General features: G+C 43.6%; 1 protein-coding gene across 1 annotated transcript; it reads right to left on the reverse strand.

The window, feature by feature from the left end:
- Positions 1-2,382: 2,382 nt before the first annotated feature.
- ERCC4 (ERCC excision repair 4, endonuclease catalytic subunit) lies at positions 2,383-33,263 on the reverse strand. Its single transcript, XM_047087364.1, has 11 exons — positions 33,049-33,263; positions 31,359-31,539; positions 25,475-25,670; positions 23,896-24,103; positions 21,012-21,192; positions 19,656-19,784; positions 18,375-18,485; positions 15,364-15,961; positions 12,977-13,069; positions 7,085-7,197; positions 2,383-4,775 (listed from the first exon to the last, which is right to left on the reverse strand). The coding sequence occupies exons 1-11, from the start codon at positions 33,253-33,255 to the stop codon at positions 4,042-4,044; spliced, it is 2,751 nt and encodes a 916-aa protein (XP_046943320.1). The 5' UTR covers positions 33,256-33,263; the 3' UTR covers positions 2,383-4,041.
- Positions 33,264-72,089: the final 38,826 nt, after the last annotated feature.

Consider the following 72,089-nt stretch of genomic DNA (forward strand, 5'->3'; position numbering starts at 1 on the left):
ACTTTCAACTCTGACGCTGAAGGAACAAGAACTTATGAGTCAGGGGCGGCAGGAAATTAATCTCCCTGTTGAGTTAAGATGTTCCAGGCATTGTGCTTAGCACATATTCATTACACGTCAACAAACGAGTGTTTTCAGAAGAATACTCTTTTTCTCCCCCACTCCTTAAGGAAATACGCACAAAATAAAAGGCAGTAAAGGAAAAATAACCGAAAAGAAAAATGTGCTGCAGCCTTAGAAAGTGGGTTTGTCACGCAAGTCAAACGCAAAGCTGGGGTTTGCAATCATTTATTGTGCACAACAAAAAAGAAAGCACGTTACATATTGTCTTCGTTTCTGATTATAGTTACCAACATGTTGGTAAAAACGACCCGCTGGGAACACATGTCCTTTCACTATACATTGTTATTTTTATTTTGCCCACAGAATGCTGAGGAAAACACTGAATAAATACAGATTTTATTAAACACACACACACACACACACACACACACACACACACACACACACGCCTCTTGTTACAAATTGATATGAATCAGTCTCCCTTTTGGCTTACATAACCTTAAATTAAAAAAAAACAAAACAGCAGGGGTGTGACCCACTAAAAACCTGTGGATAAAGACGGTTAAGTACTGAAGTTCAGAATTGGGCAGGAAGTAGCAATAAACCAAAATAGAAAGCAAAATAATTAAGAAAAATGACAACTCGTGTTGAAGTCTGGATACATTTGAATGTATTCAAGACTGAGAAAAGAACTTTCCTAAACTGCTGGGTTTTAGGAGGATGTTTCTGGGCTACCCTGAACACAAAAGAGAAGTTCCCTAAAGAAGTTTTCTGAGCCAGAGGAAAATCAAATTATGCTTGAAAAACAAAAGCAAAGACTAACAACACTCTTGTCTCTCTGCCCCCACCCACATCTTTGGACTGACTTCGGGGTAGGCTTTCTTGCTGGAGGCCATTTATTAATTCTATATTCTGTTACCTCAACACAACCAAATCTAGACTTAACCCTCTGTATCCCGATGGGTGCATGGATGGGACAATTATTTTCAGTGAAAGTGCTCTCTCTCCTATTTCATACGTGCTGATTTTTTTATGCAAAAAAGCTCAAAAAACAGTATAATGCCGATCTCAGGCTTTTAAAAAAGGTTTGGAAAAAAGCTAAGCATGAGTTCATAAGTGAACTAGATCTTTACTATTTTGAAAGGAAAAAAAAAGGCAAAGGTAACAATATGATGCTGGAAAATAAAGCGATACGTTAGTTTTGCAAATTCATGCATTAGTCCTTTGCCAAGAGTCTCAGGTTGTAAAAATGTGTCAAAGAATGTGATAAAAGTGAATACACGATGGTTGTACTGAAGGCTCCCCACAACTGGACACACATTAAGATGTATTTCCTTAGTGGGAACGGGAAGTGGCAGCGGGAGACTTGTGTCTACAACGAGCACGTTGGAGTTCATTAGAAACCATCGTCCATAAATTAAATACATGTGAGGCAGCACGCCTGCCTGTCTTCAAGGGTCCGGTAGGTCCAACAGCAAATGACAGAATCAGAGCAGGGAGACAACAGCGCCCTGAATACAATTAAGACTGTTATCTATGTGGTACTAGATAACAAGGGCTGTTTAAAATGGTAGATTTAGGACTAGGGCTTATTTCTGAAGACTTCTATCGGAGGGAAACCCACATCAAAAAACGTGCTATGTTCGGATTTGCCTTTTATGTAATGGAAGAACAAAATACGGCAGGTGGGATTACACAAGAAGAAAACAAAAATAGCAATTTCATCTGCCACAAGCAGAAGAGCTAGAACTGGGTGAAGAAAAATTGTTAATAGCCATTTCCATTTGGGGCGGGATGTCTATTTTAATGTACTTTTAACTCTGACCGGACTCTTAAAGAAATACATAATGTTCTCAACATTTTGTGTTCTATTCTCAAGGGTGTATATTTATTTTAATGTTCATTAATTTTTGAGAGAGAGAGAGAGAGAGACAGACACAGTGTGAGCAGGGGAGGGGCAGAGAGTGAGGGAGCCAGAGAATATGAAGCAGGCTCCAGGCTGTTAGGTGTCAGCCCAGAGCCCGACCCGGGGCTTGAACTCAAGGACCGCGAGATCATGACCTGAGTCAAAGTCGATGGCTTGGGGCGCCTGGGTGGCGCAGTCGGTTAAGCGTCCGACTTCAGCCAGGTCACGATCTCGCGGTCCGTGAGTTCGAGCCCCGCGTCAGGCTCTGGGCTGATGGCTCGGAGCCTGGAGCCTGTTTCCGATTCTGTGTCTCCCTCTCTCTCTGCCCCTCCCCCGGTCATGCTCTGTCTCTCTCTGTCCCAAAAAAAATAAATAAACATTGAAAAAAAAAATTTTAAAAAAACAAAGTCGATGGCTTAACCAAGTGAGCCACCCAGGTGCCCCTCAAGGGTGTATTTTTAACTCTGGGGGAAAAAAATGAGTAGCCCAACTATTTATTCTACCTTAAACTAATTTTTGTTTCCTGTCGTCTTCTCCATTCCTTAGATCACTGTACACAGTTCCGTGTAACGACACGGTTCCTTGAAATCTCTCAATTCATTCTTGTCCTACCCTGGCAGAGAGTTGGAAATCCACGTCTGCTTTAACCTTATCAACAAGTGTTAACATATGGAGGGATCAAGACGTCAATATGAGTGGAAAGGCCGGTGGAAAGAACGTCTGTGGAGGCTAAGACCACTCTCTGTTCTGTGCTCCCGCCTCCACTCTGAGTTCCAACACTGTGACAAACGAAAACGTGGCCGACGCGGAAAACGCGAAACTGTGCGGCGTGGCTGGCGGCACTGCTGTCTACGTCCGCATCAGCTCTTGAGGTAGAAAATTTACTACTCGTTACTAGATGTGTGAATAATACTTTAGTAAAGCCGAAATAGAAAAGTTTAAAAACTGCACAAAGATGCTATGAATGTCCTGTATGTGCACCTCAGTAAAAAGCTAACCTAACTCAATCGGAAGGTTTGAGAAGGAGATGGCTTTGTGAATTTTTAAGTGTGTAAATTTCTCTAGAATTCTTAGATATTCTATGCGCTGATCTTCCATTTACTTGTACTTCTTTCATCTCCACTCCAAGAAGGAAAACCCAATCTTAAAGACTCGGGGGGCCACCCGTTTGCTTGTCCCTGAGTCCTCACACAGACGCCAGCGAGCACGCTGGCCCAGGGACACGAAGCGGGGAGCAGAGGGTGGGCTGACGCTGCGTGTGGAGAGGATCTGGCGCTGGTGGTCTCAGGCGTGTGGGGAGAGGCTTGGGGGGGAAGAGGAAGTCTTAAGAGACTCTAACGAGCCCTTTGGGCTTAGAGATCTCTGAGATTCAGGAGGTGAGATGTCTGCACAACGGCGCGTCCTCAGCGCTCCTTCACCATCAAATTCTGGAAACAGGGAACAATTCATCTCACGTTTAAAAGCTGCTGGCTTTGCACAATCGAGTTCTGGTACGCGTCACACACATTCGGGGGATGAGGAACCAGCTAGTTTCACGGGGCGCCATCTTACGTCTTACGTCAGTACGAGGAAGTCCCCATGGGTTTTTCTTAAAGGGGGAAGCGCGCATTTGCGGAAAAGAGGGTGAGAACTGGCAAGGAATGGCAGACAAGGTTCCTTCTCGGCGTTCCGGGGGCCCGTCCTGAACAAAGAGGGCAGGGACATGATGGTGTGTCTTATCGGCCTGCGTGGGAAACATAAATTGCTGCTTGCGTCAAGAGCGGCCTCCTATAAGCCCCCACAAGACGCCTCACCCGATTCTGACTCCTGACCGAAGAGCGGGACACGCTGCCTCTGGCCCTGACGGCGCAGGGAGGGAGGCGGGCCGGCATGGGAAGGTTAAAATCAGTGCCTAAACACAAAGTCCAGAGGGGCATCTGGGCTTGTGGTCCACTGACCCCAGAAGCGGACTGCGCGGTGGTTAGGTGCTGAAGAGCGCGGAATTCTGAGCTCGTGATTCATCTCGGTCTGTTCATTCCGGTACAGGGTGGCTGGAAATCACAGTCACGGGATAAGAAAACGGCCGCCCTCGTTCACTTTCTCATTTTGCCTTTACACACAAACTCGGCATAAGGGGTGTGGATGAAGTCATAGAGCTGCTTCGCGTTCGAGGCGTTGCCCAAAATACCCGCCAGCTTGTCTTGCGACAGGCTCGCCAGCTCTGCGATGTTCTTGACGTGGTGCATCAAGGCGCGACAGTTTTTGGCATTTACCCCTGGCATTTTCAACAAGAAGTCCTGGGGACCCGGATTATACTTTTCTGACTCCGGGAGGGTTTCCGAATCCGCCGTGACGGCCATGGCCGTGGCCGCGTCGGGCTGCGGCTTGTTCTGTTTCAGCTCCTCGAACAGCTCGGCGGTGGCGTGGGGGGAGGGGCACCAGAGAAGCCGGAGTCTGGGGAAGTGAAGCGTGAGGAGGGTGAGCTTGGAACTGACGTCATTGCCGGAGATCTCCTGGTGGAAGGCACCTCGGGAAGTGAGCGAGAAGGGCTTGCTGGGGTCGAACTCGATCAGGAGCACTGGGCGCTTGTAGTAGCGGGACATGGAGATACACTGGCCGTAGAGGCGGCCGTTGTTTAAAGAGCCAATCAAATCACTGATGCTCTTGCGCTCCACGCACATTTCTGGAGTCAGAATGTAGTCTCCGACCTCCAGCGTCACCGGTTCAATGTCAATGCCCCGACGGTGGATCAGGGATGGGAGTTCGCTGCGGAACTCACGCATATCCACAACTATACTTTGCTGTGTACCGTTCTGCTCCTGGCCACCTGTTAACAAAAGGTGGCACGGTAAGTGATGTCACTGAGGAAGAACTCTCAAGGACGAAGCAGAACAACTAAAGTTTAAAATCTGGGTTGCTGCTGCTAACCTCGGATCCGCTGTCATATAATAACCCATGCTTATTCCTCCTTTTTCTCTATTTTCAGAAAGGTCTGTTTACAGAGTCACTAAAGGCGATTTTCTCTTAAACTGAACAGAGTTAAAAGGAAAAGTCACAAATGACTCCCGAACACCAGCGTTCACTGTTGCCTTCTCTCTGCCCCTCTAAGAACGGTCCCTGATGGTTGCACACGGCCCCACTCTACTCCTGATTCCCACGGCAGAGTCCGGCACATACTAGATGCCTAAAAAGGATCGCTGAGTAAACTGCCTTATAAGCTGCTGTGAGAACCTTTGGAGCTGTTAGTGCTTGTACCAGTGAGTCCGGAGGTGGGAAAATGGAAGAAGGTGGGAAAAACCGTAAGCCGGTAGATCAGAACTTCTCACACTTGAATGTGCCCAGAACAGCCTGGGAGCAAGTTAAAGGCAGTTCTGTGTTCAGAGGGTCTGGGGTAGGGCCCAAGACACCGTGTTTCTAATGAGATGGCAGGTGGGTGCTAAGGATGCTGGCTGAAGGACTACACCCGGAAGGACCAGGGGCTGCTGTAGGCAGAATGGTGGCCCCTTTAAGATGCCCGCATCCTAATCCCAGGAATGTGTAAATATATTACTTTACGTGACAAAGGGGACTTTGCAAATGTGACTAAATTAAGGATCTCAAGATTGGGAGATTATTCTGGATTACCCAGGCCCACCTCAAGGGTCCTTACAAGTGAAACAGGGAAGCAGGAAGGTCAGGGTCAGAGGCGCTGTCTTTGAAGGTGGAGGAAGGGCCAGGAGCCAAGGAGCCCAGGTGCCTCTAGAAGGTGGAAAAGGCAAGGAGATGGGGTCTCCCCTGGAACCTGTGGGAGGGGCACAGCTGGCTTATACCTTGGTTTTAGCCCAGTGAAACCCATTCGGCCTCCAGAATTTGAAGAAAATAATCATAAGATAATAAATATATATGTTTCGGGGCACCTGGGTGGCTCAGTCAGTTAAGCGTCTGACTTCGGCACAGGTCATGATCTCACAGTTTAGGGGTTTGAGCCCCGCATTGGGCTCTGTGCTGACGGCTCAGAGCCTGGGCCCTGCTTCCGATTCTGTGTCTCCCTCTCTCTCTGCAACACGCCCCCACTTGTGCGCTCTCTCTCCTCCTCTCAAAAATAAATAAACATTCAAAAAAATGTATACTGTTTCAAGCCACTGGATTTGTGGCAGGTTGTTATGGCAGCTGGAGGGCCTGGAGGACTGAACTCAGAAGGACGGACTTCTGTAAACGGCGTTCTGCGTGGCATCTACGTGCTCAAATCTCACTTCCTTCGTATGGCTGATGTTTGGTAGTTCTGCATGAAATGTCAGCAGCCTATCTGAGTCAACGAGAATCTTCTTCAAAAAAGACACAGATGCTCTGAGGCCAGGTTTCCCAAAGTAGGGTCCCGGGATCACTCCTATCAGGAGGCCCTGAGAGGCCGATCCCATTCCAGACTCACTGAGTCAGAATTTCCATGGAGGGGGGCCTGTGGATCCGCAGCTTTGACAAGCCTCTGAGGGAGGTTATTCCCGAGGACCCTGACGTCTGGAGTCCTGCTGCTCTAACCGATCTCGTTCTGGACGCTAAGTCAACTCAGTCATATTGCTTTCCTCATGCCACCTGGCTGGCAGCAGCCACCGCCAGGGGGAAATGGGGACTTGGGGAGGGGGACAGGGTTATTCCTGGGTCACACCGCACTCGGAATTCAGCAGCTTTTGCTGGCATGCCACAGCGCAGACCGCAATGAGGGCACCACACACCCGGGATCTGGAGACGTGCCAAGAAGCAACACGTGGACACAGGAAGAGAAGTGGGGACGTGCCCCGCACAGCTCCTGCCTACCTGTGAGGTAAACCGGCTTCTCTGGGTGAAGGTAAGAACCTAATTGCCACTTGTACAGGTTCCTTGAGTTCTGTATCTCAGCCAATCACATTTGCGAGCAATTCCGGGGCGTGACGGATTCCGAGGTTGGGGCGCCTGGAGCACAGCCCCCTTATTTTACAGATGAGCAGCCAACGGCCCGGGAGGGACACATGGTTAGCGAATGTCAGCGCGGGCACCGGGTATGGGAGCAGGCAGCCACCTGTACGAGGCTGCTGAGAAAAACCTCACCTCTGCGGAGAAGCTCTGGAAACCCACAGCCTCCTTTACAGGCGACGGGGGTGCCCAGCAAAGGGCAGGACTCACCTGCTTTCCGTGTGTCAGTGGGTGAGCCTGTGGACGCGGAGCCTCTCACCAGGTCCAGGTTCCCCTCATCTCTCCCTTCCCTCCCTTCAGGCACAACCATGCTAGCCTTCTCCCTGGGGCGGAAGATATTTTAAACATTTGTTTCAACTAATTTCAAAATTCCAGATTTTAAATTTCCATACATTATAAGAAAACGATCTGCGTGACTATAGTGGCAAAGAGAACACAAGAAATATGTTAGACCAGCAAGCACAGTAAATACACACGGATGAACGACGGGCAAAGGAAGGAGAAAAGAGTTTCTTGTTGGGTGCTACTTCTGATCTTCTGGAGTCACAAAATCTGTTGTTTAGTTTCCATTCTGTGCGTCCTTCAAGCACTTTGACACATGAAATAAGCATGCAAAAATGCCACAGAGAGATGGAGACTTTTTATAAAAATGTGCTAATGCGTTTCTGAGCGTTAAAAATAATGCAAGCCACTTATATTCCAATACTTTCAGAGTAAATCATAGGTAGAAATGTTAAAAATCAGTGATTAAGAAAATGAAAGCACAGATGATACAACTTTGATTTAAAAAAAACAGGTGGGAGCCCCATTAAATACTTGGAATTTTACAAGACAATCCAGAGTAATACAAATTTCCAACACAGATTCAACACAAAGATCGACGTCTCAGGTGGGACAACAGAGCAGCACGGATTCATTCACTCGTGCATTTGCTGAAAAACCTTTCCGGAGTGCTCCTCCCTGCTGTGCTAGGTGGTTCGGATTTAAATATGGTTACACAACAAATCCTGTCTTCGAGGTAGCTCAGTATCTCACAGCTGGTCGACGGACAGGACCGAACTATCATAACTAAGGTTTGTGGTCGGGAACTACAATCCTCAATGACCAAAGAAAGAGCGGACCAGGTTTGCTACAGTCGTATTTTTCAGAACCAATGAAGTTGGTTATAGTCAATTCATAAGCCAGCAAGCGCTATGTGTCTGACTGGTGCCGGGAACGGCAGAAAGGATGCACAAAGCCGGGTCTCCTCCCTCGTAGAAACAGAGTCGAGAAAACAGAGCAAGGGTGAAACAACAGCGGCACTGACCAACGGCGGTCACAGAGCGCGGCGTAAGGTGAAACAGAAGGGGGATATTTAGTACTCACTAATAATTTCAGGAAGGGGTGAAGCAACAAAGATTTTCCAGTTAAAGGAAATAAAACCAGATGGACCAATTTTGCGACCAACTCTGGATAAGTGATGTTTTAGCCACTACGAGATACCACCAAAGAACAGAAATTACGATTTTAAATCCTATATATACCCTTTGAAACAATATACAAAGTTATTATTAGTACAACGTTTTATAGCTAAATGGCACAAGGGGGCGGCCACAGTACCAGTTCCATTTTTCCTATTTTTCTCAAAATCAGTGTCCACCGTGGCCCTGCTGAAATCGGCTTGGCATTGGCCGTGGCCCCAACAGCCACTCATTACGGATCCGTGACACCCACTAGACTCTAGTTGAGGACAAAGAGCAATCTATTCAGAAAAATAATTGCTCGTTGACTTCTTTTTCTTTAACATTTGGGATTAATATTAGGGATTTTTTTTTTCTTTATTTCCACTTACTTTACTGGTTATGCTACATATCACACATGGGGGCATCCCAATTTTCTGATTAATTTGTAGTCTGTGAGCGGCATAGTGGGTTAGCGTACGAACCTGTATTTTGTGGAATCTGAAACCACTCATTGGCTGTGTGGTCTCAGGCAAGTAGTTTAATGGCTCTGTGCCTCAATTTCATCTGTAAAATGGGGACAATAATAAAACCTACCCTAAAAGAGGCACGTTAGGAGGATTATCCAATACATGTAAAGTACTCAGAATAGCGCTTGGCATATAAAAAGCATTATAAAAGGTTAGTTGTTATTATAATTCTACTTTTCTTATAATGTGGTAAGTTCACCCCTTAATTATCCATGATAATGCTAAAACACTGGAGATTTGCCTTCAAAGGATTCCACGAGGGTTTCAATGAATAAAACAGCCAGTTTACCGTGAAATGTTGTACAGCATAACAGCAAATGGAATCTGAGAAAAGATAAGCTCCTGAAATGAAGCCTGGATTGGGAGGAAAATCAGAAGTCTCCCTCAAATGAACAGAAATCTGCCATAATTATAAACATTCACTCCTTCGCCTTCAACATTTAGCATGATTACCCAAGTTCCATATGACAGAGAGAAAATAATTACAAGTGCAGACCCCTCTTCCCACTTAATCTAAAGTACTGAGGTTCCTTATTTTTACTTCAGCATCTTTAATGATATTTGAATAGCTTGTATAACGTGATGATGTAGGGAGGAGGTGCTGAACCGTAAGTCTCTTCCAACGGGCACGCATGCTGGCCTTCATGCTAACTCACTTTGGGATCACGAGCTATTCAAATAACCTCACCCCCGCCTTTGCAAAGCAGTGACCTCTCCAAACTATGTCTACTCGGAACGTTACGGCCAATCTTTCTACCCGGGGAGCGTTTTATTATCAATACTTAGGAGTGCCATTTTTTTTTTTCTCCTGTCATCGGTAACCCACTGATCTTGCCCAGACAAGCCATCTGTTCACTGCCAGTTTGCGGGATTCATTCCTTTCTGGTTGTTTTAAATAGTAGCACTGCTTTTATTCTTACGACATCACCCACGGAGGTCCTGGCAAAAGCACATTGTCTTTTTCTCACATTAAATTTCTCAGTACGGGCTCAGTGCAAATGCTCTTTCAGCACCACACCTCATATATATTTTCCTTTTCAAAACAAACACTTCTCAAATTCCCCAAGTTTTCTGGGAAAGTAAATATCTTGAGAGTCTAGATGGTGTAACTTCCTGATTGCTGTGTAATATGGGAAGATCTAACTTCCAATAAGTAGACAACCACCATTGAGTTAGGAGATTAGGCTGGACCACAGATAAAATTACATTAAACTCTGATATGGAAATGATCATGTAGACGGAAAGGCAGGGGACAGTCCGTATTCCAGATTCTGCCGGCTGGTTTCTAGGACGTGCCAGGCTTACCCACAGCTTATCACCGAGCCCTTTGATGTGGAGGCTCGCTCCAAAATACGAATGGCCCGGGGTCCCCGGCAGCTTGCTACAATCTACTAAAAGGACTCTTTTCTAGATGAGGTTCCCTGATGTGTTCGACAAGAGGCAGCCTGGAGCACAAAACCTCACCCGCTCAGGCCTTCTCCCCCCCCACATCCCACCAGGCTCCTTTGGCTACGCCGCTGCAGGAAAGGCCCAGTCTCCCGAGGACTGGCCCTTGACCAGCTTCTGGGAGTTGAGCTCTGAACCCTTGCAACCGTCTGCCTCATCAAGGGTTTTGCACGCCAGAGGCCTGGGGCCACCTGGCCCCGGTCTGATCAGATGCTTTATGCTAACTTGATGTGGCGTAAATACCTGCTTTTGCTCTGGGGGGCTGGAGAACTATAATCACGATGGGTACTCTGTACTCACGTGACTGACCCCCGGTAAAAACTCGGGGCCCCAAGGCTCTGGTCAGCTTCCCCGTTGACAACCCTTAGCACGTGCTGTCACTCACCGCAGCTGGGAGGATGAAGCACATCTGTGTGACTCCACGGGGAGAGGACACCTGGGGGCTTCCGCCTGGTTTTTCCTGGACTGTGCCGCATGGGTTCTTACCCTCTGCTAATTTTAATCTGTATCCTTTTGCTGTAATAAACCATGACTGGGAGTACACCAGTGTTTTCTGGCTCTTGTGGGTCCTTCGGGTCGATCCCCAAATCTGAGGAGGGTCTCGTGGACCTTCACACGAACGCCAGTAACCTAATCTGAATGGTCTTAGCTGTAAGTGCTCATTTGGGACTTGGTGACCATCAACCAGAGCACGCTTGGGCAGAGGACGTTTTAAGAAGAGCGAAGGAACAGTGAGGAGGTACCGACCCACATCTAGTAGCACCAGCTCCGGCTGCATCTGCAAATCTCTGAAATCTGTTCCCTTCTCCTCGTCAGCCTAATCTTGGCTACCACCTTTTCTCCTGACTCGCTTCCCTGTTCCATCCCTTCCCCAGTTTGATGCCAGAGAGCGCCTCTAAAAATAGACTTCCCACTTAGAACGCTTCGGTGCTGTCTCACTGCCTCCACAGTCACGTTCTCGATCTTCACCAGGGCTTCCTGTATCTCGGCGCCTTCACGCACACTCCTCTCCGCCCTGTCGACTTAGCACCTAGGGCACATTCTTCACGCGTCGGCTTACGCGTCACCTCTCCAACGAAGCCACCCGTTGTCCCCACACCGGGCCTGGTCTCTCTGGCACCCACTACCACACCCTGTTCTTTCACCACTGTGGCCGGGCTCCATACAGGTCCACTTAGTGTAATATTCATGGTCACTTAACGCTCGTCTTTTCCACCAGAGGATGAGCTCGAGCAGCGCAGGGACTTCTGGCACTGCTGTGACTACAGCATGTTCCTAGTGGCACAGGGCTTGGCACCTCAGAGATGCCCGGTACATGTCTGTTGGCGGTTTTGAGTCGTGGGGGAGAGAGGGTCTAGAAGGCACAGAAGAAATGCTAAAAGCTTTGGACAGGAAGAGGCAGCCTGTTGAATACCTGGTTGGTTACCACGCTTTCTGAAATATTTTGCCAAAAAACATAAGCACACGCATATAAACCATCCCACAGAGCCTGTTAATAGAAAATACTTTCATAGGCTGAAAGGACTGGCCAGAAGCTGGAAGAATCCACGGCCAAGGCATATCGTACTCACAGAGGATTTGGCGGGGGGGGAAGGGTACTGCCCATGTAACGAGCTGAGCCCCTCCACAGGGACCCAGCGGCACGGATTCAGTAAGCACCCGTTTCCAAGAAAGCATGCCCCGGAGGAAGTGGGGTATGGGGACATTTTACATGTATACTGAGAGCCCACAGCCAGTGTTAGAGGAAGGCTGTCCATTGTGAAATTCTGTGGGGAGCCCTGGTGGGCTGACAGCCAGTGACAATGATTTCCGCCCTCTCGTTGCCACTGATACACTGCCAATGTCTAAGGCTTGGACGATTGGTCAGTCCAAGCCACGGTCTCCTCCACTCTAGCCTTTTCTCTAGCTCAGCTCGAGGATGCCCCGTCCAGCCCCTGCCCTGGCTTTTGAGGCCCCTCAGAGATCATGTGGCCCATCTTCCCTCACCAAGCTGCCACCTCCTGGACAGCATCCCCTGGTGCGAGGTTATCAGATTTCCCCAGGACCTAGGGGGGTAAAAGGTAGCTGACCGGTTTGTGCGTACCTCACTTAGAACATCTGCCTTATGTTACACAGAAGAGCATTTTCGATTTAGATTCGGCACGCTGCCAGACGCTCGTCCTAAAACTCATACACAAATGTTTGGGTAAACGTCACCGTCAAAAAAAATGTCTTCCTGCGGTGATTCTACCGCTGGTGATCTGAAGTGACTGGGTTGTAAAAGCATTTCCCGGCCAAAGGGAAGGCAGTCACCCACCCCAGACCATGGAAATTTTACAAGGAGGAACTAAGTCATCACTCCAAGGCAAAGGAGAAATCTCGTGCATGGGGGTATGGGAAATTTAAGAACATTATTTCTTAGGAAAGTAGTCGGTCGAGCTGTATTTTTGGTGTTTTGCGTCACATGTCTTTACAAGCAGAGAAGCAGATCTCTCCACGTTTCCAATATTCTGTCAAACCATCGAAAGGCAACCCGAGACGGGGGAGAAAGAAGAAAGGTGCACGTACCCCAGGGATGAAGCGGACCACAGGTTTATCTTGACGCGATCCTCCCAGGGTCTCCCCCTCTCCATCCCTCCTGAGGGCGATTATGCTATGCCTCCACTCAGAGAAGCCCCTAGACCTTGAAAGTTTCCATGTATTATTACCTTATGAGTTTTTCAAAAGCTTCCTTTTCTTTCCGCAAAGCAGTGAGATAGCGCTGTTCCTCTGTTGAGCCTCCGTATATAAGAAAGTAAACCCTGCCAGTTAAAACAGAACTCTTTTAGGCTGTAAAAACATAATTTTTAATCCCTAAAAGGAAGAGCACAGCACAGCATTTGAAATCAGCAACCTAGAGGGCTGCAATAATAAATATTTGACCAAGAATAAAAGGTTCCATTAATCACACACCTAAAAACGAAGCTGCCTAAACCCCCACCTGTTAAAAGTCTCATTACCACATTTTTTTGCCCTCTTCACAGAAAGGAGGAACAGAGTTTAGGTAAACACTGAAATATAACTAGAGGGAGAGAGTAAGTCTTGCCTCAGAAGTATAAACAAATCAGAAAACACAGAATCTCAGCGGCTTCTCTTTTGTCACTTTTCTCTTTACCCCTCTGCCAAACGATAATTTGAAAAGCTGGCTGCTAGTTATAAAACGCAGCTTGTGAAAGTTCATGCCAGCGAGAAATAAACACATGAAATCTATATGACCTTTATCTTCCTTCTCGGTTCTTTTTTACCCATGTCTTAACAGAACCGAGTCAGTGCACGTTTTATATAAACACATGGGCATGGAAGACATATGGATGCTATCAGCCTCAAGACAATAATTCGATATATTATTTTCTCTTAGGAAGGGCAGCTTTCCTATCTTGTTTGTTGCTAAGAGGCTGAATTAAGCACCTTGTCTGTCCTCCTTCTTCACCTTTTACTGGAGGTTTTCAGCCCTCAACTTTTCTTCCAGATGTCATACTCCTAGGTTATCTTTCTTTGAAGTGTAGACCGCTCAAAAACAAAAAAACATACAAAAAAAAAAAAAAAACATTGGACAATGAGTCCAGCGACCTCAGCTGTCCCCCAGAAGTGCAATATGGCCACGGGCAAGTAACTCATCACTTCTGGGCCTCAGTTTCCCACTGATGGAGACAGCAGTGGAACGCCAAGTTCCCTTCCAATTCTCACATTTTGTTTTCAAATATCACACTGTTCCATTCTCAGGCAACAGACAACTTTACAGCGAACAAGCTATCTACACAGGTGATCAATAGCAAAGTATGAAAAATCTACCAGCCTATAATTATTTGACCAGCTTCGTCCAATCTCTTCATCCTGTGTTATTTCTGACCCACCTGCTCCATTCATCTCTGCTCGGGAAGGTTGTGTCAGTTAAGCCGCTAGGAAGGTTTCTTTTGGCTCTGTTTTTGGTTCAGACTGAGTTCAGGATATTAATTTTGCTGTTTATTTCCTTCAGATAATTGGAGGGCCAGAACACTATATTCTTTGAGAGGCATCATTTTCTCAATCTGATATTTCTCTAGATTTTTTTTAGCTGCTAATTCTTGAAACTCAAGAAAACTTGGTACAATAATTCCTCAAACACTTTCGTTTTATGTGGATGTAACTTAGAGTCACTTCAAATTTATAAGGATGACCTTTCAGAAGATCAAAATTACGGAGGTGAGTCATAACTACAGTAATTTTTAGTGGAGGTTATGATATTATAGATTTTCTGGCCTTGTTCAGATCCAGCACCCCAGAAGCTACAACCAATGCATAAGGCACACAGTATGGAACAGCAGGGCAGTAAGTAATGGGAATACAAATCATTCCCTAGATTGGTTGTGCTGCTAGACATCTGACACACTTCATATGCAAACTTCCTAGATTGGTCAGAAAGCAAAAGAAGGTTTCATAAACTCCACCCACCCATCATGACAACAGAATGTTAAAGACAATCCATGTGTAGCTGGTGCGGTGTCTGTGTTAAAGCCTGAAGAACTGTGAGATTGGAGCCTTTCAGAAACAGTTCAATGGATGGAATATTACTTGGCCACGAAAAAGAATGAAATCTTGCCACTGCCACAACGTGGATGGACCTCAAGGGCAGTGTGCTAGGCGAAATAAGCCAGACAGAGAAAGACAAATAAATACCATATGATTTCACTTATAAGTGGAATCTAAAAAGAAACAAAACAAATGAACAAACAACAACAGAGAGAGAGACTCAGACAGCGAACACAGTGATGGTTGCCAGAGGAGGTGTGGGGAGAATAGGCAGAATGGGCGACGGGGATGAAGAGGTACAAACTTATAAAATAAATAAGCCGCGGGATGAAAAGTACAGCATTGGGAATATAGGCGATGATATCGTAACACACTTATCATGGTGAGCATTTTAGAACGTATATAATTGCCCAATCACTGTGTTGTACGCCTGAAACTAATCGAATAGGTCAAGCTATACTTCAATAACAAAGATATACATATATATATATATATATATGCGCATCAAAAAAGAGAGAGGAAAGAGCTCATGTTCTTTATAACTTGCCTCAGAGGCTTCCCGGGCCTACTCGCCCGGTAAATCTCAAGCTGGCGAACAAACGTTAGCTCGGCGTCGTACAGAACCACGTATCTGGGTTCCACCTCGTGCAGCACCCTTGTCAGAGCGTAGGGGTCACTGCAGCCCAAGAGAGGGTGGATGATGGTGAGCGGGTCTTTCAGTATTCCATAAGCGGCATCGGATGACAAGTTTAAGTCAAATTCCTCGTGCTTGATTTCTTCTAAGGAACTGTCTGGGCTACTGCCCTTGTCTCCAGGACAGCCTTCCTTGGCATCCCCTTCCTCTTCCGGTTCTTCAGGCTTTCCTATCATCTGTGTTAAAGTTAACCGCCGCTTCTTCTTCTTGAGAGTCCTTTCTTTGGGGGCAGCCCTCTGTTTGCTGTGGGGGTCTTTAGGCCTTTTGTGAGACTTCGCCATTCTCTTTGCACTGTCCTCATTTCTAAATTGCACCCACACGTCCTCGGCTTTGCTGTCCCTCTCAAAGGTCTTCCTGTAGAGCCTCAACAAGAAGGCCTCTGCTCCGATCGTGATATACTCTCTCAGCTGGGAACACGTTCGCTCATCACTTGCACAAATCAGTACCTGACCTAAAATTACCAAACAGCGCAATGTTACCATTACCTCACGTGTCCCCCACCGCCACCACACCCCCGTTCTCTGTCCGCCTGCTCGCCTCCTCCCCTGACAAAGAAGACACATCTTACCCCTTGGCGCATTTACAATTTGTTTAAAAAGGGTCTCAGATGCTTATCAAATGCTTTCCCTCTCTGACAGGATTAGTGAAATCTTTTGAGTAAAGTTGAAGCCAGAAACATTTAGTCTTAGGAAAGCCTAGCCGTGGTATAATGGAGGCTTTACAGAAGCTCTTTTTAATTAATAATTTTCCAGAGGATTTTATATGCCAAAATAAATTCCAAATGGATTACTGAGTCAAATGTTAAATATTAAATCATTAAAAAAAAAAGGCAACTACTCTCCATCTCTGTGGATGGAGATGATTTTCTAGGCTTAAAAACAGTGGAAGATATCTCAGACAAGACTGATATCTATAATCTGAGAGGGACTCTATATAAGAAAAAAACTGTGCATTAAGAAAGCTAAAGACAGAAAAACGACTTTACAAAACAACTATCATAAATGATAGTATCTTTAATATATAAAAAGCCAATACAAACCGAGGACATACCCTAATTTGGCCAAGGAAAAGAAAGACAATTCACCAAAGAGGAAAAAGCATTAAGAAAACATTGAGCTTGGGGCACCTGGGTGGCTCAGTCGGTTACAAGTCCGACTTCAGCTCAGGTCATGATCTTATAGCTCATGAGTTCGAGCCCCACATCGGGCTCTGTGCTGACAGTTCAGAGCCTGGAGCCTGCTTCCGATTCTGTGTCTCCCTCTCTCTGACCCTTTCATGCTTGTGCTCTGTTTCTCTCTCTCAAAAATAAATAAACATTAAAAAACATTTTTTACATTAAAAAAAGAAAACATTGAGCTTAGCAAACACCAAATTTCAAATGAACATTTTCTCCAAATTAATAAAATTGTTACACATATGTATGTATATACACACACGAATATATGATCTCCAGTCACTGCTAAGTGAAAAAGAGATGAGCTCTTACATTGCTAGAAGAAATGAAAACTCATAAAAATTTCATGTAAGTCAAATGTGGTAATATGTCTCAAGAACGTTATCATTTGACTTGCTAATTATATATCCAGAAATTACATTGCACTGTGACCTTAACAATGTGAAACAGAAAATACAGAAAAGAAAACCTGGAGGAAATACACCAATGTGGCTTCTAGACATAATTTTTTTCCTTTCTCTTTTTTCTTGGTACTTTTCAATTTTCCTAAGGGAGCAGGCATGACTTGGAGTCTTAAATCAAAGTACCATACGTTCTCAGATAATATCACCAGCATATTTACTCATATAAGAATTATGTGCTTGCCTTTACTGATTCATAGGAGTTCAAAGTCTCAATAGACTAAAGAAAAATCTAGTTTTTTTAAACATCTGGTTTTGGGGCGCCTGGGGGGCTCAGTCGGTTAAGTGTCTGACTTTGGCTCAGTCATGATCTCACGGTTTGTGGGCTCGAACCCCACGTCGGGCTCTGTGCTGACAGCTCGGAGCCTGGAGCCTGTTTCAGATTCTGTGTCTCCCCCTCTCTCTGTCCCTCCCCTGCTTGTGCTCTGCCTCTGTCTCTCTCTCCAAAATAAATAAACATTAAAAAAAAAAGTAAATATCTGGTTTTACTTAAAAAAAAAATTTTAGCGGGTTTGGTCTACGATGCTAATCTACTAGTATACTCATGCTTGAAGAGAGGGGCCCTAAAATCTGGAATTTTTTTTTTCAGGGCCACGTCAGTGTTGATCCATAGAACAGTTGAGACGTCTTTGGAAAGACACTTGCTGAGAATATAAAACAAGCTCATTAGCTTTCTCCTCGGGGGATTCTAGATTGAAATCGTGGTGAATGTGTATGTGGAGATTAGCTGCATCTTTAAATAGAAGTCCTGAGAAGTCAACCAGCCCAGCAAGACAGCCTGCTTTCTACAAGTATGCAAGGATTCAACCAGGAGAAAATCACATCAAACGAACAGAAAGGAGGCTGCCACTAGGATTTCTGTGTTCATCTGGCACTTATTCTTTTACGTCTGATAAGCAAAATAACAGTAAGTTACTTTTTTTGTTTTTAATTTTTTTTTTAACGTTTATTTTTGAGACAGAGAGAGACAGAGCATGAACGGGGGAGGGGCAGAGAGAGAGGGAGACACAGAACCGGAAGCAGGCTCCAGGCTCTGGGCCATCAGCCCAGAGCCCGACGCGGGGCTCCAACTCACGGACCGCGAGATCATGACCTGAGCTGAAGTCGGACGCTTAACCGACTGAGCCACCCAGGCGCCCCAATAACAGTAAGTTACTTTTAAAGGACTAATAACGAAGACTCATTTGCTCCATTTTGAAAGCAAACGTCCTCTTCTCTTTTTTTCCTACCTGGACCCCCAAGGGCTTCACTCTCCTTATTTTCCGCCTCAATTTCTTTCAGTACTTCGGTCAGAGCTTCCCACTTCGGGTTGCTTTCTAGCACCAATTCCTTTTTTGTTTCTGTATGGGAATAAAAGGATAACCTCATTCTCCAGGGTAGTATTCACCTGTAAAGTGTTCCACAGGCTTTCAAAACAACACAACACAGACAACACAAGTGTCATTCCAAAAGCTTGTTCTTGTGAGCTTCCTTCCTGATGCCAGATAGAAACTACTTTCTTGAAAAAGGTCTCTTTAAGGTCTAAATAGAAGATATTTGAAACCAACATTAACAGAGGTTTCATAGTGGGGCGCCCGAGTGGCTCAGTCGGTTGAGCGTCCGCTCTTGGTTTCGGCTCAGGTCATGATCTCACGGATCATGGGTTTGAGCTCACATCAGACTCTGTGCTTACAGCATGGAGGCTGCCTGGGATTCTCTCTCTCCCTCTTTCTCTGCCTCTCTCTGGCTTGCACACATGCTCTCTCTTAAAATAAATAAATGAACTTTAATTTAAAGGAAAGAGAGGTTTCATAGTGCCTTGAGAGAAAGTTACATGTACGTCATGAATTTCAGATGATTCTGTATTAGTTGTCAACCGTGATACTATATATAAGCTGCTACATAAAACGAAAGAATTAGTACAGAGGAAGAGTATTTATTATTTCTAATCCGCATGACTTTCACATTCCTGAAAATGGAATACAAGGAGACCACAATCAAACATTTCTGTAAGAACCTAAACGCATCACTAATGTATTTAAGTTTTGAACTAGACCTTTGAACTAGGCAGAAAGTCAGCATCAATCCTATCCCATGCTTTAAAAAACCAATGATATTTGTCATACCCACTAGATAAGTATTGGAATAAACCTATTCTCGCCTCATTCTGGTATATTTATTTTTGTACAACTAAAAGGAATGTTAAATATTGTTAAGACTGTAAGTGCCAAAAGTAGTTACTATTCTGAAGTAAAAAAAAAAAAAAATATCAATCAATAGTTCTTATATAGCAGTAAAAACACTCTTGACTGATATTTGGCACTTGTTATCCGGAATCCTCTAACAACGGATTCTAGGACTTGCCACGCTGGATACTTTCAACTTATGTTACACATAACACGCCTTTAACATACAGGCACGCATTCTTCACACAGCTGAAGGAGACTGAGGATTACACGTTGACTTGGTAAGAATTTTCACACCAAATACTTAAATAAGAGACACAGTTAAAGATGAAGCCTACAGGATACCTTGCACTTGTTCAATTTCCATTTTTTCAGACACTTTGCCTTTTTTGTTCATTTTGGCATCTGGAAGATGATAAACCCTTGCTCGAGCATTAACAAACATCGAGGTGCTGGAGTCAAGAAAGAGCCAACCTAATATGAAAAGTTAAAAAAAAAAAAAGGCCTTCAATTTGGGATGAATTTTAAAGACTCTCTGATGGTCACATGCCCTATCTATACAACTGCCTGCCATCGTGTTCTCTGAACCGTACCTTCTCCCTTACTGAGGCCTCACTGTTTGATTAGGCCAGTGGGCTTTCAAAGTGTGGCCTACTGACCTCTGGGGGCCACCAAAATGTTTTCAGGGAGTCTGGACCTCAAAACTATTCTCAGATGAGTAATAATTCCTTATTTGGTTTTTTCCCCACTGTGTTGACATTTCTGGTAATGGTGCAAAAGCATTGGGGGGTAACACTGCTGGGCGCCTGAGCGTCATCAAGGCGGTGGAACCAAAGAGTACTAGTGGTCAATGTGTTCTTCACTGCTGTGCATTTGTAGCTTATTACTTAATGTCCCTGATGAAGCAATAAAAACTATTAATTGTAAGGGCGCTTGGGGGGCTCAGTTGGTGGAGTGTCTGACTCCTTCTTTCTGTTCAGGTCATGATCTTGAGGTTGTGGGACTGAGCCCTGCATCAGGCTCTGTGCTGAACATGGAGCCTGCTTAATATCCTTTCTCCCTCCCTCCCTCTCTCTCTCCCTCTGCCCCTTTTTCCTGCCTGCTTGCTCTCTCTCAAATAAAACAAAATAATTTTTAAAAGTTAAAAACATTACTAATGGTAGTAAATCTTGGCCTCAGAGGACAACGGACCCCATTTTGAAAATCAACGGTCTAGTCAAACAGTGACAGAGGTCACATTAGTGGGGCAGATGTGGCTGGTAGAAAAACAAGACGGTAGTCAACTGTTTAAGTATGTTTCTCTACAAATCTCTTCAGTCTTCAGCACTCTAGCTGATGAAACCCTAAACTCCCTTGCTGTTTCTTAGGAGAAAATGAATTTGAAGTTCTTAACAACTAAACTTCCAGAACACAACCTATTTCTAAGTTGGGGACTGCCTGTAATATACAGAGTCTTTTCTAGAAATAAAATTGCCCGGAATGGATATGAATATTTATTATTATACAGAACAGAAGTTCAGTAGGCGGAAACATTAGCTATCAATAAAACCTACATCCTTATGCTATGAACATAAAACGTAATTTGAAAGCTTAGTATACCGTGTAGTTGAATATAGCACTCCCCACATCTGATTCCCCAACAAAATCCGACACTTTATTCAAATCAGCTCCCATAATAATATTAGCATTTTTATCTCCCACCTGAATTCTGACCAAAAGCCTTCTCTGTCGCTCTCAGAGATTCCAGAAGATTAAGGAATGTGATACAATCATACTGAGAGAGATACTGCAGCAAAGTTCGTAATATCTTCAAATCCTGAACCAAGGACTTAGTCTTGGCTCCAAGCTGGTGCCACAAGGGATCCAGATAATGGCGGATCGTCTAAAACAAGAATACAGTTTAGTATGGCTAAAAATATATTCGATGTAGCTATTATTTTTTTATTTATTATTTGAGAGAGAGAGCGAGCGAGCGTGGGAGCAGGGGAGAGGCAGAGAGAGGGAGAAAGGGAATTTCACACAGGCTCCACGCTGTCAGTGCTGAGCCTGATGTGGGGCTTGAACTCATCAACCATGAGCTCACGACCTGAGCCACATTCAGACGCTTAACTGACTGAGCTACCCAGGTGTCCCCAATCATTTGTTTTCATGAAACATCAAAGCTTACAGCTTAGACCCGCCCAGTTTCTGCCCAGTTTGGCTGTGACCCTATCCTGGATACATACAGATGTGGGATCCAGCTGAACAGGGAACAGAGGGCACATACCAGGGAAACTACATGATATCAAATTAAATAACGACGTACCTTAACTTTGTGGTGTAAGTGATTTGCTTGGGTTCCCCCCCCCCCCCATGTGATTCATGGATGGAAAAGGATTTGTTAAATTAACAAGGGACTGCATTTGAATATTTTCTGGGATCCTAAAGTGTTGCCTAAAATGAAGGCTAGCTTTGACATGTACTATGTAGGTATCTACGTATCCACTGCTACGTATACACACGTCCTTCACAAACTGATTCTTTTTTTTTTTTTTTTTTTACTGTTTGTTTATTTTTGAGAGAGAGACAAGAGTGCGAGCAGGGGAGGGGCAGAGAGAGAGGGAGACACAGAATCTGAAGAAGTCTCCAGGCTCTGAGATGTCAGCACAGAGACCGACGAACGGCGAAATCATGACCTGAGCTGAAGTCGGACTCTTAACCGACTGAACTACCCAGGCGCCCCACAAACTATTTCCAAGCCACGCTCAGTGTGGAACCTGCTTAGGATTGCCCCTTCCCCACCCCCCCCGCCCCGCCCCTCTCTCTCATTCATGCTCTCGCTCTCTCTCCTATTCTTTTTTTAATGTTTATTTTTGAGAGAGACAGAGACAGAATGCGAGCGGGTTAGGGGCGGAGAGAGAGGGAGACACAGAATCCAAAGCAGGCTCCAGGCTCTGAGCTGTCAGCACAGAGTCCCACACGGGGCTCGAACCCATGAACTGTGAGATCATGACCTGAGCCAAAGTTGGACGCTCAACCAACTGAGCCACCCAGGTGCCCCTCTCTCTCTCTCTTAAACAAATGTTAATTTTCTGGGGCGCCTGGGTGGTTCAGTTGGTTAAGCATCCCACTTCGGCTCGGGTCATGATCTCACGGTTCGTGGGTTTGAGCCCCGAATCAGTCTCTGTGCTGACAGCTTGGAGCCTGGAGCCTGCTTCGGATTCTGTGTCTCCCTCTCTCTCTGCCCCTCCCCTGCTCATGCTCTGTCTTTCTCTGTCTCTCTAAATAAATAAATAAATAAATAAATAAATAAATAAATAAGTGTTAAAAAAATTAATTAAAAAATAAAAAAATTTTACAAATGTTAATTTTCTAACAAGATGAGAGTCATGTCTGCATTTACATCTGGTTGCTGAAAGAATACCCAAAATAATACTTTGACCTTTACCAGGGAATGAGAAACAGAAACTTAGTACAAAACCTATCAGGTTATATTTTGTTTTTTAATAAGGACACACACATTCTATTAAAAGAATGGGAAGGGTTTTTTTGTGGTTTTTCTTTGTGGCTTCACATGCACTACACTGTAAGAACAGAGGAACAAAACATAATGTAATTAGTTTTATGTATCATTATTTCAATAGAAGCACTTTCTGGAAGAATCAGAGATATGAGGAGTTAAATTTTTCCTTTTAAATAATCACTGTGAATTATTTCCAGTGACACACAGATGCATTCAAAGCTTAAAAGACAGGAACTTGTTCCACCAAAATATAGAAAAAAAAAAAAAAAAGCTGCCAGGAATTTTTTTAAAAGTCAGCGTTTTCTGGATCTACAATTCAATTTTAGACATTTACGCATCTGTATTAATATTCATCTACAATAGAAAACATCAGTTAGAATAAAAGTTCCTTGAACTAAAAGTCTTAACATTTTCTCAACTGAAAACGTAATTTTAGGACACAGCAAGGTTCACATTCCTCAGTAATGAAAACTCGTCCCAATTATTTTTATTCCAAGCAGATCATAAATTATGAAAGCATTCTCATGTAAAACTCTTCTATCTGTAGATATCCAAATGCTGTCATTTCAGAGCAAAAAGGTTATTTTTCCTTCTCTTAATTATACTTGAAATACAAGATAATCACTGTATAACGGCAAAAATAAAGAGTTGTGCTTACAGGTCAATCCATGTATTCTACTACAAATTATTACTCTCCAGTAAACCGAACAGGTTGTACTTAAATCACTTCCAGATTAGTTTTAAAATAACAGCAATTTCTGGGGCGCCTGGGCGGCTCAGTCAGTTAAGCGTCCGACTTTGGCTCAGGTCATGATCTCGAGGTTTGTGAGTTCGAGCCCCGCACTGGGCTCTTTGCTGACAGCTCAGAGCCTGGAGCCTGCTTCGGGTTCTGTGTCTCCCTCCCTCTGTGCCCCTCCCCTGCTCACACTCTGTCTCTCTGTCTTTCTCAAAAATGCATATAAAAAAACATTTAAAAAAATAACAGCAATATCCTATTGAGGACACTGCAATTAGCAAAAGAACTTGGATTCTTTAAAGCTGTAACCTAACACACTGCGCTTACAAGGAAAAGAGGCAGAGTACCTTGTCAAACGGTTTTCCAATAGCATTTTCTAAAGACAAATCTTCAACTTCGAGCGATGGGTTGTGGCATTTCAGTTCTTTCAGACACGCATTTAGGATGTCGAGGATGGCAGTCTGTATGGCGAGCATGGCAGGCGTCATAGAAACGTGAATTTCTACAACTTCAGGTTTGTGCTGTTCTAAGAATGAGTTTACTGCTACATGGAACCTGAAGAGACAAATCGTTTCCAAACGTTTTCTCCGAGACCAGAAATAACACGGCTCTCAGTTTTTGCTCTCACAGGGTTTTTGGAAATGCAACTAAGACACAAACCAGACAGACAGCAAAATGACAATGTTTTCAGAAGTACTTTTAATCTCAACGAAAGGATGCATTCGTTGAATAAGGCGGGGGGTCAGCAAAAATATGGTCTGGGCCCAAACCAGTGCCTGTTTTTTTTTTTTTAATGTTTATTTATTTTTGAGAGAGAGGGAGAGAGAGACAGAGCACAAGCAGGGGAGGGGCAGAGAGAGGGGGAGACACAGAATCCGAGGCAGGCTTCAGGCTCTGAGCCGTCAGCAGAGCCCGACGTGGGGCTGGAAACCATGAACCATGAGATCATGACCTGAGCCAAAGTCAGATGCTCAACCGAGTGAAGCCACCCAGGCACCCCGTTTTTGTTGTTTTTTTTTTCATTGCCTGTTTTTAGAAATAGTGTTATTGGAACAAAGCCGTGCCCAGTGTTTATATATTGTCTATGGCTGCTTTCCTGATGCAACAGCAGACTGGAAGTATTGTCACAAACCACCTGGCCTGCAAAGCCCAAAATACTTACTATCAGGCCCTTCACAGAAAAAGCATGCCTATCCTTGAGACAGCATAATCAAGAAAGGCAAAAGACCCTGGCAATTACTTTCAAATGCCATGTAGTGTAACCAAAATACGTATCAGCACAGGTGCGAGATGTTTGAACATTGGAACCTTCCGGGTTTTCCTAGACATTTACAGGAATTCTTCAAAAATCTTTACGCTTTGGGGCCCCTGAGTGGCTCAGTCAGTTAAGTGTCCGACTTCCGCTCAGGTCATGATCTCACGGTTCATGAGTTCGAGCTCCGCGTCAGGCTCTGTGTTGACCGCTTGGAGCCTGGAGCCTGCTTCGGATTCTGTGTCTCCCTCTCTCTGCCCCTTCCCTGCTCGTGCTCCATCTCTCAAAAACAAATAAACGTTAAACAAAATTAATAAAACAATCTTTGTGCCTTATTCCCCGACAGGTAATTTTCAGAGGGAGTTTAGTTCTCCTAAACCTGTTATATACCTTAGGCTCTAGATTCCCTGGGGGTTTCGCTAAACGTAGAAGAGGCAATAAAGTGGCTGCCCTTGGATGGATGTGACGGGCTACCAGAAAAGGAAATATCAAATCTGTCTCTCCTTTTAAAATAATCACAAATGAGGTAACCATATGTTTCTATTTGATGCACTTGGTATGGACCCGGCTATCGTATGTCAAGTGCAATTCCTATAAATTTTACATCACTTTCAAGTGCACGCTTAAGTCGTAGTGGATTCTCTCACAGAAATCTGTCACATAAGGCTATTTACCTTGGCCACAGATACAGCTTCCCTACGAAAAGATTTCGCATCACTCTTTCCACGTGACAAAAACCAGTGTCAAAGGCGACAGCATTGTCTGTGAAAGCTTTAATAAAACCACGCTTGTTTTTCTGGCGAAACAGACGCAAGATGAATGCTTCTTGACAAGACTCGATTATCCTGTGCGCTCTATACACCAAGATGCCTGGGAGGAGATAATAATTTAGATTACAGAACAGACAAGGAAGTTCATGCTCGTTTTCATTCACTGATTTTACCACATTTCTCTTGAGCACGGGCGGTGTGCTCGTCTGGGCCCGAGATACAGCAGTGAACACACAGATGGCAATCTGTGTCCTTGCGGTACTTACGATACACAATATAAACAAAGAGACGATTTAGTAAGTTGTACAGCGATAAGGGCTGGGGAGGAAAAAAGGAATCCGAGGAGGAGGAGAGGGAGTGTGTGTGAGAGGTGATGGGGGGCAACTTTAGGCAGGGTTGCCTCGTTGAGGCTCTATCTGGGCCAAGGCTAGATGGAAAAGAGGAGGTGAGCCTTGTAACCACGTGCACCAAGACCGTTCCAGGATGAGGGGACAGTAAGAGCAAAGGCCCTGGGGTGGGGTATGTCTGGCACGGCGGAGGAAGAGTTTCTGAAAGCAAAGTGCCTCACTGACTCTCCTTTCATATGTGAACCAGATGTGGACTACAGAAAAGAGGGCCATTTCACAAGTCTGGGTAACATCTGTACCACCTACTAGAATAATTCAATTTTTGGAATCAGAGGATATTCAACTGAGAGATAAACTAGTCCATTAAAATAAAGACCTTTAATGAATATATTTACTACATCTGGGTTTGGGGGTGCTGTGATTAGGACACTTCTGAGATCACAAAAACAAGGAAATTATTATACGTTTCCTTATTTATAAAATGAGAGCACTGACCAGATAATCTTTCTTTTGTGTGTATAATACATCCACGAGACATGACACATATATGCCATTTTGATGCAGTGTGATTAGCGAGAAATTAGGAAGACGTAGGACATAAGAGTGCACGGATGTCATTTCTGAATCAAAAACTCAATTATTCTGTGATGATTCTTAGTCTTTGAGACCGACATCAAGCCAATTACCTTACATAAAAATTTGTCATAAATGTGTTTATGTGTTTTTGTACCAGTTCCCATGACTCCTAGCATCTGGGAAATGACATTAATAGTGATTTATGACCCCTTTTAGTAGTTCAGGAGGCTCAATTCAGATTCTGCTCTTTTGGCGTTTAAATTTTGGACTGAGGTGGAGAGAGCTACCATCTATTCTAATTCTAGCTAAGCACACTATTTTTCAGATGTGCTAAAAATCAGTAAGTGTTATTTAGGAATTTACAGACAAAGGGTTTTCAATAACTGCAATACATGTACATAACAAATTTACAACTCAGAAAAGATCCTGGACTTAAGACGCTGGGCTTTTCCAAGTACTTTACTGGGCTACACTTTGCTGGCCTAGACTGAAATATTATATAAGGTTGAAGTGATAAAGGTGGGCTTCTAAAGGAAAGATGGGCCTCAATTTAAGACAATGTTCTGCTCCAGCTCACCTGGTGGCTCAGTTGGGTAAGCGTCTGACTCGTGATCTCAGCTCAGGTCATGATCTCACGGTTTCGGTTCGTGAGATCGAGCCCCGTGAGATCCTGCCCAGAGCCTGCTTAGGATTCTCTCTCTTCTCCCTCTCTACCCCTCCCCCGCTCGTGCACGTGTGCACACATGTTCTCCCTTCTCTCAAAATAAATAAATAAACAAACATTAAAAAAAGAAAAAAGAAAGAAAATGTTGTGTTCCAAAAGGCTGTCATTCTTTTGGAACCCAGATGGAAGAAGAGAATACTCGATCCCGGGCACTGGGGTCAGGTACTTTTGCAGACTTACTCATTTAATCCTCAGAATTCTATGATGTAGGTATTATTATGAGATCAGGAGAGGCAAACAGGTTGATCAAAGTCATCCGCCAAGTAATGGGAGGCTAAAGGTCCCAAACCATGTGTGCCTGAAGACAAAGCCTGGTTTCTCCTAAGTGACACCCCCTGAGGACTCCCCACCACCCCCGACACACCGTTTGAAAAACCAGCAACAAGAAAACACGAGCAGGTGTACTTCTGGGGGCAACTGCGGTCTCACCAAAGCCTCCTTACATTTCATTCTGATGCTCCCACAACAGTTCGTATCTCATCCTGTACTGCGAGTACTGCTTTCCACCTGCCTCCTCCACGACACCGCTTGAGGACAAGGACATCACAACAAGCAGTCATCAGAGAATGCTTGACTGTGTGCTGAGCATGAAGCTAAGAATTTTACAAACATGATCTCATTTCACCCGTGTGCTAAGCCTAAGAGGAGGCACTGTTACAGTCTCCCATTTATGGGTGAGTAAACGGAGTCCTGATGACATTAAGGAACGTGCCAGGAGGCACAACTTTGGTACACGGGGGAGGCGGGGTCAAACCCAGAGGGAGCCTAGCTCAAGAGTTCACCAGTCTCTCGTTCATCTGTCTCCAGGACCTACCACATCTCTACCAAACAAAGGACCCTTAGGACACTAAATGTTTGTTGAGTGAACAGAAAACTGGATTATAGCCCTGGGCGCACGAACCTAACATGTAACGTGGGAGGGTTTTTTTAAGCGTCCCGTGGAAAGCGTGTTCTGAGTTCTATTTGGGGAGGTCAGGAGCCGTTTTAGCAATGAAAGCCTCCTGTCCTGTCTCCTGCCAGTACAACCAGGGTCGCTATCTACACAGTTCTCTCTGCACCGGGGAGCTGCGTTTGGCAGGGACCCTTGGGTGGGGTATGGTGGCGGATACCACGAGTAGCAATGGCAGTGGCGGAGGTGGGGGGGGAAGGTTAGGGCCGGGGACATTCAGAACTTTCCGGAGGGTTACATGTCTCAAGGACTGCTGTTTGGTCTGTCAGAGTTGTGGTCAAAGTGTCATTGCCAGCCTGGCGGGAGCGGTGGGGGGGGGCGGGGGAGAATGATCCCTTGGGGAGCAGAATCGGGCAGGGTTCTTGTCTGGCATTGATTCACCTTCCATGCAGCGAAGCGGCGGCAGCAGCAGCGCTACCTTCATTATTGGCTGCTGATCAGATATGGGCCGGGAATTTTGCGCTTTTATTTAGGAACTACCTATAAGCTATAATTTGGAGGTTTCTTTGATTCATCCCGCTCTCTGCCTAAGTAGGTTGAACGGTTACTAAAAGTCAGAGCAATACTGACATCTAGTGGTAGTTCCGGTACACTGCCCCCATTTTATCCACTTAAAAAACAAAGCAATATAAAACTAAGCTGAGAAGAAAGCAACAAACAGTGAAAGACTTTACGATGCATCAGAATTTCTGGTTATGAAAAGCCAATGCTTTTTTTTTCTTTGCTATTATTTATCATTTAGTATGTACCACGCACTATACTGAGCCGTTTATTTTTACTCACTTAATCCTTAAGATAACTCTAGGAGGTGCTCTTTTTCTCAATTTAAGAAATGAACCCACAACCAAATGGCCAACTCATTTTCGACAAAGCAGGAAAGAAAAATGGAAAAAAGTCTCTTTAACAAGTGGTGCTGGGAAAACTGGACAGCGACAAGCAGAAGGATGAACCAGACCACTTTCCTCCACCATACACAAAAATAAACTCAAAGTGGATCAAAGATCTAAATGTGAGACAAGACACCATCAAAATCCTAGAGAACACAGGCAGCAACCTCTCTGATCTTGGCCGGAGCAACTTCTTACTAGATATGTTGCTGGAGGCAAAGGAAACAAAAGCAAAAATGAACTATTGGGACCTCATCAAGATAAAAAGCTTCTGCACAGCAAAGGAAACAGTCAACAAAACTAAAAGGCAGCCTACAGAATGGGAGAAGATATTCACAAAAGACATATCTCATAAAGGGCTGGCATCCAAAATCTACAAAGAACTTCTCAAACTCAACACCCAAAAAATAAATAACCCAGTGAAGAAATGGGCTGAAGACACGAATAGATACTTTTCCAAAGAAGACATCCAGATGGCTAATAGACACATGAAAAGATGCTCAACATCACTCATCATCAGGGAAATAGAAATCAAAACCATGATGAGATAATACCTCATACCTGTCAGAGTGGCTAAGATTAACAACACAAGAAACAGCAGGTGTTGGTGAGGATGCGGAGAAAGAGGATCTCTTTTGCATTGTTGGTGGGAATGCAAACTGGTGCAGCCACTCTGGAAAACAGTATGGAGTTTCCTCAAGAAACTAAAAATAAAACGACCCTACAATCCAGCAATTGTACCATTAGGTATTTACCCAAAGGATACAAAAATACAGATTGGAAGGGGTACGTGCACCTGATGTTTACAGCAGCATTATCAACAGTAGCCAAATTATGGAAAGAGCCCAAGTGCCCATCAACTGGTGAATGGATACAGAAGATGTGGTGTATCTATCTATACGATGTAATATTACTTAGTCATCGAAAAGAATGACCCCTTCCCATTTGCAATGATGTGGATGGAGCTAGAGTGTATTATGCTAAGTCAATCAGAGGAAGACAAATACCATAGGATTTCACTCATGTGTGGAAATTCAAGAAACGAAACAGATGAACACGTGGGAAGTGGGCGGAGAGAAGAGAGGGAGACAAGCCATTCTTAATGACAGGGAACTGAGGGTTGACTGAGGGAGGGGGTGGGGGATGGGCTAGATAGGGGATGGGTACTAAGGAGGGCACTTGTGATGAGCACTGGGGGTTGTATGTAAGTGATCAATCACTGAATTCTACTCCTGAAATAATATTGCCCTGTATATGTTAACTAACTAAAATAAAAAAAAAAAGAGAAAAGAGAACCGAGGCTCACCAAAATTACGTAACTTCCTTGTGAGTGGTGGCATCCCCATTCAAAGCCAGGTGAGTCCAACTTTACCACCTATGCCCCAGCTTATTACAGTTATAAATGTTATAAAAGTATAAAAACACTTTTCTTCAATCAGTGTACCATGAGCCACATAAAACATTCGTTCATACATTGATTCACTAAATGCTTCCTGAGGGTCTTCTGGGTCAGGGCAATAGTGGGATATACCATTATGAATGTCACAGTCGCTCTGCCCTCCAGAAGTTTACAGAAGATCACAGCTTATTCACACAACGTTCATCCAACAAACACGTGTTTAATACCCTGCGTATCAGGTTCTTAGCCTGCAATGAACAAATTGTTCCTTGTGCTTATGAAGCTTGTTATCTAAGAGTGAGACAGAAAAATAAACTGGCAAATATAATGGGTTGTTCTTTAGTGCTATGACTGGGGAGAAGCACAGGATAACCCGAGGACAGAGAGGTAGGGTCCTCAAATGAGCTTTGGGGGAGATCAGAAAAGGTTGCCAAACAGATGAATGATAATGAGAACGAATTCCTTTTCTATATTAATTCTAGCTAAAATGAAGCCATTATTTCTCAAAATAATTAAGCAACGACTCGGTTTAATTTCAAATCACGGGGGGGAGAAAAACTCTTTAGAGAGAAAACCAAATATTTTAGGAAATATACAAAGTATATCTATAAACATTTCAAGGCTGATTAGGTTCGAAAAGCAAATGCCAGCCAATTATGAAGTATTAACCAGATGGGAGCTTAGAGAGCAAGGAAAAGTCATTCTTACTTATTCAGGCTACAAGTACTTTTTAAGCATCTAAAATGTGTCCGGTATTGTGCTAACCCCTGGGAGTACAATGCTGAGTCAAAACACCCAGTGCTGCCCCCAAGGAGGTTCTAGTTTAGACTTCAGCAGTGGAGACAGGCACAAAAAAGTGCTAGTTTGTATCATTATACAAATAATGACAAGGTGTCAAATTCTTACCAGTGATTAAATCTGAAGGTATTCTATTAGTCAAGAAGTCGACCACAAGTATTCGACTTGTTGCAAATATCACACCTCCTTGGGTGTAGACCTCGTAGCGACTGTTACTTGTGATTTCATTTGTTACACGACGAGGGAGGTGTTCCACTCCTTCAATCTTCAGCTGACTGATAAAATACTCCTACATCAAATCAAGTTTGATTAGCAGTCTGTTTAATACAGGGCAGTTTTTACTAGGCGGCAAGGTCTTTGTATTTAAAAAGAGAGACAGGGAACTTGAGGAATATACAAACCAAGTTACTGCTTTGGGTGATCAACCAATCATCCACATGCAACCAGGCTTTTATTTTTGTTGGGTTTTTGGGTTTGTGCTGAGGCATCACTGCACTTGAGTTATGAGCATTTTAACAACAATAACAAAGACTTTAAAACCCTCAGTTAAAAGACTTCGGCTAGCTAGAAACTACTTGCCATCAAAGCCCGGTTTGCAGGCAAGCGCTGGGTGTGAGGAGATCGCAAGGAATCCTCTTCCCAAGCCGAGTTTTAGACTGGTGGCTCTGTCCCCATCCGCCCCAGCGGGGCTTCAGGTCAGTGGGAGCTTGGCCCTTTGTGTCTTCAGGGCAACCCTTCCTCTCCTGGGGGCCCTGGGTTGTGCCAGGTACTGGGGATCCCTAGACAAATCAGACAGTATCCCTGCCCTCACCGAGTCTGTGGGCATTCTTCTCAGCGGCCACCTGCCTCCTGGCCACCTGCTCTACCTAGGGGCGCAGCAGACTTGTCACACCAGGCTGTGCCACCTCTCAATAGCAAACGCCCCGTTTTGGCACAGATGTATCCGTCTTCTGTCCTCAGTGCCCTCCATTCCTTAACCGCCAGGTCCTCAGCTTCCAGCTCCCTTCCCTTCTGACCCTCCGCCCCCTCCCCCCAGCCTGGGTCAACCCCCTCAGACCCTCCTCTTCCCTCCAGGGCTCTCCCCAGTTTCAGTCTCTCCTTTCACATCCTGCAATTACCCTCTGAGACTCGCCCATCCCCGTCACTGTTCCCTTTTCCAGATCCCGCTCTTCTGACCCAACAGGCCCCATGGTACCCAGCCTGGCGCCTCTCTCATCGTTCCTCTCCGCAGCCTTCTCTGGCCATCGCGTCCTCTTCCGGGACCTCCAATCCTTCTCTCTGCCCCTCGCCTCCGGTGGTGACTCCCCTCCCCCTCTCCGAGCCCCTCCGTCCCTCTGCGTCCTTGCACCCTCGGCAGGGACCTGCAGCTGTCTCAGAGACCCCCGTTCCAAGCTCTTGCACCAGTGTCAGAGACTTGCACCCTGCTCGGGACCCCTCGCACCCTCGGTGTCCCCGCGCCGGTGTCAGGGACTTGCGTCGGCCTCGAGACTCCTCCCACTCCCGTGTCCTCCCACCCGCGTCAGGAACCCGCGTCCGCCTCAAGGACCCCTCTCATCCTTCTCAGTGTCCCCGCGCCCGTGTCAGGGACGTGCATCCTCCAAGGGACCCCTCCCACCCTACGTCCTCGCGCCGGTGTCAGGGCCCTGCATCTGCCTCACGGACCCCCATTCAACGCCCTCCCCCGGCGCTAGGGACCGCCGGCGCCCTCAGAGGCCTCGCGCCCGCGTCGGGCCTGCATCCGCTCGGGAAGCCCCCAACTCTCTCGGGGACCCCCTCACCCCCGCGCCGGCAGCCGCACCTCCTCGGCCGGCTGCGTGTTGAGCACCAGCACCAGGCACGCGGGGTGGCAGTGCAGCCGGAGGAAGTGGTAGAGGAGCCGATCCGCGCCGAGCCCGCGGGCGCACACTACCAGCCCGTCCGCGTCCAGTAGTTCCAGCACCAGCTGCCGCTCATACTCCAGCAGCGGCGCCATAGCGGTCGGCCGAGCCGGCGGTACCGGCTCCATGGGCGCCCTTCCGGGGCCGCGGCCGAGCTCAGCCGAAGAGAGCCGAGCGGGAGCCGAACTCAGCCGAAGAGAGCCGAGCGGGAGCCGAGCTCAGGCGAACAGAACGCAGCGGGAGACGAGCTCAGGCGAACAGAACCGAGCGGGAGACGAGCTCAGCCGAACAGAACCGAGCGGGAGACGAGCTCAGCCGAACAGAGCCGAACGGGGGACGAGCGCAGCCGAACAGAGCCGAGCGGGAGACGAGCTCAGCCGAACAGAGCCGAGCGGGAGACGAGCGTCGGTCGAAGGAAGCCGAAGGGAGCCGAGCCCGACAGGTCGAGAGCCAGCCGAACTCAGCCGAGGAGGAGCCGAAGCCGCGAGGGAGCTGGCCGAACTTTGCCGAAGAGGAGCCGAGTGGAGCCGAAGATTCGTAGAGTTCCCCAGCAACTTGGTGCTTGCGCGCTCCCGACAGGTGTCCGCTCCAGACCTCAGGCTCCAGCCCACGGCCTTTAGGGAATCCGTCTTGCCTTGTCCCTTCGGTCGGAGGGTGGGGCGGCCTGGATCTGCAACTAGAACCCAAGCTACCCCAAAGCAAGGAGAGGAGAATTAAACCCAAGGAGTTTAGTTCCCCAACCTCGGCAATGAAAAAGCTGTCAGTTGTCCAAGCGCGCCTGGAATTAGTGGCCCTCTTTGCCACGGTGAGGTTTCAGTTTTACTTTTGCAGTTGGCCTCTGTCTTCCTGTAAAAAAAATTTTTTTTTTGAATGAAAAGAATAGTTTACTACTTTCAGGCCCTTGTTTCTCTCGAAATGTCTTGAATGCAATAATAATCTGTTTCTTAAGTCGCGCCCGGGTGTCCCCCCAGCCTCTGCATCCTGTCTTCCACTAGAGGGACACCTTCGGAAGTTTTTGTTCCGCAAGGACCGCCTGATAATCCAACCAAAGGAATTGTTCTATGTGGACATTCCTTTCCCCCCAATTTAATTATTAGAAAATGAAAATCAACCGTTATTCCATTACCCAGAAATAGTCACTGTAATACCATGAAATGTGTATTTTCAGTCTTTTTTTTTTTTTTCCCCTTCTCACCACACAATTCTTTTACCGATTTGAGATAGTAAGTGAGGCGGGTTTCCAAGTATGTCACTGATATTTGACAAACCTCGAGCATACTATTTAGTATTCTACAAAATCCTTTTACATGGCTAATAATATTTCTGTAATGAGGATATACCACACTTATTTATCTAAGCCCTGATTAATGGACATTTAGTTTGTTTTCACCATCACCCCCTATTATAAATAATATTTCACTGAACATTTTTGCACATAAATTCAACCATGCTCCTAAGATATACTTAGAATGGATAATTAGTGGGATAAAGAGAACCAACATAAGGCTTTTCGTTACATTCATAGTGCAACATTGCCCTCTAGAAAGCCTGTACCAATCTGCATTCACATCAGCAGATGCAAGAGGATCTGTTTCTCCATCTCGTTACGGCTTAACCAGGATTTGACTTACATTTTGTCAAGATTAAAACAACGTGTAATAATTCCTGAATGGGAAGGTTTGCCTGCAATTTTCGACAGGCAGAATTTCCTGTGAAACAAATATTAATCTCTCCAATTCTGAAAGTGACAGATGGAGCTTCAGGGAAGTTATACAACTTGGCCAAGACCACGGAGTTAGTTAGTGTATTGTTTAGATTTAGTTCAGGACGTGGCAAGCAGGAACGCACCATGTATTTAGGGTGTGCATGTGGAAGAGGCAGTGCTGAAGTTCAAACCTGATTCCCATGCTGTGGTGTGCAGAATAATGGCTCCCAAAAGATGTCCAAGTCCTCATCCCTGGGACCTGCAAATATGTTACCTTCTGCGGCAAACGGGACTCTGTAGATGTGATTTCAAAAGAGAAGATTATCTGGGATTATCCAGGTGGGGCCAGTGTAAATTACAAGCATCCAGAGAAGGGAAGGAGGGAGGCAGGAGGGTCAGAATCGGAGAAAAGGATGTGACAGTGAAAGCAGGTGTTGGAATGATGTGGAAGAGACCATGAGCCAAGGAATGCAAGCTTTAAAAGCCAGAAAAGGCAAGGAAATGAATTCTATCCTAAAACCTTCTTAAGGAGCATGCAGCCTTGCTAACCTAGACTTCTGCCCTTCAGAACTAGAAGATAATGAATTTATGTTGTTTCCAGCCACGAAATTCATGGCAGCTACTTACAGCAACAATGGGAAACATACACAGTCACTCACTATTTCCATGACACTGAGCTCTTAAGATATCCCCAGCAGACCAAAACCAAACAGAACAAAACAGAGTAGAGAATAGATAGTGAAGCAATAATTTTGGAGGGGCAGTGGTCAACATACACATAAAATTTGAATACTTGTATAGATACATATACACACGAAGATATATTCACTCAATAAACACTTATTGGGCACCTGCTACATGTCAGGCAGCGAACCAAATGCTGGAGGTTCATCAGTAAACAAAGCAGGTGAAATTTTTGCCACCATAGAATTTATTGTATTCGAGCGGGAGCTTGTGTACAAAAATGTTTATTCATCAAATCATTTTGTGAGCTATCATTATTTCTCAGATACTGCTCCTAAATGTCCAAAGAAGGAGGCTAGTTAAAATCTCTTCATACATCTCTACTGAGTGGAATATCATATGGCTATTAAAAGGTGTATGTGGCAAGCTATCTCGTGCATGTTATTATATGCTGAAAAAAAGCAGTTACAAGACAATAATGTCTAGTACGGTCCCATTTGTCTAAAAACATTAGCAAAAAACCAATGCTTTCCCGTGACTGCTTAGAAAAGCTCTGGAATTAAATCTCTTAGCAAAAGCGATTGTTCCTGGGGAGGCGAAAAGAGTGTCTGGCATCGTACTAAGACCTTTACTTTTCCGTTGATTCCCTTCCATGATGTTGGTCTTGCTTACCATGAACATATATTGCTTGTATAATAAAAATGAAGCCAAAACCAATTCCCAGGTGTTATATACATACTTCATCAGCGCTAAAGATGATCCTCTTGTGAATTCTACATTTAATATGTGGGTGGTGGGCAACACTTAATGTCAAAAGTTGGCATCTGGGGAGGCAGACATAAATTCTCACAGATTCTGTCTAGACTAAAATTTTAGTTTTTCCAGTGGGCAAACGTTTTCAACATAAGGTGACAGGACTCTTCTTTTCCCGTGCCTCTGTCGCCACAGTTCTCCTAACCTTTTTCTTATCTCTTAGGGTGTTCTGATCTCCACAGCCATCTCCCCTCCAGGTCACTTTGTAAGTTCTAGTTCTTTTTTGCCCGTGAGGACACAGGGCAGGTAGTTGGCCTTTGGCCTTTGGCCTTTGGCATTGGGCTGGGAATGAGATTAAGCATCATTTTTTCCCTCTGCCCTGAGATAGAACCCAGCATATCTCAGTTAACCTTAGGTTGACCACGACTGTGATTTCTCTTAGCGACCTCAGCCTTTCTCATACCTATGCGGAATGTCTGCTAAACCCAGAAGCTGGATAAAAAGCGAATGTTTCCTGAGTTTAACCCTGTCCTAGGGCCAGATTACCTTTGAGTCTCTTAGAGTTTGCTTGTGGTGGTTTAAGGGTTCAGGCTCTAAGTCAGAAAGACCTGGGCTGAAAACTCAGCTTAGGTACCTACTAGCTGTGTGACCTCAGGCAAGTTACTTAACCTCTCTGAGTTGCCTCATCTTTAAAATGGGGGCTGATAATAGGAACTACCTCATGTGATGGGTAGAGAAGTTAACTGAGATGAAGGAAATAGCAGGACGTGAACATTCAACCAATTTTAATTTAAAAACTTAATGACAACCATTTTATTTTTTATATGTTTATTTATTTATTTTGAGAGAAAGAGAGAGAGAGCGAGGGAGGGGCAGAGAGAGAGAAGAGGGAGAGAGAGAATCCGAAGGAGGCTCTGGGCTGTCAGCTCAGATCCCGCTCGGGCTTGAACTCACGATCCATGAGATCTTGACCTGAGCCAAATCAAGAGTCGGATGCTTAACTGACTGAGCCACCCAGGTGCCCCAGTGACAACTGTTTTAAAACACTCTAACCCATTCTAGGACCTGAAGCACATGTATTCCTAAGGATTAAAACCAAACCTTCCCTCTTAATGCTGAGGAGCATTTGGTGCCCGGATCATCCCTGCCCTCTAACAAAGGGAAAGTTGCTAACCTTTGGGGTCCAGTTTCAAAATGTTTTAAAGAGGATTATGAAAGGAAAAGAGAATATCAAGAGTTTTACGTAGGGGATAAAGAGGTTGCAGGTTGAGAACGTGATGGAAGATAGCGGTGTTGGGAGTGAAGAGCAAGCAAGGAGGTTTCTATGTGGGGCCCAACGTCCTGGGACTGCCTCTCAGGGAAGGTGTCCAGTCCATCTGGAAGGGCAGAACTGAGAGGCGAGGTCTCTCAGGTCACGAGCCACAGTCTCGCTTGGCTAAGAACCTTCCATCCGGAGCCTATAACATCTCCCCCCCCCCCAAGTCTGTGTACTAGGGGTTGGGTTTACAACTCACGGCCCAGCTGAGACGACGCTTGAAATTACTCACAACACATAGAATCGCAATGCATCTGCTGTATTAAAATTTCATGGGGAAAGCAATTAGGAAAACCTAGAGGCTTAGATAATGTCTTAAAAATTAGATAACGTCTTACCAGGTAATGAACAGAAAGACATCCTGAGCTAGAGTGTGCTTTTAATGATCGTGCAAGTTAGGACAGCTACTCAGCTAGAGACAGGTGGGCAAGTGACCTAACCATGGTGACAACAACCAGGTCACGTCTATTGTGGGCTTGCAATGTGCAGACACCGTGGCTGGGGCAGGGCACATTACTAACCACCATCTCGGCTCTACCTCGCTCTGTTCAGCTCTTTCCTCTCCCTTATTCGGGGCTGGGGGCTTCTTCTACTGCCATGATTCTCCTTTGAGTTCAAGGTGTCCTGGGGCACATTGAGGTGGTGTCCACTAAGATCATAAGGTAGCTACTATTATTTTCCTTATTTTACACGTAAGGAGAAGAGGACATAGGAGGGTAAGGAGCTTGTCCACGGCCCCCAAGTGGGAGCAGGAGCAAATTCTACTTGACTTCGAAAACTGGACACCCCCGCTCCCCCTACTGCCTCCTTAGATGCCTAACATGGGCAGGCCATGAATGCCATCCTGAGTCACTTTGACTTGAACACGTGACTCATATGGTCCACATCCTTTCTATGCTTATACATCCCTTTAACATAAACTCAGAATACTCTTGGATCAATCCCTCCATGATGACAGTAGTAGATTTGTGTCTGTGGGTGGCAACCACACTTTAAAAAAATTTCTTGGGGCATCTGGGTGACTCAGTCGGTTAAGCATCCCACTTCGGCTCAGGTCACGATCTCATGGTTCATGAGTTTGAGCCCCGCGTTGGGCTCTGTGCTGATGGCTCAGAGCCTGGAGCCTGCTTCAGGTTCTGTGTCTCCCTCTCTCTCAAGAATAAACATTTAAAAAAAGTAAAAACATTTCTTTTTTTAATGTTATTTATTTATTTTTTTATTTAAAATTTTTTTTCAACGTTTTTTATTTATTTTTGGGACAGAGAGAGACAGAGCATGAACGGGGGAGGGGCAGAGAGAGAGGGAGACACAGAATCGGAAACAGGCTCCAGGCTCTGAGCCATCAGCCCAGAGCCTGACGTGGGGCTCGAACTCACGGACCACGAGATCGTGACCTGGCTGAAGTCGGACGCTCAACCGACTGCGCCACCCAGGCGCCCCTAATGTTATTTATTTTTGAGAGAAAGAGACAGATACAGAGACAGAGCATGAGTGAGGGAGTGGCAGAGAGCAAGGGAAACAGAATTCGAAGCAGGCTCCAGGCTCTGAGCTGTCCACACAGAGCCTGAGGCGGGGCTCAAACTCATGAACTGCAAGATCATGACTTGAGCCAAAGTCGAACACTTAACCAACTGAGCCACCCAGGTGCCCTGCAGCCACATTTTTAAAAAGCTACTATGAATTCAGCAACAGTTTCAAATAGATCTGTGGTATATTAAACCGGACAGCGTCTACAAGCATGTGCAAATTTTTAGTATATGACCTTGAGAGGCCTGTTACGATTCTGTCTGCGGGCAATGGATGGTACGCGTAGGAGGGAGGAAACCATTGCAATACCTACAGAGCTTCGCCGGGAACCTGAGGTCCCTGGGAGACCCACTGGTGTGTGTCACTTACATTAATTGTCTGAAAATGAAGTCACCTGTGTACTAACACTGTGTCATTATTCCACCGAGAGAAGACTTGTATTTGGTTAACTAATTATTACTCATAGAGGCACAGGGAATTTAATCATTAAACTAATCTCTTTTCTCAGAAATAAGGACTTTTGATGACTCTAATTAAAAATATTTTTACTGTTTGACAACAGAAAAGGAAAAAAAAAAGTAAGAATGAATCTGAACCTGAAAACCAATTACCTGCCCCTCTTTGCAAGGACATCAAGAAATGATAGTGGTTCTTATGGATTAGGCAATTAGCTTTTTGTAGGAATTTATGAGGAACCCCGAGGAAACTCTCCCATGGGGAAAAGAGTATGTGAGTCAGGCAAATTTTGTGAAGTGTGTTTTTCTTATTTTTATTTATTTTTTTTTAATTTTTATTTTTTTAACATTTATTCATTTTTGAGAGGCAGGGAGAGACAGAGCATGAGCAGGGGAGGGGCAGAGAGAGAGGAAGACACAGAATCTGAAGCAGGGTCCAGGCTCTGAGCTGTCAGCACAGAGCCCGACGCAGGGCTTGAACTCACCAGCAGAGAGATCATGACCTGAGCTGAAGTTGGCCGCTTAACCAACAGAGCCACCCAGATGACCCAGGTTTTTCCTTAATTTTAGAGACATTCCTTTTCCCTTACCATCTTCTCCCTCTTAGAATGTATTCTGACAAGGAACAGAGGACTGGCTACATAGTTTGTGGGGTCCAGTGCAAATGAAAATTCAGGGCATCTTGTTAAAAAAGTAATGGGAATTTCAAGATGGCGACAGCAGAGCGTTCAACCAAGCCTGGGACCCTTCAGAGCTTGGGGTCTGGGTGGCTACGCAAGCCCTGACCATGGCGCTGACAAAGAGCTTTGACCTTGTGAATAATAATGATCTAAGAGCTGTTCGTCTTTGTCAGTAGGCATTGATGACACTGTTATAATCCATTTGCCTGACTTGGAGTTAGTGTCACGTGTGGGGAATGGAAAGTAGGGGTGGTGGTGGCGGGGCCGTTTCCCTGGCATCTTGTTCATGAGGGGACTTACACATAGACTTTCGGTGTTTTCTCCAAATGTGGTTCCACCTACAGTCTCATAGAAGCACAGACGGGGGAAGAAGCATAGGTAGAAGATGCTAAATATGGGTCCGATTATTGGACCACATTGCTTGTAGTGACCTATGACAATCTTTAATAAACCATGTCATTTTCCTATAGGAGTTTGTCATTGGGGTAGAGCATGTATACAGAATTAAATCTGTAAATTATAAATTACAATCAGTTATCATCCCAAGCATACATGCAAAAATATTATGATTGCCAAAATATCCTAATATCTGGCTGCAATCCATCCACTCCCCCACCCCCCACAAAACCCTGTGGCTTTTTATTCATCAAAAACAATTGATTTTGTTAAGTGAAAAAAGCAAAGTACAATGTGATGTGTAAGAAATTTTTTGTGAGTGTAGTGCTTGAATATACATAAAGAAAGTCTGGCAGGATATATAAGAAGCTAAGGTTGTTGGTTTTCTATTGGAATTTTCAGATGGGAATGAGGAGGAACGGGAATTTTTTTCATTGTTGATCTTATATTTGTTGTTTTGAACTACATAGTTAAAAAACGTATTAAAAGTTAAAACTGGGGCACCTAGGTGACTCAGCCAGTTAAGGGCCTGGCTTCAGCTCAGGTCATGATCTTGTGGTCCATGAGTTTAAGCCCCGAGTTGGGCTCTGTGCTGACAGCTCCGAGCCTGGAGCCTGCTTCAGATTCTGTGTCTCCCTCTCTCTCTGCCCCTCCCTTGCTCACACTCTTTCTCTCAAAAACAAATACACATTAAAAAAATTTTTTAAGCTAAATACAATTAACATAAATTAAAATAAAACATAACAAAAAATAATACAAATAAGACATCAAATATGCATTGTGCTGTATTTTGGGGACAAGAGTACTAATTTGTTAAATAAGTGAAATTAAATTATAGCCTATTAAAAACGTACTGTAATTGGTGCTCCTGGGTGGCTCAGTCGGTTGGGCATCCGACTTCGACTCAGGTCATGATCTCAAAGTTGGTGGGTTCGAGCCCGGCGTCGGGCTCTGTGCTGACAGCTCAGAGCCTGGAGCCTGCTTCAGATTCTGTGTCTCCTCCTCTCTCTGTCCCTCCCATGCTTATGCTCTGTCTCTCTGTGTCTCTCAGTGATAGATAAACGTAAAAAAAAAAATTCTGTAATTATTTTTTCATGGCCTGGTCTTTTCCTGAGCTCTGAGATGCTTAATTTGGAGTTTACTTCTTATATCTTCCTAAGAAATCCCACGGGGTGAAGGTGCTTTCTTAGTAAAAAAAAAAAAAAAAAAAAAAAAATGGACTCAGGAAATTCAAAGTTGATTCATTTCAAAAGTGGAATTCATTATTATTTAATGTAAATATATAATGTAAATATATTTAATGTAGTTTTACCTGCACAGGGAGATAGGATATAGAGCCCTGACATTTAGAGTGAGGCATTATGTTTAGAAGTCAAGACACGTACTTGGAACAACAGAAAGGAGGAAATAATTTGATAGTTTACCTATCCTTTTGGTGGGAGAAATGAACTCGTGGAAGAGCTTATTCATGGGAATTACTCTTTAAGACAAATAAATCACAAAGCAGGTTCTCATCCTGCTCCTAATGCCAGTAGCCTCCGGCTGAGAAACCTGTACATTAAGAAGCATCCAGGGACGCCTGGGTGGCTCAGTCAATTAAGCATCCAACTTCGGCTCAGGTCATGATCTCGTGGCTCAGGTCATGATCTCGTGGCTCATGAGTTTGAGCCCCGCATGGGGCTCTGTGCTGGAAGCTCAGAGCCTGGAGCCTGCTTCGGATCCCTCTCTCTGCCTCTCCCCTCCCCGTTCACCCTCTGTCTCTCTCTCAAGAAAAATAAACATTAAAAAAGAAAACAAAAACATTAATTCCCCACCTGCTGGAAGCATTGAGGGCCAAAGGTTCTTTGTCCTAACCTCTAAGACTTGCTCTCAGAAGAAGCCTGTCACTTCTTGGGGCTAGCCACGTGTAATTAGAATGGACATATTTGGCCGTTGGCAAATCCCCACAGTGGTTTCTTGGCTATCATCGTGTGCCTGGGCCGGGCTGGCGGACTAATTGGCTTCATCGAGGGATCTCCATGCTCCACGTTCTCCAGATATTTCCTCTTGGCCACGTTTGTTTCTTGGGAGAAGAATCCACCAGTATGTTACCAGCTTCCAGAGCTCTGGGACTTTGGCCAGGAGGTTGCTGCAGAGGAAAACCTAATACTGGTCATGCCTTGCCTCTGGCTTTAGTGGAGCTGTTCATTTCTACTTTAATACGCTTCTTCCGGTCTGAGGTAGTTTTCATACATATCATTTCTCCTTTTTAGGAGTTTATTTCAAACCTGGAATGGATGTTGGATTTTATCAAATAGTTTTCAGCATGTCTTGGTACAATCATGATGTTTTCCTTTGATCTGTTGAAGAACTATGTTGAATTCTCGATTTCCTAGTATTAATCCATTCTTGATTTCCACAAGTATTTTAGTTAATTAGCCAACAGCACATTTGGAAAGCAGTGTATCTGTGGGGGGTAACCATGGTAACGAAAAGACTCTCCATGTCAAGGTGGTTCAGCCCAATGGTCCTGGCTGGCGAAAGCACGGGGTCTGGAAACAGGAAGCCATGTCTTGGAATCCAGTTTCTGCATCATACCAACTTCATGGCTGAGGGCAAGTTTCTTGAGCCTCAGTCTTTCCACTTGTAAAATGGGAATACAGAAATAAAAAGTAAATCATGGGACTATTTTGAGTGTTAACCGAGTTAACCTGACACATGGTCATAGCTTGGCAAATATTGGGCGAAGGATTTCTTTTTAATTTTTATTTAAAATTTTTTTATTTTACATTTATTTATTTTTGAGAGGCAGAGAGAGCACGCGAGCAGGGGAGGGGCAGAGAGGGAGGGAGACACAGAATCTGAATCAGGCTCCAGGCTCTAAGCTGTCAGCACAGAGCCTGACATGGGGCTCAAACCCACGAACCGTGAGATCGTGACCTGAGTGGACTGAGCCCCCCAGGCACCCCAGGGAAGGGTATTTTTGAATGAAGTAGATGCTGACAAGAGCAGAGCAATTTGGTAACCATGGATGTCAAAAGTCAGTGTGTAGGTAATTTTTTAAGTGTGAGCTGCAGCTTTAAATAACTATATTTCATATCAAAATGTCAAGATTCTGAGAAAACCCATATTTCTCTTCCAATCTTTTTATTCACCACCCATTTTAGTCCAAACACCAGTTACATATTAAATTATATTATTAAAATTAAATAAAGAAAATATATTTGAATGAAACTTTTTCTTACTTCTTTCCCCAGCAAAATTACTATGGCCCCAAAGAAAGAAGATTGTAATGAAATAAACGGAAATTGAATATTAACTTTGTGAGTGAATTTATTTTGAGTTAGCAATAAATCCAAGGGAAGGAACTGAAGAATAAATGTATAGATTCAATTTAGTTAAAATACAGATGCATTCTGGATTCTATGAGTGTATGTGTATTGTATTTGTATCGATCTATATGTAATATAGACCAGTGAGTTTGTGCTTTGCCAAAAGGTAGCACATAGAGTACATGTGAATACAATTGCAAAAAGTTAATCTTGATGTGTGTGCCTGTGACAATTAGTATGCTTTGTTGTTTTGGTTCTAACTGACCAGCATTAATGCAGATTTCTACCTTGATGGGATCAGTAATAGATCATGTAGCCTTTGTCATCTTTTCATATCCTATTCTTGAATATAGTTAGTGTTTACTATCTTTTTGGGATGCGAGCAATTGCTTGTTTATTTTGATGAAGGAAATAAATTACCTTCCCATAATATCAGAGTGAGTCCCTCATCTCATTAGATAACGGAATTTAAAAGACTCCGAAATGATTCCAGACTAGTTAATAGCATCTTAATTATCTCACATCATTTCAGGAGAAACAAAATGTCCCTCTGGGGTATACTTTGTCTTGGTAGGAATAATGACTGATGAAGGTCTAGAGAATAGGCGTGTATTAATGTATCAAATTCTTCAAGAAGAAACACACAACTCAATCAGACATGTTGACTGAACTCCTGCAAAGTGGCTTGTTGGAGGTGAGAGGGGACAACACGCATTAACAGGAGGAAGAGGGACAACACATGTCTGGGACAGAGTAGACAAGGCCAGTAAAGGAATTGGTTTCCTCTCCCGTGGAGCACGATCAGACAGTTGAATTCTCTGGGAAGAGTTTCCCTTACAGGGTGAGGGGAGGAAAGAAGTAAGAGAAAGCCTGTCGCAAATTGAACGAGGGCAGGAGTGAATCATGTTTCCACTCAAACTCTGAGCCTGACAGACACACTACCAGGGCCAGGCACGATGGCTTTGGCATCACTGCTCATGTCTCCAGATGTGCAAGCACATAGGAAACCAACTGACGTACGAAAGTAGAGCGATCGCAAAATCGTAGGATCAAACTCAGCAATCAGAACAAGACTCGCTGGGGGCGCCTGGGTGGCTCATGCGGTTAAGTGTCCGATTTCCGCTCAGGTCATGATCTCACCGTCTGTGGGCTCGAGCCCCTGCTTCGGATCCTCTGTCCCCCTCTCTCTGTCCCCCTCTCTCTGTGCCCCTCCCCCACTTGTACTCACTCTCTCTCTCAAAAATAAGTAAACATTTAAAAATTAAAAAAAAAAAGAACAAAAATCGCCTTGCGAACTAGGGGTGTTGCAAGAAATTTTAGGATATGTCTCATATTTTAGGATATTTCTAAAGTATATTGTAACACAATTCTTTGGAGCATTACATTTGGAAACATTACATTTGTGGGTGATATTAAAGAGCAAAGAGGTGGAGACTGGAAGGATTGTATGGAGAGAAAATCCACACTGGATAAATGAAAATCTGCAGTGGACACAATTGCTATACAGAACACAATTGTCTGTTGTGGAAAATGGAATCAGAGCAGTGCGAGACGTGTTTAAAAATTTCTCCCAAAACCCAAAGGGAGAGGACAAAGACATGAACACAGACTTAAGAAAAGATCAAAGAAATGCAGACTAGAGGGAGAAGAATGAGAAGAATTTCAGAAGGAGCAAACAGCACATAGAGAAGGAATCATTCAAAGGAATAATAGAGATGCCTTTTTTTTTTAGCTGAATAATGTTAAATTTATGGTTTACTCCGAAACAAACTTATGAAAATAGACTAGCAAAGAGTATAACCCACATAGCATCAAGGCTAAGAGGGTTTTATGCTTGATTCTTTTCCACACGTGTCAAATAGAAGGAGTTTGCAGAATCGTACTGCCATTCGTTAGACAGTGACTGTAAGTTGTACCCTGATTCCAGAGGGTGTAAACATGAGATAAAATGCTCATTTTCAAATCAATCAAACAGGCTATTTTGATGAAATCTTTGAATTTTTTTTGAGAGAGAGAGGGAGAGAGAGCATGTACATGAGCAGGGAAGGGGCTGAGGGGGAGAGAGAGAGAATCTTTTTTTTTTTTTTAACATTTACTCAGTTTTGAGAGACAGAGAGGGACGGAGTGTGAGTGGGGGAGGAACAGAGAGAGAGGGAGACACAGAATCTGAAGCAGGCTCCAGGCTCTGAGCTGTCAGCACGGAACCTGACGTGGGGCTCGAACTCAGGAACTGTGAGATCGTGACTTGAGCTGAAGTCGGATGCTTAACTGACTGAGCCATCCAGGTGCCCCTAGGGAAAGAGAGAATCTTAAGCAGGCTCCATGGAGCAGGGATAGATCTTATGACCTTGGGATCTTGACCTAAGGTGAAATCAAGAGTCAGACACTCCATTGACAGAGCCACCCTGGCACCCCAAAATGTTTGAATGTTAAGAAGAAAAAGAATATGATGGTCATTCAGACAGGATAAAAGACTACTTACTTAGGAAAAAAAAATAAGGCTAAGATATTTCTTATCTGCAAAACCAGTGATCAAAGGTAAGGATCTGGCTCCTCTCTTGTTCATGTGGGAAGGCAACAGACAATTTCAGACATGATCAAGATGTGTATCTTTTTATTAAAAATATTTATTTATCTTTGAGAGAGAGAGAGAGAGAGCACAGGAGGGGAGGTGCAAAGAGAGAGAGGGACACAGAGGATCTGAAGAGGACTCTGTACTGAGAGCAGAGAGCCCGATGTGGGACTCAAATTTACAGACCTCGCGATCATGCCCTGAGCCAAAGTCCATCACTAAACCAACTGAGCCACCCACGTGCCCCAAGATGTGTATCTTAACATACACTTCCTGAAAGTATTTACCATCATACTCCAGACAACTAGAAAATCAATCAAATTATAGAAATTAAGAATGTGGAACTCAAGGTATAAAATAACTGCTTACACGAAGTCTAAATTAATCCTAATATAGCTATAAAACAATGCAAATATTTAAAGAATCTATCAAGTGAAGCATATAATGTTTAAATGTATTAGTTAGGGTTCTCTTGAGAAAAGAAACAAATGATGTGTGTGTGTGTGTGTGTGTGTGTGTGTGTGTAGATTCTAAAAAGATACAGGAAAGTCAATGGTATAATTCCAGTCCGAAGGCTGGCAGCCTGGAGATCCAGGAGAGTGGATGATGTAGACGAGGTCTAAAGGCAGTCTGCTGGAGACTTTTCTCTTACTCATGGGAAGGTCATTCTTTTTGTTCTATTTAAGTCATCCTGACATTATGGATGGCAATCTGTTTTACTCTATTAAGATGTTAATCTTGTCCAAAATTACCCTTGCAGAAACACCCACAATAATGTTTGATGAAATATCTGGGTACCCGATGGTAAAGTTGACACATACAATGAACCATTACAGTAAATAAAAGTACTTTAATGATGATAACCAAGATCTAAGATGACAAATTAAATCCATAATGCTGGGAAACATTGAGGAGAGGAGTGAAGGAAAGAGGGGCATACGCAGTGGTGTGCTGGTAAACCAGCTCTCCGCAAAAACAAGTACTAAAATGTCACTAAATGTAGAGGTAAGAAGAGATGTGTATAATCAGCTGTTGTGAGTCAGTTCAAGGTGCCTCCAGCACATCCTATCCACGCCCAGCACATATGTTGAATTTTCACCTACTTTATCTCTCATCTATGCTTCATTTTCAGTTTGCGTTTGTCTGATAGATCTTCCTCTATTATTTTAATCTGCCTTTTTGGTATATACATTTTAAGCAAAATAGAGTTTTTGTTTATTTATTTATTTTTAAATGTTTATTTATTTTTGAGAGAGATCCAGGCAGACCACAAGTTGGGGAGGGGCTGAGGGAGAGGGACACAAAGAATCCGAAGCAGGCTCCAGGCTGCGAGCAGTCAGCACACAGCCCAACACGGGACTAGAACTCATGAACTGTGAGATGACGACCTGAGCCCAACTTGGACAGTTAACCAACTGAGCCACCCAGGTACCCCTAGAGTTTTATTTTTAATAAACCTTATTTGAAACTTCTTTTAGGGGCGCCTGGGTGGCTTGGTCGGTTAAGCGTCTGACTTCTGCTCAGGTCATGATCTCACGGTCCGTGAGTTCCAGCCCCCCGTCGGGCTCTGTGCTGACCGCTCAGAGCCTGGAGCCTGTTTCAGATTCTGTGTGTCTCTCTCTCTCTGCCCCTCCCCTGTTCATGCTCTGTCTCTCTCTGTCTCAAAAATAAATAAATGTTAAAAAAAAAAAAAAAAGAAACTTCTTTTAAAACCTTATTTGAAATTCCTAACCATTTGACAGGGAAGTGTAACCCATTTATATTTATTGGCAATGTCAGCATGTTTGGTCTTTTTTTTTCTTTTTAATTTGAGTACTGCTGAGACATAATGTTACATTAGTTTCAGGTGTACAACATAATGATTCAACAAGTTTATACATTACTATGCTCACCACAAGTGTAATTACCAACTACCATCCATGTAGTTACCTTACTATTACAATGTCATTGACTATATATCTTATGGTATGCCTTTTATTTTCATGACTTAATCATTCCATAATTGGAAGCCTCCAACACCCCTTCACCCATTTTGTCTATCCCTCTATCCCCCTTCCCTCTGGCAACCATCAGTTTGTTCTTTGTGTTTAAAGGTCTGATTATGCTTTCTATTTGTTAATTAATTTGTTTTGTCTTGTAGATTCCACATATAATGAAATCATATGGTATTTGTTTTTCTCTGACTTATTTCACTCAGCATAATGCCTTTGAGGTCCATCCATATTGTCGCACATGACAATAGCTCACCCTTTTTTACGGCCAAGTAATATTTCATTGTACATCTTAACCCATTTAGTCTTATATCTGATATTTTGTTTTATGATTACTGCCTTTGTACTTTATCCTTCAAAAATTGATTTTCATTGCCTCTTTTTCCCTACTCTATAACCTTTAGGGTTTTCTAAGTTTCCTTTCTACAGTGTTCTTTCTGTTTTAAACTGTCTCCAGTGTGGATTTTAATTCTCCTATTAGAGTTTAGATTTCCTTAAATTCTTTAAAAATTTTATTTGGCTTTTTCCCCTGCATTTTTGCCTTCATCTCTTATGGCCTCCTACTTTTGTTTCATAGAGGACTCTTGATTTTCTATCTATCTATCTATCTATCTTCCTTTAAATTGATCAATATAAAATTAATTGCAATTTTAACAATATTAAAAAAAAATTATGTCTTTTAGAAGATGATCATTAAGTTCTGTTTTTCCTCTAAGTCTTTAAGGTAATGTTCTCTTTCCTTATGCTTTAGTACCTTTTTATAGCCTCAAATGTGAATCGTAATTTTAAGGTTTTTGCACCATTTAATTAACTATTCCACCTAAATATTTCTGATGGATAATAAGATTTTTGATGTTTTATGATGATGTATCATGGATACTGAGTTGCAGAGCACTTAAAGAAAAGTACATTCTGTATGTCTTTGAAGTCCTGGAATAAAAGTAGCTTTAAAATAACTCATGATCTATAGAACTGATTTTTATGTACTGACAAGAAAGTATAGATATAAGAGGGATTGTTAGAAATGTATGTAGATGAAAAATAAAATGGCCTCATTTTATTAGTAATATTTATTAAATCAGAAAAATTAAGTTTTATTTTAGCCTTTCCCCAAACCCTGTTCAAAGTTTGATATTTTAATATAATTCATAAGATTTAGGGTTTAACAATAATAAAAGCAAGTTGGATATTTACGAATTTGTTTAGTGAAGAAATCTCAGAAAAAAACAACCCACCAACTTATTCAAAGTTGCCTCTTCCTGCCTTTCTCAGGAACAGTGAATTTCAAGTGCATTAGCACCAGAAATTTATGAATATACAAATATCTATGCTCATGCATCAGACTGAGCAAGCCCCTAGTTACAGTGGAACAGCTTTATATTTCATATAAGATGTATGCAGCTTTCCAAATGTTGTTTGTTTCTAAATGTTCCTATAGAGGAATGTGAGAGATGCCTATTTTTACAGTCTTAGAAGGCACATACATTTTCGGCTCCGGGAGTGAGAAACACCTGGTGGGGTAAAAAGAGCCAAAGATACTCCATTTGGTCTTCAGAACAGTTATCAATATTCCACAAGAGCACCTGTGCTGAGAATTAGCCCGTTTTTGCTCTCAGACACCCTACTGCGTGATTCTCCTTCTTGTTGCCAGTGTGCAGGCGAGGGGTGCTTCATTAACGGGTCTTGAGTTAAATATCATTCTAACAGAGCTGCAGGGATTTCTGCCCACATGCAGTTGGTGAACGTGACCCAGGAGTTCCTCTTAATTCACTGCTTTGGCGTAGTTCAGTATCTAAAGTGACAGTGGGCTTTAGGGATGGACCGTGTACCTCAGTCATGTACATCTGGATTGAGGTCCACTGTTGGCCTTAATTAACAGTGTGGCCTTGGTAAGTCACATAGGGCACCATTTATTAAGTGATTCGTCTTAAGTTAGAGTCCCCACAAGTAGACACCGAGAAGAGGATCCTTGTGTGTATCAGCAAGGGTTCAATCAGAGAAGGAGAACCACAGAGAGTAATGCGGAGAAAGGGAATTATTAGAGGGCTGAAAAGTGGGACAACTGAGAAATTATAACCAGGAACCCTTTATTCTGAGTCTCTGTTGCCTTATCTATAAATGTGAGATAATGATACCTTCCTTTGAAAAATGCTAAACACTGCAGATTGAGTGCTCAAAAAAGTAAATTTCCTTACACAGCTAAAGCAAGCTCTAAGCAAAGCCATTAACTAGGTCATTGGCTCCAAGAATTTCATTTTGCAGACTGACACAGTAACTTTAAAACATGGTGAAAGTTATGAGCGGCTGCCAACCTTTTATTTTGCCAAGTTAGGACATTAGATAAGCAATTACTAACTATGATCACCACCAAGTCAAAAAAGAAATGACATTTTAAAACAAAAAAAAATGTAGGAGGGCCATTTATTATTGTCAATCTTAGCAACAATGAAGGATTACACTGCCAATTTAGCTCTATAATGACATGTTCTTTTTTTTTTCCTTTTACCACAGCTCAGCGAACAACATCACAGGCAGGCATTTGTACATAGGTGCATCTTGAGAACAACGGAACTGAGCAACACCCCATGGTAGTCTCTTCTCCAGTTATCTGCATCCCTATTTCTCTGTGCTTCCTCCTCATTGGTTTGCAAGTTGCCCTTTTTCCTCCTCTGGAAGGAATCGCACTGTGATAATCACTGTTTCCCATCCTCCCCCTCTTCCTGGACACCTAAAAGACTACATTTCCCAGGCTTCTGTGGTTGGGGAAGCCATGTGACTAATTCTGGCCAATGGCTTGAGAGTAGGCGGGTCCTCTGACACTCTAGGGTGAAAGCGTTTAAAGGCTGTGTGTGATTCTCCGTGTTGTTTCTCCCTCCATAGTGAATTATCTGTTGAAAGTGCCATGGGAAGTAGTTACCACGTGGAAGGTGGCGTCCCCAGAAAGCTGCCCAGACTCAGGGTTTTGCAGGAACAAGAAATAAACTTGCATAAAGCCCCTGTGATTTGAGTTTTGCTTACTACTAGAGCTTAACTTGGTCTGCTAACTATCCCACACCAGCACCATCAGCGGTTGGACACAAGCAAGCTCGCATCTGATTTTGTTAATTGCTACACAGAAATAAATATCAGTCTGGAAAGCAAATAATATACGATTTTTAATTTTTAAGAACTCTAATATCTTCTTCTATCTGATCCATAACAGGGAAGCTATGTTGAATTCTTCTGTTAAAGATCTAAATTAAAGTCACGTAAGTTGACGGAAAAAAAAAATTCAGCCATCCTTGAATCGCCTTTATTACTGACCAGATGTGTTTTTAAAGCTGCTTTGTTTCTGGGAATTCTCAGAGAATCTGGATAAGTATCTTCCCTCTGGCTTTTTCTCCTGGGTCTTGTTATTCTTTTAAAGTTCTTGTTACATAAGGTGCCATATAGCAGGATATGTTGCTTTCTGTTGTTTTCAAACGGTGCAATGGACACTTCTCTTGTTAACTTGATTCAAGCTAGCAGCCAAGCCCATTTGGATATGTAGAAGATTTTAAATTGTTGATTACTGCTTACTTGCTCTTTAGGCATTTATGTGCATCTACTTACTGAATTCTGGCCTCTGTAAAAATAGATGAAAGATGGCAGGTTTGTGTCTGAACGGTGGCTGCATTCTCACATCCTCCTAACTATGGTCCAGTAAAAAGAGTGTGCTTTTCCTACTAGTTTGGAGCAAGTTCTGAGAGTCACCATAACCTGGCTTATTGGCCAGGACTCAGTCACATGTTTACTCCTAAACCAATCATCTGGGGGCAGAAGTCAGGAAATCACACTACAAGGGCAGCCTGCCTATTTTTGTTAATAAAGTTTTATTGGAACACACCCACAACCATTCGTTTAGAATGTTGCCTACCGCTGCTGTGATGCTACAATGGCAGAGTTGAGTAGTTGTAATGGAGACCGTATGACCCACAAAGTCTAAATGTTTATTGTCTGGCTATTTACAGAAAAAGTTTGCCGACCCCAGGGCCAGGGATGTACTAGTTTTCTCTGGCTGCCATAACAAAATCACAGACCGAATGAAAAGCAGAAATGTATTGTCCTACGATTCTGGAAGCTAGAAGTCTGAAGTGTCCGCAGATTGATTTCTTCTGAGGCCTCTCTCCTTGGCTTGTAGATGGCTGTCTTCTCTTTTTATAAGGATACCTATAAAATAGGTCCTATCCTAAGGATCTCATTTTAAATTAATGACCTCTTTAAGGACCCTATCTCCAAACGCAGTCACATTCTGAAGTCCTAGGGGTTGGGACTCCAACATATGAATTGGGGGGACACAAAGAAGACCTTGGGCTCTGACTGGCTGTGGATGGGTGACATGTTCCACTGTGAGGGGAGGGCTGAGAACCAGGAGAGGTGATTTTCAAGTGGAAACCAGAATGTTACCACCAAAATACAGGAGAATGGATGCTGCTGGGTAAAAAAAAATTGTCCGGTGGGGCACTTGGGTGTCTCAGTCGGTTAAGCCTCCTACTTTGGCCCAGGTCATGATCTCATGGCTTGTGGGTTCAGGCCCTGCCTTGGGCTCTGTGTGGGACAACTCAGAGCCTGGAGCCTGCTTCAGGTTCTGTGTCTCCCTATCTCTCTGCCTTTCCCTGCTTGTACTCTGTCTGTCTGTCTCTCTATCACTCTCAAAAATAAATAAACATTAAAAAAATTTTTTTAATTAAAAAAAATTACCCAGTGTTATATCACCATTGCTTTGAATCCTCTAGAAGAGGAAAATGTATGGGTCCAGTGAAAAGAACTCTGAACAAAAAATTCATGTTTGGCTATGGGGTGAACTGACATGCTGTAGAGATAATGAACCAAAATAATATGTGAGAGGAAAAAATATATACAACTATCTTCAAATGCAAAACAAAACAACAAAACTGAAAGCCATAAACCCCAAATCATTTTTTTTTTTTTTGCCACACAATTTTGAACTATTGTCTATGAAAAGTGTGGCATTAAAGATAAAGACAATGGGTGCCTGGGTGGCTCAGTCGGTTAAGCGTATGACTTCAGCTCAGGTCATGATCTCGCGGTTTGTGGGTTTGAGCCCTGCATCGGGCTCTGTGCTGACAGCTCAGAGCCTGGAGCCTGCTTCAGATTCTGTGTACCTGCTCTCTGCCCCTCCCCAACTCATGCTCTCTCTCTCTCTCTCAAAAACAAATAAACCTTAAAAAAAATTTTTTTTTAAAAAATATGAAGAGAAAATGGAAAGTGTACAAGATGAAGTGCTCACAAGTTGCAGATTTATATGAATTACGTGGACCTCTGCCAGGACTCAAAGTTCGTGTGAGCAAGTTAGCAGCAGTTCTCATAATGGTAGACATAGAGGGGCATACTGCCAAAAAAGAAAAAAAAAATCAGGCAAAAGGTACAGTTTGCTATGTCTGGGAAAGGAATTCGTGAGCCAAAAAGCCAAAAAGGGAGAAACAAGAATGACTCAGTTCCCAGCCGCTTGTTTTCTTCACAGTCTCTAGGAAGAAAATCATCCAAATAATTAGGAACGAGCCAGCGTAGATATTCTAGAAGTGTGGTCCTCAGAACATCAGGATCAGCATTACCCGGGACTTGTTAGAAACGCAGGTCCTCAGAATGGCCAAATCTGGAACTCTGGGGGTGGGGCCCAGCGATCTGTTTTAATAAATCCTCCAGCGAGACTGAAGCATGCAAAGCGTGAGAGTCACTGAGCTAGAGAATTCAGTCACAGTCGGAATGAAGTCTTTAAGCCCGGGATCCCTGTATCAGTTAAGGGAAGGTTCAGCAGCTGCAAAGAAAAGATAACCTAAATAACAGTGGCTTAAATATGATAGATGTTTATTTTTCTTGCGCATGGAAGTCCAGGAGTAAGAGTTTAGGACTGATAGTGCGGCTTCACGGCCAGTGAGGACCTATCTTCCATATATATATATATTTGGCTTCAGTAAAACGTAGGCCTTCATAGTCAAAGTGTCTCATGGTTCAAAATGGCTGCTGGAACCCTGCAAACGTATAAGCTTTCCCAAGCAAGAAGTAGGAAGCAAGGGGGAAAAAGAAACAGGAATCTCCTGGATGAATCAGCCTTCTTTTTTTTTTTTTTAAGTTTATTTATTTATTTCTGATAGAGAGAGAAAGAGAGAGAGAGGGAGGGAGAGGGAGAGAGGGAGCACACAAGCTGAGGAGGGGCAGAGAGAGAGAGGGAGACAGAATCTGAAGCAGGCTCCAGGCTCCAAGCTGTCAGGACAGACCTCGATGCGGGGCTGGAACTCATGAACTATGAGATCATGACCTGAGCCAACATCAGATGCTTAACTGACTGAGCCTGGGTGAGAAGGCACCCCAATTAACCCTTCTTTAAGTTTCCCTGGAAACTCCATCCACCAACTTATTCTTATATAATACTGACTAACTCTAGCGGTGAGAGAGGTCAGGAAACACTCCTTCTGCTGGTCACATTGCCACATGAAATAAATTTGAGGTTCTTTGAGTAGAAGAGAAGTAAAAATGGGAAGGCAGCCAGTAGTCTCTTCTATAGCTGCAAACGGACAGCCTCAGGGCTTTATAATCTGGGAAGGGGGAGGTGTGTCCAGGGAAGGTGTTCTTTCCCTTTAAGAGGAGAGTGGCTCACCTCTCGACTTGCCCAGAGGGTTAATAAAGATTTGAATGGAGAGATTTGCAGAAGAAATTTTAGGGGAGAATTACAGACCTGAGGTGGGGCGAACCAGATCAAGAGCACTCTTCAGGGTGTCAGTTAAAGGATTTTGCCACCTGCAAAGGGTCCATGTGTTTAGATGGCTTCCTTTTGCAACTCCAAGGAAAGCCCTAGCAGTGAGGACTTTAAACATTACCTTCTCATATTGAGGTTTTCTTCTGCAAGTGACCTGGCTCTTCAGGAAAGAAGGTCACGGTACAACACCTGCATGCTTCATGGTGGTGGCCTTGGGGAGAATGAAGGGCTTTGCAATAAGGGGAAGAGAAGGGTTTCAGAGCAGACAGACTTCGGAGTGACCATAACGTACCCCATGTACTTGGGGCCAAAGAGTGCCACACATATTTCTCATGGTACATGAGATAATTTCAGATGACTTCTAGAAATAACATCAATAGCGCTTAGAGAAATGAACTCAGTTGGATCCACTGACAAGCACAGTCTTTGCTCTTCTATCTTTCCTCCTTTTCTCTGCCTGGTGTATGGGTGTGACAGCTGGAGCTCTAGCAGCCATTTTTGACCATGAGGTGACAGCAAGGAAGGAAGCCATCTACTAAGGATACCAGGGGAGAAAGAAAGCAAAAGCTCGATTTCATGATGTACCTCTACTTCTAGCCTTGGTCTGTCTATCTGTGGACTTCTTTTGTGTATGGAAAAAATAAACAAACCTTGAATTTGTTGAAGCCTCTTGTATCATTTAGGGATTTGCACGAGCTGCTGAGTGTGGTTCTTAACTGGTAAGAGACATCTTTTGCTATTCAGGAGTGTGATGTGCCTGTAGGCACATTAACTGCGGTTGTAATTAATATGAAAAAACTACAGTTTTTTTTTTATTAGGCGAGAATTAGACTCTAACATTATGCTAGTCAGATCAGCAATAGGCGTTCATAGTGCGCTCTGAAGATAGCCACAGGGTGTTGTTACCCTGATAGGAGGTGACACTTGGCGTTGTGGCCAGGATCCTTGTGGCAGCTGCAGGATCAGGGCTCTGTGATTTGCTAGTTGTTTGAGAGGCTGTGCAAATGCGGGTGAACTGGTAATAACATTCAGGCTGCATTGGAGAGGCTTTCAGGCATAAAATGAGATGATTTCCTTAAGGAGAAGTTGTGCGCGTCAGTGGGAGGAGCCGGCCGCAGAGGCACTTGAGTAGAGACACCTGTACAGCAAACTGGGACTAAAGTGTAATGAAGAACCCATTGTAGGTATGCAACCTGTGGCCCGGGTTCCTTCTTCCGCAGAGCAGGGGAGGCGAGCTCAAATTACGTTAGGCGGAGAGGGATAAGCGGACTTAGCTTCTATCACTTCTTGTCAAGTGCTTCTCATGCATTGTCTACAGAGTGCCTAAGTCTAAAGGCTGTCTGGTGGGGGGGGGGTGGTTGACGGGTGACAATGAGTACAAGATTGAGAAACACTGGTGTATCTGGTGTGGTAGCTTACGTTATCGGCCCCAATTCTTCACTCTGGCCCGTTTTTGGCTTGGGGTTCAGCCGTATCATTCGCTCTGGCCAATGGGTTGTTGGGGCCTGGGGTGTGAGCAGAGGCTTGCGATGTGGCTGGGTGGTGGGACCTGTCCTCTTGCGTCCTAGTGGCCATGAAACCACTGGCCCTTCAGTTTTGACGCCTGGAGCCAAGCTGAACTGAACCTACAGTCTGAAGCAGAGACATGAGCGTAAGCCACGGAGAGTGGGGGAGGGGAGGAGAGGGGAGGGGTTTGCTTTGCAGCGTTATTGTGGCAATGGTTTGCCTGACACACCCAAGGTTCGCTTAGAGAGGATCCCTGACCTCTCAAATAATGAGTTTCACTTTTTAAATCTGGGGCAAAATGAGAAAGCATTAGTCAAGTTTTTTAAAAAATGTTTATGTATGTGTTATTATTTTTAACGTTTATTTTGGAGACAGAGACAGAGCACGAGCAGGGGAGGGGCAGAGAGAGTGAGGAGGACACAGAATCCGAGGCAGGCTCCAGGCTCTGAGCTGTCAGCACAGAGCTGATGTCGGGCTGGAACCCATGAACCCCGAGGTCATGATCTGAGCTGAAGTTGGACCCTTAACTGAGCCACCCGGCGCCTCTATTTGTTTACTATTTTTGAGAGGGGGAGCACACGAGGGAGGAGGGTCAGAGACAGAGAGGGAGAGAGAGACTCACTCAGCGTGGAGCCCAGGGGAGGCGGGGCTCCATCCCACAACCCTGGGATCATGACCTGAGCTGAAATCAAGACATGGATGTTTAACCAACTGAGCCACGGCAGGCGCCCGTGAATTAGCCAAGTTGTACCTTAAACGGGACAGAATCATCGTCTCTGATGTAGCACATGCCTCCCAGTTATTTCTAGCTCTGCTCTGCATTCCACTGGTGGCTGCCGCTAATGAGATTGAAATGGACTGTAATTTCACCAGGATGTTTGGATGCTTCGTGGCTTTCGCCGGTTTCCTATTTATCTTTGCATGTTTTAACTCCTGCTTTTTGCTGGCATTCCTCTGAAGACGTGATTTAGTTGTGTTTTCATTCCATCCTCTCTGCGATTGGAAGGCTTTCCGGCTGGTGTGGGAATCCACAGGATTTGGGTTAATGGGGTTGCCAGTAATGCTTGTTAAGTCAGACGTGAGTTTTTACTGTAATTAATTAAGCATCATTTGTTACGGGCTCCTTCTTTACTTGCTGTGAGCAAGATGTGAAGTGAAAATCAGCTCTTTGCCAGGATTCTTTTTCCTCTGTGTCTTCAAATGTATGTAAATATCTCAAGACTTGGCTCTGTGTAGACAAAACAGTTTGCTTCAGATGTTTTTGATGTCACGTAGACACAACCACATTACAGCATTTTTGAAGAGTCAATTTGAAGAAATTCTTCAAAGGAATCGCTGATGCCTTGGTTTCTAAGAGGAGTTACTATTCATCACAGAATTTTATGGCCTTAAAGCATTTTGTGTGCAGTAGAGAAAAATCGCATTAAAATACGTTATGTTTAAAAATGCAATCAGTGAGTAGTCAAATGAACAAATGTATTTAAACCCTAACCAATAAAACACAAGAGCGTGATATATTGTTTTTGCCTTTCCTTCTAAGCCTGATTATAACATAAAAGAAAATTTGAAATTAAATTCAAAAATCACCATAACCATGATTTATGACTGGATTGTGTTATGGTCATGAGAGTGGAGTCTGAGAAGGATGGCATTTGCATACCACATTAAAAGTTTTTTTTTTAATGTTCATTTATTTTTGAGAGAGAGACACACACAGAGAGTGCAAGTGGGGGAGGGCAGAGAGGGGGGGAGATGCAGAATCTGAACCAGGCTCCAGGCTCCGGGCCGTCAGTACAGAGCCCCATGCAGGGCTCAAACCCACGAACCATGAAATCATGACCTGAGCCAAAGTCAGACGCTCAACAGACTGGGCCACCCAGGAGCTCCAGAATCTGCATTTTAACGTGATCCCTAGAGGACTTGTGTTCACATTAAGTGGAAACACCAGAATCTATTTTGGTTGCCAGGACTAAGGCTGGGACAGCAGCCACATCACCGTTAAGGTACCTGCTATGCTCCTGGTCCCCCAACCCCCATCTTTGAATGTCAGGTTCTCTGAAACAAATGCTAAGCCACATCCCTTGATTGGTGGAGCCATTAAACAGGGAGGGAGAGAACATACACTTGGCCGTCAGTCCTGAAGGTCTGCCACATGGGAGAGGGAATGGCCTCCTGCCTGCAGAAGACTGGGTAGATGACAGCTTGGCGTGAGTGGGCCTGGCTTGGTGTGGAGGGAGCCTTGTCACAACTGCCGCATGGTACTGAGCTGGCCACCGTGGGGCCCAGCTTCTCCTGTAGGGCCTTGCCTCCTGGGGAAACAGTTGGCAGGGGTCTCTAGGGGCCAAGTCTTTGGCCAAAGACGCCATGAAACAAGACTTACAAAATGTCTCATTTATGGAGCACCTATTGTCTACTAAACCCAGGCCCTTCTTACTCCAGAAAGAACTAAGTATCTGCTGTTTTCAGAGCAGTGAGCTAGGGGTTAGGGCTTCAGGGTTCATGGCCAAGGTTGCTCCCCTCCTCCACAAGGACGGTGGTAAAGAGGGAAAATGAAGTGCAGCTGCATTAACGGTGGGCACATGGCTTGGTGCCTTCCTTCCCCCGCCCCCAGAGAACTAGACTTCTTTGTGCGTGTGTCTGGGGGTGAAAGTCCAAGAGGGCTTCCTGGACCCTACCCCCAGGCTTGGTAATGGCTGGGTGTGTGAGCCACTCTGGGGCCACAGACCCCCGCAGCCCCTGGAGGAGGAGCCAGGGGCTGTTTTGTCTTCTGGCATCACGACATGGGACAAAAATTAGGAAGTGGGCAAGGGGCCACCATGCACAGGCACAGAAGGAAAAGGGGAAAAATCTAGCTGGTTCCTACCTTTATCCCAATAGCCGGCCAACTAGTAAAATGTGCCCCACCGACTGTCTCAAGCTGCCACCTCCAGTTAGCAAGTCCTCTTCCCACAGGGCTAGTGTGAACAGAAGGGACACAGAATCGTTGGCGAGAGAGTCAAGCGTCCCACCATCCTAAGGGTGGAGGCGGACACATTCCCCTTTGGCCAAGCAGTACCCTTGGGGGCAATGCCAAAGAAGTGGAAGACAGATTCTCTACCCCGAGAAATGCAGGCTTTTGTTGGCAAGCAGGCCACGGGCATAGCAGGTGCATGCTTGTGAGAACCCTTGTATGTGTCTTTTCTCGACTCTGCGCTTGGTGATATCATGTTGGGAGCCTGACGTGGGCCACGGTGGGAGTGTTTTCACCCCGGAGATTGGCAAAGGCATCTTGCTCCCAGAAAGCCAGTTGTTAAACATTGACCAGCACCTCTCTGTAAGCAGGTACGTACAAAACACAAAAGATCCACAGAGTGGAGCTAAAGAGTAATTCATCAGCAAGCCATATGTGATTTTCAAGTGAAGTCCTCTTACAACCTGTGCAGAGCAAGAGAAATTTCTCGAATGGATTTCTAAGCTCTGGCAAATGGTCTTCTGTTTGTTTTTTGTTTTTTTTTCCAAAAATAATTCCAGTGAATCTGGAGTTTGTGGCAAAGGATATCGATGTGGATGATCCATCAGGCATTAAAAGGGATTAGATTGGTACTTAAGGTGTTTGAGCCTGCCTCCAGATCCCCCGGGGGGCTTGCTAAAACTCAGATTGCTAGGGGCGCCTGGGTGGCTCAGTTGGTTAAGTGTCCGACTTCGGCTCAGGTCATGAGCTCACGGTTGGTGGGTTCAAGCCCCGCATAGGGTTCTGTGCTGTCATTGCAGAGCCCGCTTCAGATCCTCTGTCTGTTTCTCTTCTCTGCCCCTTCCCCACTTGCACTCTCTCTCATTCTCTCAAAAATAAATAAACATTAAAACAACAAAATGCAGACTGCAAATCGTCACCTTTGACGTGTCAGATTCCGTAGCTCTGGCCTGGAGCCTGACAGCTTGCATTTCTAACAGGTCTTCAGGTGATGCTGATGCCGCTGGTCTAGGGACCACACTTCACACTGACAACAGCTGGATGAGGGCGGGGGACCAGTTTCTAAGCATTTCAGTGAGAATGTGAGTGAGGCCACGGTTGGCAGGAGGGGAGTGGTGCGAATGCAAAATGAAGGAGTGAAGAAACTTATGAAGTTATTAATTAACTTACTAAGTTATTCATTATTTGGCACCTGCAATGCACTTAGGAAGCACCTGCGATGCACTGGGCACCCAATGTGAAGAGTTTTCCCTCTATAGTTTCCTGAAACATCCTCTCTCTGATTTGTAAATGCATTCAGAGAGGATGTTATGGAAAACAAAGCTCCGGAAAGCACAGCCATGACCGCCATTGTGGGAAACTGAGAGGGGACGTGACAGAGATGAGGAAGGAGAAATGAGACCCTCATTTTTCTCTGGAATCCTGAACTTGGGTGATGATGTCATAATGTGTTTGAGATGGGCAGAATACAAGGGTAGAAGCTGAAGAAAGCTGCCTGTCTTTGTGAGGGCAGCAGAAGGAAGTATGGTAGCTCCAATTTCCCAGTGCCTGCCTCGTCACAGGGCACCCATCTCCCCTGCAGAGCAGGTGCCAATGAAGGAGAGGGCCAGCACTGTAGGAAGGGCTGCCTTGATGGCATATTGCGAGCGCCATTTTTAATCACCAGCACACTCAAATCTCACGCTATTCCTTTTCATTTTCTCAGTACTGTAATTGTAAATGAAAAAGCAATATTGCAACACATCCAATTATAACCAGATTCCTGTCTCCCAGGACTCATCGAAGAGAAAAAAAAAATGTATTTATGGCTGTGAGGAGCCATTAATCTCTCCATTTATGGCTTCACATACAGTTGGACAGTGGCTGCAAGATTGGGAATCTCCCTCTCTTTTCTCTAGAGATGCTTTTATCAAGTCTCACCTGGACGTTTTATTAAAAATTAGGCCTTGAAATATTGGTTTCATAAGCACCTTGGTTAGGATCCACTGAATAAGATTTCTTCTTTGGGATCCTACCCTGGGATCATTCATTCTTTCCAGGGGGCTGTCTCATTTGCATGAAACTTCTCTTTGACAGTTAAAAGCAAGTCAAAAGCAGTGTTTGTTCAGGGAAAGCAGAAAGGGGGCAAATCATCCTTGGAAAATGGGGACATGAAACATTTTGTGGTTTTTGTCTGTTTGGCTGGTTGCTGCTGTGGGATCATTGGGAACCGGATGCAAGTCACTTTTCTCTTCCTTCTTAACCAACTGAGCCACCCAGGCACTCCTACTTTTCTCTTCCTTCTTATCTAGACCATCTCTTCCATAATCTTCCTGCTATCTAATGTGCATTAATATTTAATGTATTATTGCTTAATATTTATGTATTAATAAGTAGGACATTAATACTTAATGTATGACTTATCTTTGGCTGCATAGCCATACTACCTTAAGGAGTATGGGTGAACCATACTCCTTAAGCTTAGGAACTTAAAACAACTAACATTTATTATCTCACAGTTTCTCTGTGTCCAGGTGTCTGGACACAGCATAACTGGGTCTTCTGTGGGGCTGCATTCAAAGTATCAGCTGGGGCTGTGGTTTCATCTGAGGCTAGACTGGGGAAGGATCTCTTTACAAGCATGCATGTTGTTGGAAGAACTCAGTTCCATGGTATGGAACTAAAAGTTTTAGTTTCCTGTTTTCAGTTTCTAGAGGCCACCTGTAGTTCCTTTCAACCTGGAGCTTCCCAGCATACGTTGGCTTCCTGAAGGCCAACAAAGGTGGGAGAGACTCTTGCAAGACAGGTGCTACAAGCTTATGTAATATAATCATGTGTAGCCTGTTACCTTTGCTATATTCTATTGATTAGGAACAAGTCACAGGTCATGCCTATACTGAAAGGGAAGAGAGCACAAAAGGGCAAGAACACGAGGAGGTGGGGAAGATGGGGTCACCTTGAGAATCTGCCACAATGACTATCATCAGTGGCGATGATAATTTAAAAGCAGCAATAATAACTTTTATTATTTGGTACCTAAGTCGCACATGAACTTTCAAAGTATATATTATTAATCAGTCTTACTTTACCCATTAAGAAAACTGAGGGTAAGAGATCCAGCTAAATCCACACATCTGTTAAGTCAGGAATTTCAAACTTAAAATCCTGCAGGGGCCATGCAGGAAAAGTCCATGAATGAAGTGGGAGAGGTAGGGCTCTGCTATACCAGAGCAGTCTTGATATACCTACAGGAAACTTCCTGGTCCATCCTAGCTGATTGGCTTTTCATTAAAACTCTAATTAAAGAGAGAGAGAGAGAGAGAGAGAGAGAGAGAAGAGAGACTTTTTTTTTAAGGGAAGTTTACAACAAAATTAAGAGGAAGGCACAGAGATTCTCCCCTGCCCCCACAAATGCATAGCCTCCCTCATTATCAACATCATTCACCAGAGTGGTACACTTTTCAGTAAATGAACCTACATGGACACACCATAATCATCCAATGTCCACACTTTACCTCAGGGTTCACACTTCCTGTTGTATATTTCATGAGTTTGGACAAAAGTATAATGGCATATATGTATTATTATAGTATCATACAGATGATTTTCATCTTCCTAAAAGGCACTCTCTACTTTTTAAAATTGGGTCATTGATTACAAAAAAAGTTCTGGCAGAAATAAACATAACTCTAAGAGCAATTTATTTCAGGAGTTGCTATTCGGGGATGCAAGTAGCGGATCTGAATCCAGGTTTGTTCCGTGGACTTAGCCTATTTCTCAGGAGTAGTTTTTAGTTGTGAGTGACAAGAGACACATGAAAAAGGACTTGCACAGAAAACTGAATCTATTGATTCCCGTAACTGAAAAGAGTAAGACCCCAAAGTCTCATAGTTGGATCTAGGGCTCAAAGACGTCATCAAGAATGTGTCTCTCCAAAGAACCTAATTAAAAAAATAGGAAAAAAATTTGAATAGACATTTCTCTTGAGAAGATAACCAAATGGCAAAAAAGCACATGAAAACAAGTTTAATATCATTAGTCAATAGGGAAATGCAAATCAAGACCACAGTTAAATTTACAACTTCACATCTGCAAGGTACTACTACTACTAATTAATAATAATAAAAACAGATCATACAGGGAGGAGCCAAGATGGTGGAACAGGATGGAAGTTTTTTTGTGTCTTGCATCCATGAAATACAGCCAGATCAACACTAAACCATCCTGCACACCTAGAACACTGATCTGAGTATTAACACAACAATCTGCACAACCTGAACCACAGAACTCAGCAGTATGCAGCAGGGAGAGGTGAACTGGGGGAGAGAGAAGCCCCGAAGGGCAGGGAGCTGTTTCTGCTTGCAGACAGAGCATGGAGACGGGAGAGAGTTCGGAAAAAGCACCCACCCACCACCAAAAGCAGCTGGAGAGAAAGTGGAAAAGTGGAAACAGCCACAGGGACTAAACTAAAAAGGGAGAAAGGAGAAAGGAGAGGGTTGAAATTCCATTAAGACTCTACAAACAGGGGAGGGCAGAGTCTGAAACTCTGCAGCTCATTACCTGGCGGGGCTCTGGTGGGAAGGGCGGATCCCCAGACGCAGAGTGAAGGCCGGTTATCCTCCAGTCACGTGGGGAGAGGCAGTTTCCCTGCTAGGAGGACATCTGGTCGAGGCTGTGGCCAGATGGTCCACAGCAGACCCCAGAGAACAACCACATTCGCTGGTGCTGGAACAAGGTTGTTAAGGGCGAAGCCTGGGGCCAGATATGTGTTGTGATTTTCCATGATCCCTGAAACGTTGCTGCTACACAATTGTGTGAACTTTCTCTGGGGCGGGCTGGCACCCGGCCGCGGTCTCTGGGCGTCGGCAGCAGCGGTCCTGCAAAGGTTCCTGGCTGTGGCTGCCACCGGCCATTGCTCAGGGAGACCCTTCTGCAGAGGATCAGAGCGGGTCCAAGCCGCAGTTCCTCTGAAGTGAGGGGTCGGGAAACACAGCCGCGTCAGAGATAAAACTCAGGAGGGAGGTGCCACCTGGCAACCTGACTGCTTGCACGGACAGTGTAGAAGCGGGAGCGGAGGAAGACAGAGACAAAGGGTGGGTGCATGATTGCTGGTTGGGGAGAGCACAGAGTTTCAATATTAGAGACTGGGCAGTTGGGTGACGCCATTTTCATGGCTCCCACGCATGCGCATACACACCTGCAAGCGCCACAACAATCCCCTCCAGTAAGCTGAGCAGCGCCATCTAGTGGAGAACAAAGTCATTACACCAAGCCCCGCCCAACTGGGCCAACCTCGCTCTTCAGAAATACAAGTCTCTCTGCCTGCCTAGTTGATGGATTATAAAGCACTTCATAGTTTGACTTCAAGGGGAAACCGATGTAATTTCAATCGTATTTCAGTCTGTTTGCGGGTCCATCTATTCACTTTATTTTCTTTCTTTTTAGTTTCCTTTTCTTGAATACAGAAAGAGAAAAAATTATTTTTATTTTCAATTTTTATTAAAAATCTTCTTCTTTAATTTTTTCTACTATATTTTTTACTTCTTTGTAAAATTTTTGAATTCTATTTTACTTCCATCATTTCATTTTATTCTAATTCATTGTATTCATTTTTTCAAATTTTCAAACATTTTCCTTCCCCCCTCCCCCCCGTTTTTTCTCTCAACTATTAAGCTCCTTTCAACAACCAGACCAAAACACACCTAGGATCTAGCATCATGTATTTGATTTGTATGTGTGTGTGTGTGTGTGTGTGTGTGTTGTTTTTAATTTTTTAATGTTAATTTTTTTTACTTATCAATTCCTTTTCTTACTTCAAAATGACGAAATGAAGGAATTCACACCAAAAGAAAGAGGAGGAAGAAATGACATCCCAGGACTTAACCAACACAGATACAAACAAGATGTCTGAACCAGAATTTAGAATCACAATGAAAAGAATACTAGCTGGGGTTGAAAATAGATTAGAATCACTTTCTACAGAGATAAAAGAAGTAAAAGCTAGTCAGGACAAAATAAAAAATACTATAACTGAGCTGCCATCTCGAATGGTTGCCACAGTGGCAAGGATGGATGAGGCAGAGAAGCAAATCAGTGATATAGAAGACAAACTTATGGAGAATAATGAAGCAGAAAAAAGAGGGAGACTAAGGCAAAAGAGCACGATTTAAGAATTAGAGAAATCAGTACTCATTAAGGAGGAACAACATCAGAATCATAGGGGTCCCAGAAGATGAAGAGAGAGAAAAGGGGTAGAAGGGTTATGTGAGCATATCAGTGGAAAACGTTCCTAACCTGGAGAAAGACACAGACATCAAAATCCAGGAAGCACAGAGGAGTCCCATTGGATTCAACAAAAACTGACCATCAACAAGGCATATCATAGTCAAATTCACAAAATACTCAGGCAAGGAAAGAATCATGAATCCAGCAAGGGAAAAAAAGTCCTTAACCTAAAAGGGAAGACAGATCAGGTTTGCAGCAGACCTATCCATAGAAACTTGGCAAGCCAGAAAGGAGAGGCAGGATATATCCAATGTGCTGAATTGGAAAATTATGCAGCCAAGAATTCTTTATACAGCAAGGCTGTCATTCAAAATAGAAGGAGAGAGCAAAAGTTTCCCAGAAAAACAAAAATTAAAGGAGTCTGTGACCACTAAACCAGCCCTGCAAGAAATTTTAATGGGGACTCTCTTAGGGGGAGAAAAGACAAAAAAACCCAAAAAAGATCTAAAGTAACAAAGACTAAAAAGGACCAGAGAACCACCAGAAACTCGACGTCTACAAGCAACATAATAGCAATAAACTCATATCTTTCAGTACTCAGTCTAAAAATCAATGGACTAAAGGCTTCAATCAAAAGACATAGGAAAACAGAATGGATAAGAAAACAAGATCCATTTATATGCTGTTTACAAGAGACCCACTTTAGACCTAAAGACACCTTCAGATTGAAAGGAAGGGGATGGAGAACAATCTATCATGCTAATGTTCGACAAAAGAAAGCCCAAGTAGCCAAGTAGCCAAAAAGAAAGCCCAAGTAGCCAATCTAGACTTCAAAATAAAGACTGTAACAAGAGATGGAAAAGGGAATTATATCATAATTAAGGGGTCTGTCCACCAAGGGGACCTAACAATCGTAAACATTTATACTCCAAATGTGAAAGAACCCAAATATATAAGTCAATGAATCACAAACATAAAGAAACTCATTGATAATAATACCATAATAGTAGGGGACTTGAACACTCCACTTACAACAATGGACAGATCATCTAATCACAAAATCAACAAGGAAACAATGGCTTTGAATAACACACTGGACCAGATAGACTTAACAGATATATTCAGGACATTTCATCCTAAAGCAGCAGAATACGCATTCTTCTCCAATGCACATGGAACTTTCTCCAGAATAGATCACATACTGGGACACAAATCAGCCCTAAGTAAATACGAAAAGATAGAGATCATACCATGCATATTTTTGGACCACAATACTATGAAACTCCAAATCAACCACATGAAAAAATTTGGAAAGGTAATAAACACTTGGAGACTAAAGAACATCCTACTAAAAAATGAATGGCCTAACCAAGAAGTTAAAAAGGAAATTAAAAAGTATATGGAAACCAATGAAAATGATAACACCACAGTCCAAAACCTCTGGGATGCAGCAAAGGTGGTCATAAGAGGAAAGTATATAGCAATCCAGGACTTCCTAAAGAAGGAAGAAACGTCTCAGATACACAACCTAATACTACACGTTAAAGAGCTGAAAAAGAACAGCACATAAAACATAAAACCAGCAGAAGACAGAAACAATAAAGATTAGAGCAGAAATTAATGCTATCGAAACCCCCCCCCAAAAAAAACCCAGTAGAACAGATCAATGAAACCAGAAGCTGGTTCTTTGAAAGAATTAACAAAATTGATAACCCCTTAGCCAGTTTGATCAAGAAGAAAAAGGAAAGGACCCAAATAAATAAAATCAAGAATGAAAGAGGAGAGATCACAACAAACACAGCAGAAATGAAAACAATAGTAAGAGAATATTATGAGCAATTATACGCCAATAAAATGGGCAATTTGGAAGAAATGGACAGATTCCTAGAAACATACACACTACCAAAACTGAAACAGAAAGAAATAGAAAATTTGAGCAGACCCATAACCAGTAAAGAAATCGAATTAGTAATCAAAAATCTTCCAAAAAACAAGAGTCCAGGGCCAGATGGCTTTCCAGGGGAATTCTACCAAACATTTAAGGAGGAGTTAACACCTATACTCTTGAAGCTGTTCCAAAAAATAGCTGTTCCAAACTCACTGTATGAAGCCATCATTACCTTTATGCCAAAATCAGACAAAGACCCCACTAAAAAGGAGAACTATAGACCAATTTCCCTGATGAACATGAATGCAAAAATCCTCAACAAGATATCAGCCAATCAGATCCAACAATACATGAAAAAAGTTATTCACCACGACCAAATGGGATTTATACCTGGGATGCAGACCTGGTTCAATATCTTCAAAACAATCAATGTGTTTCATCACATCCATGAAAGAAAGGACAGGAACAACATGATCCTCTCAATAGATGCAGAGAAAGCATTAGACAACATACAACATCCTTTCTTGATAAAAACCCTCAAGAAAGTAGGGATAGAAGGATCATACCTCGAGATCATAAAAGCCATGTATGAAAGACCCAACGCTAATATCATCCTCAATGGAGAAAAACAGAGCTTTCCCCCTAAGGTCAGGAACAAGACAGGGATGTCCACTCTTGCCACTGTTTTTCAACATATTACTGTACGTCTTAGCCTCAGCAATCAAACAACACAAAGACATAAAAGGCATCCTAATTGACCAGGAGGAGGTCATTTCACTCTTCGCAAATGACATGATACTCTACACGGAAAACCCAAAAGATTCCACCAAAAAACTGCTAGAACCGATGCATGAATTCAGCAAAGTGGCAGGATATAAAATCAACACAGAGAAATTGATTGCATTCCTATACACCAATAATGAAGCAACAGAAAGAGAAATCAAGGAATCGATCCCATTTACAATTGCACCAAAACCCATAAAATACCTAGGAATAAATCTAACCAAAGAGGTGAAAAATATATACACTGAAAACTATAGAAAGGTTATGAAAGAAATTGAAGAAGACACACAAAAAAGAAAAAAAATATTCCATGCTCCTGGATAAGAAAAACAAATATTGTTAAATCGTCAATACTACCAAAGCAATCTACATATTCAAGGCAATCCCTATCAAAATAACACCAGCATTCTTCACAGAGCTAGAACAAGCAACCCTAAAATTTGTATGGAACCACAAAATACCCCGAGTAGCCAAAGCAATCTTGAAAAAGAAAACCAAAGCTGGAGGCATCACAATCCCAGACTTCAAGCTGTATTACAAAGCTGTCATCATCAAGACGGTATGGTACTGGCACAAAAACAGACACTCAGATCAATGGAACAGAATAGAGAACCCAGAAATGGACCCACAAACGTATGGTCAACTAATCTTTGACAAAGCAGGAAAGAATACCCAAATGGAATAAAGACAGTCTTTTCAGCAAGTGGTGCTAGGAAAATTGGACAGCCACATGAAGAAAATAAACCTGAACCACTTTCTTACACCATACACAAAAATAAACTCACAAGGGATGAAAGACCTAAACCATCAAAATCCTCAAGGAGAAAGCAGGCAAAAATCTCTTTGACCTTGGCCACAGCAATTTCTTACTCAACATGTCTCTGGAGACAAGGGAAACAAAAGCAAAAATGAACTATTGGAACCTCATAAAAATAAAAATCTTCTGCAAAGTGAAGGAAACAATCAACAAAACTAAAAGGCAACTGACAGAATGGGAGAAGATATTTGCAAGTGACATATCAGATAAAGGGTTAGTATCCAAAATCTATAAAGAACTTTTCAAAGTCAACACCCAAAAAACACAGAATCCAGTGAAGAAATGGGCAAAAGACATGAGTAGACACTTCTCCAAAGAAGACATCCAGATGGCCAACTGACACATGAAAAAATGCTCCACATCACTCATCATCCGGGAAATACAAATCAAAACCACAATGAGATACCACCTCACACCTGGCAGAATGGCTAACATTAACAACTCAGGCAACAATAGATGTTGGTGAGGGTGCGGAGAAATGAGGATCTCTTGTAATGCTGGTGGGAATGCAAACTGGTGCAGCCACTCTGGAAAACAGTGTGGAGGTTCTTCAAAAAATTAAAAACAGAACTACCCTACGACCCAGCCATTTCACTATAGGCATTTATCCACGGGCTATAGGTGTGCTGTTTGGAAGGGACACATGCACCCCAATGTTTATAGCAGCACTTTCAACAATAGCCAAAGTATGGGAGGAGCCCAAATGTCCATCGATGGATGAATGGATAAAGAAGATGTGGTATATCTATACAATGGAGTGTTACTTGGCAATCAAAAAGAATGAAATCTTGCCATTTGCAACTACGTGGATGGAACTAGAGGGTATTTTGCTAAGTGAAATTAGTCAGTCAGAGAAAGACAAATATCATATGACTTTACTCATATGAAGACTTAAAGACACAGAACAGATGAACACAAGGGAAGGGAAGCAAAAATAATATAAAAACTTGAAGGGGACAAAACATAAGAGACTTAAATGTGGAGAACAAACAGAGGATTACTGGAGGGGTGGTGGGAGGGGGGATGGGCTCAATGTGTAAGGGACATTAAGGAATCTACTCCTGAAATCATTGTTGCACTATATGCTAACTAACTTGGATGTAAATAAAAACAATAAATTAAAGAAATGGAAAGAACTGGTGTTGGTGACGGTGTGGAGAAAAGGGAACCCTCTTGCACTGTTGGTGGGAATGCAGACTGGTATTGCCACTATAAGAAACAGTATGGAGGTTCCTCAAAAAATTAAAAATAGAACTACTATATGATCCAATGATCCCTCTTGTGGATATACACCTAAAGAAAATGAGAACAGGGTCTCAAGGCGATATCTGCCCCCCACCCCCATGTATACTAGAGCATTATTCACAACAGCCAAGACATGGAAACAATCTAAATGTCCACTGGTGAATAGTGGGTAAAGAAAATGGGAAAGAGATATATACAGATATATATATATATATATACATATATATATATATATACACACACACACACACACATACATATATATACACATATGTATATATATATCTCAGAATATATATATATATATATATATATATATTTAGATATATATATAAATTTGGATACATTTGTTTATATATATTATGATATATATTTAAGATGTTATTTATATATTCTATATATCGTTATATATTCCTTATAAAGGAAGGCATTCCTGCCATTTGTGACAACATGGATGAACCTTGAGGGCATCATGCTAAGTAAGACAAGTCAGACCTAGAGAGACAAATACTTTTCTATCTCACTTACATGTGGAATCTTAAAAGGCCAAGGTCCTAGAAATCGAGAGTAGATTTCTGGTTATCAGGGGCTAGGAGGAAGGGAAAATGGGGAGAGGCTGGCCACAGAGCACAAACTTCCAGTTATAAAATGAATAAGTTCTGGGCATCTGACATCTAACATGGTGATTACAGTTAATACATACTGTATTATAGGGGAGACTGGGTGGCTCAGTGGGTTAAGTATCCGACTTCAGCTCTGGTCATGATCACATAGTTTGTGGGTTTGGACCCTGTGTCGGGCTCTGGGATGGCAGCTCAGAGCCTGGAGCCTGCTTTGGATTCTGTGTCTCCCTCTCTCTCTTCCCCTCCCCCGTTCATGCTCTGTCTCTCTCTGTCACTCAAAAATAAATAAACATTAAAAAAAAATAAATACTGTATTATATAGTTGAATTTTGCTAAAAGAGTAGATCTTAAAGGTTCTTAAAACAAACAAGAAATGGGGGCACCTGGGTGGTTCAGTCGGTTAAGTTTCCGACTTTGGCTCAGGTCATGAGCTCGAGGTTCGTGAATTTGAGCCCCACATCAGGCTCTCTACTGTCAACAGAGTCTACTTCAGATCCTCTCTTCCCCTGTCTCTCTCTCTCTCTCCCTCTGCCTCTCCCCTACTTGTTCTCTATTTGTCTGTCTCTCTCTCTCAAAAATAAATAAACATTGAAAAGACAAAAGAGACAGTAATTACGTGATATGATGGCTTGTTAGGTTAACACTCTGGTGATAGCCATTTTGTGATGTACAAGCATAGCAAATCAACACATTGTTCACCTTAAACTTACATGATACTGTATACCAATTATATCTCAATAAAGTGGGGGGTCAGAGAAGAAAGTTCTGGTACTTGCTACAACATGGGTGATCCCTGAAAGCATTATGATAAGGGAAATACG

This window comes from Lynx rufus, unplaced genomic scaffold, assembly GCF_022079265.1.
Source record: "Lynx rufus isolate CCGP_SWC_20201006 ecotype Redwood Valley unplaced genomic scaffold, mLynRuf1.p SCAF_23, whole genome shotgun sequence".
Lineage (NCBI taxonomy): Eukaryota > Metazoa > Chordata > Mammalia > Carnivora > Felidae > Lynx > Lynx rufus.

Coding starts and splice junctions, on each gene's coding strand:
- ERCC4 (XM_047087364.1), bottom strand. CDS start 33,255: ATGGAGCCGGTACCGCCGGCTCGGCCGACCGCTATGGCGCCGCTGCTG. Junction 25,671..31,358: donor ACCTTCAGATTTAATCACTG/GTAAGAATTTGA, acceptor ATCTCCTCCCAG/GCATCTTGGTGTATAGAGCG. Junction 15,962..18,374: donor TGAAGCCCTTGGGGGTCCAG/GTAGGAAAAAAA, acceptor TGGTAATTTTAG/GTCAGGTACTGATTTGTGCA.